This window comes from Emys orbicularis, chromosome 21, assembly GCF_028017835.1.
Source record: "Emys orbicularis isolate rEmyOrb1 chromosome 21, rEmyOrb1.hap1, whole genome shotgun sequence".
NCBI lineage: Eukaryota > Metazoa > Chordata > Testudines > Emydidae > Emys > Emys orbicularis.
Genome location: NC_088703.1, coordinates 6,638,245 through 6,699,192, shown reverse-complemented (window position 1 = coordinate 6,699,192; position 60,948 = coordinate 6,638,245). Strand labels below are relative to the sequence as shown.

At 50.8% G+C, this 60,948-nt stretch overlaps 1 protein-coding gene across 1 annotated transcript; it reads right to left on the bottom strand.

Annotated features, from left to right (window-relative positions):
* Positions 1-300: 300 nt before the first annotated feature.
* NKPD1 (NTPase KAP family P-loop domain containing 1) lies at positions 301-41,408 on the bottom strand. The gene is made up of 4 exons (XM_065420683.1): positions 41,367-41,408; positions 34,507-34,675; positions 11,387-11,518; positions 301-2,006 (listed from the first exon to the last, which is right to left on the bottom strand). The coding sequence occupies exons 1-4, from the start codon at positions 41,406-41,408 to the stop codon at positions 301-303; spliced, it is 2,049 nt and encodes a 682-aa protein (XP_065276755.1).
* Positions 41,409-60,948: the final 19,540 nt, after the last annotated feature.

The following is a 60,948-nucleotide window of genomic DNA, read 5'->3' as shown; positions in this document are numbered from 1 at the left end:
TAGAATCGCTGTGCTGAGATGAGGCCACAATTATGTGGGCCTGCAATGTCAGAGGCCAGGCTAAGACTCTCTTAAAAATGAGGACTTAGTCTGTTACTTTGGCTCAGATAAGCACTGTGTACCCTCAAACATGAGAGCTGGCAGCATTTAAGTCGTTTTGACTTAACTACCTAGGTGAGGGCAGCTGCAAATTTAGTCAGTAGAAGCACCAGAGTGATTTTCACTGAATCATCAGTTTATAGATGGTAACTTCTTCCTTTTTTCCTTTCTAAGGCAAATAACTGAAGTCTTTTCAATTGTTTAACTGCATTCCTCTATACCAGAACACTGCACACCCGTAGACACCTGGACAGTCTTAACTGAAGACTTAGTTACGCTTGTATCATTTGCCTTATTCAGTGAATTAACTCCTCGTATTAGTCCCAGTTTATGCCTTATTGAATGGTCCAGATTGATTGTGGACTTTAGAAAGGTGTTGGCCTCCTGTACTGTGAAAGGAAAATCATTAGACAAAAAATTCCCAAAGAGTTCTGGGTCCCCATCCAAGGCCAAGATATTCTGGAGGACTTTGTGCATGGAGTACAGCTCTTTACAGTTTTCCACGAAGATTCCCCATAAGGACTGGTTCCTGAACTCCTCTGTTGGTCGAATCTGCTGCCTGTCCTCAAGGCACTGCAACACCCAACTCAAGCGGCATGGCCATTGATTAGCCATGACCACCCATGCAGCCACGGACCTTGGAGACATTGTATGTCTCATAATGTTCTGCTGCAGCATGAGTCTGATGGTGATGGGAATTGTGTTGACTATCCTTTTCATTTGAATAATGCTATCCGGAATGTATTTATAGAGACAATCAGTGTCATTGTGCAGAGCATGAAATGCTTCATGAATATACCTCACAGCTTGAGCATCGATTTGGCTTTGGTCCATTTCACTGGACATCTCCATATCCACCAGCTTTATCATTTTCCCCTTGACGTTCCTGACTCCCCTTTCCATGTTTTTTGTGATGATTTTGTACATCAGGTCCTCCCGGCTCTGGACAGCGTCTTGCAAATGCTGCAGTTTGGACTTTGTGCCCATCTCTGGTATTGAAAAAGGCAAAGTCACCGTGCGGTTCAGGAACAGGTACCCATTGTCGGCCATTCCTTTCATGCAGCTGGTTTGTTCCAAACACGATGCAATGATGCTGGGATCTATTACCAGGATGAAAATGAATGGGGCGTTAGTGTCCGAGAGCAAAGTGTTTATTGCATTCAAAACCCCAACGACCCTCTCTGGGTAGCACATATCCAAACTGGTGATCTCCAGCACTATGCGCAGCCGCCGTCTCTGATAGATCTCCATGTAATACACAAAGCTGGTCAGCATCTCGATTTCCTTCTTCACTTCGCTCATGAAGCCTAGGTGACTGCTAAACTTCTCACTGTCTGTCATCTTCTCAATTTTCTGCTTCTGGCTGATAACCATGTTCTTAACCACAGAGAAAACAGTCACTAATATTCCTGATCCAGACAGGCCGGTGGTAGCACTGCCAATGACCTTTAACGCACTGCTGTCTTTTATTCCTGGAACAAAGATCGCCACTGAGAGCAGGCTTACGCCTGACACTAGGACAAACACGAGGCCTCCTAATGTAAGGCAGGTCCGCTTGTTGAGAAGCCATTCGTCTTGGCTAAAGCCAGAGGCAAATCTGGGCCTTTTCCCCATCACGTGGTAAAAGCTCAAAGGCAGGGCACCAAAGTGCTTGCGGATGCTTTGACAGAGTGTGGTGACCAGCCCTGCCCACAGCTTGTCGCTGCCGGCATATTGCCAAGCACTAAATCTGATGAAGAGGAACTGAATGTTCTCCCTCCTCAGGTGGATTTCAGTGATCACTGGCTGGTAGAAGAGCAGATACCACAGGAGAAGAAAATAGCCCCAACCTTCAGGTCTTCTTGGCTTTTGGTTTGATTTTCTCAGCTCCTCTTCTTCTCTCTGAATGGATTCTTTGAGCATGCAGGCTGGAGAAGCAGAAAAAACAACTGGTTACCCTGCTGTATGGCACCGTGTCGCATTAAGGGGAGGTGGGGAGGCCCTTCCATACAGGTCATGTGGCCCTGATTTGTTGTCTTACTGGGTCTCTGAAATAAACTGTTTAATAGGGTGCCATAGGGATCTGTGCTAGCTTTGGTCTGTCTTAATTTAACATCTTCATTACTGATCTGGAGAAAGGGGATAAATTGCATATTAGAAAAAATGGCAAATGATTTTAAACGGAGAGGTTCTGCAAACTTGGAGGCCAGAGAAATAACATGAAGGGACCTAGAGAGATTTGGAGAAGAGTCAGAAAAAATAAAATGGATTCAGCTTGAAAGATGCAGCCGGTGCATCCCAGGGAAAGTATCCCAAACACATATACTCCAAGGGTGACAGGGAGGGTTGGTGTGTGGCAGTGGGCAGCAAATTAGACAGGAGCCTGAAATGTTATAAGGCAGCAGATGAGACCATTGCACATGTGGGCAGCATACGCAAAGAATCACACTGCAGAGCAGGGGGACATGGCTTGGATGCAACTGTCCCTGGGACGTTGTGTTCAGTTCACAGGTGTGCAAAGTAGCTGAATTAACTTTCCTGCTGGAATCTTAACTATGGTGTTTCCTGACTTTCTGGAGTTTTAATGGAGGCTTATTTCATATTTAACTTCCTTGTTTTGCTTTTGAGGAAATCGCATGTAATGCATGAGATCCTGGAGTCTTGGACTCCAGTGAGTATTTGCCTGAGTGAAAATTGAAAGACTTGGAAGTCTCCAGGATCTGGGTCCCAGCACAGTATGTCCACGGCCCCATATAGCTCTGAAATGTGCATTCTATTCAGGTGAGAATGGTGGGATGGGCTCCTGTCTTTGCTGCTGAAATGTGATATGTTTGGGGACAGATTGCTGGAAGGCAGCTGCCCAGTAGTTTCCATGGGGATCCTGGCAGTGAAGAAGGCAGAACACAGTTCGTTTCTATAAATGAAAACAGAGAATTTGCAGAATATAGTAGGTTGAAACAAAAATCACGGAAAAACCCAGAGAGATTGGGGGCTGTGATTGTCACCTGACTCTTATCACAGGGTGTTTGGGGGACTTTTAGTTATGTATTACAATCCTCCTCATGCGAAGTGTCCGAGTAACTTCCTCCAGGGGCGGCTCTGGCTTTTTTGCTGCCCCAAGCACGGCAGTCAGGCCGCCTTTGGCGGCGTGCCTGCGGGAGGTCCGCCGGTCCCGCGGATTCGGTGGCACGCCTGCGGGAGGTCCACCGGTCCCGTCCCTTCGGTGTACCCGCCGCTGAAGCCACGGGACAGGCGGACCTCCCACAGGCATGCCGCCAAAAGCGGCCTGACTGCCGCCCTCAGAGCGAACGGCAGGCCACCCCCCCGCTTACCTCCTTTCTCTGTTCAGCCCCCTTGTCAGAGACTGCAACATCCCTGAACCTTTCTAACTGGGCAGGAAGAACATACGCTGTGATGGCACTAACCTAACCAAGCCAGCTCACTAGCTGTTTGTGTGTGGGAGCACAAAGGGGCATACAAATGTTTAGCATATCTGGCACGTAAATACCTTGCAAGCCGGCTACAATGCCGTATGAACGCCTGTTCTCACTTTCAGGTGACATCGTAAATAAGAATCATAGACTCATAGGGCTTGTCTACACTTGCAAGTTGGAGCGCATTAAATCAGCCCCGGGCGCCCTAACTCCTGAGGTGTCCACACTGGGACGTAGAGCGCCCGGACTCCGCGGCTGGAGCGCCCCTGGTAATCCACCTCCACGAGAAGCATAGAGCTTTCTGCGCCCCAGTGTGGACGCCCTGGTCTATTAATGCGCTCTGATCGGCCTCCAGGAAGTGTCCCACAATGCCTGTTCTAGCCACTCTGGTCATCACTTTGAAGTCTACTGCCCTGCCCTCAGATGACCAACCATCAGACCTGCCCTTTAAATTATCTGAGAATTTTGAAAGTCCCCTTCCTGTTTGCTCAGCCAGGCGTGGAGTGCTCTCAGCGAATCTTTCCAGGTGACCATCCCTCCACGCGCCAGGCGATCCCCAGTATGGAGCAATGGCGAGATGCTGGACCTCATCAGTGTTTGGGGGGAGGAAGCTGTCCAGTCCCAGCTGTACTCCAGCTGTAGGAATTACGATACCTATGGGCAGATATCAAGGGCCATGATAGAAAGGGGGCATGACCAGGGCGCAGTGCGGTGCAGGATTAAAGTGAAGGAGCTGCGGAACGCCTACCACAAAGGGCAGGAGGCAAACAGCCGCTCCGGTGCTGCCCCCACGACCTGCCAGTTCTACAAAGGGCTGGACGAGATACTTGGGGGCAACCCCACCTCCACTCCGAAGAGCACCATGGACACTTCAGAGGCCGTGGCAGCCCAGAGTGCAACAAGGCAGGAGGAGGAAAGCGGGAGCGAGGGTGCTGAGGAGGAGGGGGGCCCAGAGCCAGAGGACAGCCCGGCATCCCTAGATGCCTGCAGCCAGGAGCTGTTTTTAAGCCAGGAGGAAGGTAGCCAGTCGCAGCGGACGGTGCTTGGGGAAGAACCAACAGCAGAGGAGGTGCCTGGTAAGCGGCTTTGATTTTGAGAAGGGAGTTGTTGGGTGCAGGCTGTTGGGGCGAGGAGGGTTAGGGCTGCGTGCATGCCTAGATGCGGAATAGGGCGTTGGTGTAGTCTCGCACATCGCGGTAATCGGCCTCAGTGATCTCACTGAAGGTCTCATGCAGAAGCTGGGCAATCCGCTTGCGCAGGTTCCTTGGCAGAGCTGCCGGGCTCCTTGTTCCAGTACGGCTAACATGTCCACGCCAGTGTGCCGTGAGGGGTGGGGCGACCATTGCTGCACACAGGCAAGCTGAACATGGGCCAGGGCAGAAGCCGCATTGTAGTAGAAGGCCCTCCCTTGCTTCCCAGGTCACCCTCAGCAGTGAGATATCTTCCAGGACTAACCCATCCTGTGGAAAATGTGGGGACAGTGTTCAGTATAGGGGCCCCCTGCAGCTGTTGGCTCTCCCCAAGGCACAGACCCCAGAGAACAGTATGGTCCTGGAACAATCAGTCCCCCCTGCCCCTGTGGTTACTCACCATTTCGGGGCTCTTGTGGGTAATGTGCGCTCGCCTTGGGACAGGCAGTTTGTGTTATTGTGTGCGCTGTGCTTGTCTTTAAGTTCGGCCGAATCATTGCTCTGTCTAGTGTGAACAATGCTGCCTCTGTTAAATGTTGCATTTTGGCTTTACAAATGCAAACTTGAGATCCAGCCGTCCTTGTTCTCAACGGCCGAAAGGCTGCACAAACTCAGGAAGCCGCTGCGAAGAAGCCAGGAGGACCTTCTGCATGAAGTCATGCAGCAGTCCCTTACTGAAAATCAAAAAGTACAGGAGTGGCGGGAGACCGAAAGGAGGGTCTGCCAGGAGAATGCGGATCGCCGGCAACAAACCACAGAGCGGCTTCTAAGCATTATGGAGCGCCAAACGGACTTGATGCAGGCACTCACAGCACTGCATACAGAGCAGATCTGCGCCCGCCCCCCACCCTGCAGCCTTTATCCCAAAACTCTTTCCCTTGCGCCCCCATGTCACTGCCAACCCACTTTCCCCAACATCCGGGTTCTTATCACCACCAGCTGCTTCCAACACCTATACCTTCACCGCCTAGCCCTGCAAACTACGACCCTTACCCACTGCACTCAACCCCCATCACTATGCATTTTAGCCAGCCTGAAGTGCAACACTCATTGCACGACACTCCAGACAGGAAGGCTGAATATGATAACAGGACATACGTAAATCTGTGATTGTTCCATTCCCCACCCCGCCCCCTTCCCTCCTCCCACACAGCACAGATGTGTCATGCCATGTGTGTTTCTCCAGCAGTTGTGTTTCTTTTCAATAAATGAATTTTTTGGTTTTGGAAACATTCTTTATTGCATTAACTAAAAGATAGCATAGCCCAGGAAAGCAACTGGCACTGCTAGTCAGTGCATCATACATAGCAAACACAGATGCCTACTAACATTGGAACCACTGTACTTTACTCCCATGCAGGGCACCAAACATTACTGGTGGCTTTCAGCATCAAATTGCTCCCTCAAGGCATCCCTCATCCTTGCGGCACCGTGCTGGGCCCTTCTAATAGCCCTGGTCTCTGGCTGTTCAAATTCAGCCTCCAGGCGTTGAACCTCAGTGGTCCATGCCTGAGTGAAGCTTTCACCCTTCCCTTCACAAATGTTATGGAGGGTACAGCACGCAGCTATAACCATAGGGATGTTGTCATCGGCCAGGTCTAGCTTCCCATACAGACAGCGCCAGCAGGCCTTTAAATGGCCAAAAGCACACTCAACAGTCATTCTGCACTGACTCAACCTGTTGTTGAACCGCTCCTTGCTGCTGTCAAGGCTCCCTGTGTAGGGTTTCATGAGCCATGGCATTAAAGGGTAGGCGGGGTCTCCAAGGATCACAATGGGCATTTCGACTTCCCCTACGGTGATCTTCTGGTCCGGGAAGAAAGTCCCGGCTTGTAGCTTCCTGAACAGGCCAGTGTTCCGAAAGATGCATGTGTCATGCACCTTTCCAGACCAGCCTGTGTTAATGTCCGTGAAACACCCACGGTGATCCACAAGCACCTGGAGAACCATCGAGAAATACCCCTTCTGATTTATGTACTCGGAGGCTAGGTGGTCTGGTGCCAAAATTGGAATATGCATGCCATCTATCGCCCCTCCGCAGTTAGGGAAACCCATTTGTGCAAAGCCAGCCACAATGTCACGCACGTTGTTCAGAGTCACGGTTCTTCTGAGCAGGATGCAATTAATGGCCCTGCAAACTTGCATCAACACGATTCCAACGGTCGACTTTCCCACTCCAAACTGGTTAGCAACCGATCAGTAGCTGTCTGGAGTTGCCAGCTTCCAGATTGCAATAGCCACCCGCTTCTCCACTGGCAGGGCAGCTCTCAATCTCGTGTCCTTGCGCCGAGGGTAGAGGCGAGCTCAGCACACAGTCCCATGAAAGTGGCTTTCCTTATACGAAAGTTCTGTAGCTGCTGCTAGTCATCCCAGTCTTGCATGACGATGTGATCCCACCATTCAGTGCTTGTTTCCCGAGCCCAAAAGCAGCGTTCCATGGTGGTGAGCATGTCCGTGAATGCCACAAGCAATCTCGTGTCGTATGCGTTACGCGTGTCGACATCATCGTCGGACTCCTCACTGTCACTTTGTAGCTTAAGGAGTAACTCGACTGCCAAACGTGACGTGCTGGCGAGCAGGGCCAGCTTTAGGACCTGTGGGGCCTGATTCGAATACCCGGCGGCGGTCTGGGTCTTCGGCAGCACTTCGGTGTGGGGGGGAGGATCCGCTCCGCGTCTTCCGCGGCACTGAAGGACCCCCCGCCGCCGAAATGCTGCCGAAGACCCGGAGCGGACCGCTGCCGGGTGAGTAAAAAAAATTTAAAAGGCGCGGGGCCCGATTCCGGGGAATCGGGGGAATCAGCCTAAAGCCGGCCCTGCTGGCAAGACCCATCAGCTTATTCCTCAGCCGTTCAGGATCCATTCCCGCAAACTGAAAGGGAAGACAGAGCGTGCAGTACAAAAGACGTTGAAAGATGGCGCCAAATGTGGACGGAAGCACAGGGATTGCTGGGATGCGAAGCGATGCATCATGGGACCTTGGGAAAGGACCCAGGATGCCCCGCGCCCTCCCACAAACCTCAGCGCCAGAATGGGAACAGGTGCTCTGCGAGATAGCTGCCCATAATGCACCGCTCCGAATGCCGCTGCAAGTGCCGCAAATGTGGCCATGCCACTGCGCTTGCAGCTGACAGTGTGAACACATGGAAGCACTTTCCCTGATGCTGTCTCCGAGGGCTGGCTTAACTCCTGGCACTCTACATCTGCAAGTGTAGCCAAGGCCATAGAAGATTAGGGTTGGAAGAGACCTCAGGAGGTCATCTAGTCCAACCCCCTGCTCAAAGCAGGACCAATCCCCAACTAAATCATCCCAGCCAGGGCTTTGTCAAGCCTGACCTTAAAAACCTCTAAGGATGGAGATTCCTCCACCTCCCTAGGTAACCCATTCCAGTGCTTCACCACCCTCCTAGTGAAATAGTATTTCCTAATATCCAACCTACACCTCGCCCACTGCAACTTGAGACCATTGCTCCTTGTTATGTCATCTGCCATCACTGAGAACAGCAGAGCTTCATCCTCTTTGGAACCCCCCTCCAGGTAGTTGAAGGCTGTTATCAAATCCCCCCCCCCCACACACACACTCTTCTCTTCTGCAGACTAAACAAGCCCAGTTCCCTCAGTCTCCCCTCGTAAGTCATGTGCCCAAGTTCCCTGATCATTTTCGTTGCCCTCTGCTGGATTCTCTCCAATTTGTCCACATCCTTTCTGTAGTGGGGGGCCCAAAACTGGACGCAATACTCCAGATGTGGCCTCACCAGTGCCGAATAGAGGGGAATAATCACTTCCTTCGATCTGCTGGCAATGCTCCTACTAATGCAGCCCAATATGCCATTAGCCTTCTTGGCAACAAGGGCACACTGCTGACTCATATCCAGCTTCTCGTCCACTGCAATCCCCAGGTCCTTTTCTGCAGAACTGCTGCTTAGCCAGTTGGTCCCAGCCTGTAGCAGTACATGGGATTCTTCCGTCCTAAGTGCAGGACTCTGCACTTGTCCTTGTTGAACTTCATCAGATTTCTTTTTGCCCAATCCTCCAATTTGTCTAGGTCATACAGGACCCTATCCCTACCATCCAGGATATCTACCTCTCCACCCACCTTAGTGTCATCTGCGAACTTGCTGAGGGTGCAATCCATCCCATCATCCAGATCATTAATAAAGATGTTGAACAAAACTGGCGCCAGGACTGACCCCTGGGGTACTCGGCTTGATACCGGCTGCCAACTAGACATCGAGCCGTTGATCACTACCCATTGAGCCCGATAATCTAGCCATGTTATAGTCCATTCATCCAATCCATACTTTTTTAATTTGCTGGCAAGAATACTGTAGGAGACCGTATCAAAAGGTTTGCTGAAGTCAAGATATATCACGTCCACTGCTTTCACCATATCCACAGAGCCAGTTATCTCATCATAGAAGGCAATCAGGTTGGTCAGGTATGACTTGCCCTTGGTGAATCCATGTTGACTGTTCCTGATCACCTTCCTCTCCTCCAAGTGCTTCAAAATGGTGGAAGTGGGCAGCATTATCTCTAAAGTTTCACACTGTTTTGTTTTTGAGTGCGGTTATGTAAAAAAAAGTCTATGCTTATAAGTTGCACTTTCACGATAAAGAAATTACACTAGAGTACTTGCATGAGGTGAATTGAGAACTACTTCTTTTGTTTCTCTTTTTTACAGTGCAGATATTTGTCATAACAAATATAATATAAAGCGAGCACTGTGCACTTTGCATTCTGTGTTGTAATTGAAATCAATATATTTGAAAATATAGAAAAACATCCAAAATATTTATAATAAATTCAAATTGGTATTCTATTATTAACAGTGTGATTAAAACTACAATCAATTGCAACTATTTTTTAATCTAGTTAATTTGCTTTGCATTAATTGCTTGCGTTAACTGCAATTAATTGACAGTCCTACTAAATATCTTTAAAAATTCGGGGCTAGATGCCTATCTGCATCTTTAGGTGCCTAAATATCTGGCCCTAAGTGACTGAGGAGCCTAAGTCCCATTTTGATAGGCGACTTGGTAGCTGATTAAAAGCATTTATATTGGTAGTGCATATTTTGGTAAAAATAAGCTATAACCAATAAAGAAACTGATACAGAAAAAGCAGCAATACCTCCTTTAGAAATGGATGTAACTATATTGATACTTCCCCCAGCATGGCCTCACTTACACTGATATAAACATATAACTTCTGTTTACTGAAATAAGTTTTACCATTATGGACACTTTCAAAACCAATATACAGTAGAACTTCAGCGTTACGAACACCAGAGTTACGAACTGAGCAGTCAACCACACACCTCATTTGGAACCAGAAGTATGCAGTCAGGCAGCAGCAGGGACCAAAAAAAAAAGAGGCTAATACTGCACAATAATGTGTTAAATGTAAACCTCTAAAAAATAAAGGAAAAGCAGCATTTTTATTTTGCATATTAAAGTTTCAAAGCTGTATTAAGTCAATGGTCAGTTGTGAACTTTTGAACGAACATTTTCTTCAGAGTTACAAACAACCTCCATCCCCGAGGTGTTCATAACTCTGAGGTTCTACTGTAGTTAAATCAGTACAGATTTAGAAGTTGTTCGAGCTGGGACACCTGTAGTACGGTAATAAGTCTGCCGACTCATCACTGGGCACATGGGTGGTGGCTATATAGGCTGGAGGGAGGAGGGCTGAGCCTCCCCAAACAGCCCAGTGTGGCCCCGCCCATGTGCCGCCCACCCAGCACTCCGGGGCTGTGGGCACTGGGGATGCCCCCGGCGCTCTGGGGCTGCGGGCGCTCAGATGGCCCAGGGCTGGGGGGTGGGAGGAGGGCACATCCACAGTGGAGTGCTCTGGGCTCCAGTGGGGGAGGGAGGGCAGGAGAGGAGGGGGAGGGGCCTCAGGCAGAAGGGGAGGGGCCAGGAGCTAGCCTGCCCCAACAGCTGGTTCACCCACCACCCATGACTGGACACTACTGTGTTAACCCGTTGGGGTTCCATAATCTCCAAAGGATGGGAAGGGTCGGGAGTGCGGGGGGCGCTGGGCTGAAGAGGGGGCTGGCGACTGTGTAGAGCAGGGAGCAGCTGGTCAGGAAGGAAATGGCTGGGTAACCTACAGCATGGGAGATGGGACTGGAGGACATGGGGGCTAGGCTACAGGGGCCAGCGCCCAGCAGTAGCTGCAGCAGGATGCAGAGGCCAGCTCTGAGCAGGAGGAGGGCATCAGGGAAAAGGACTGTGGTGGAAGCCGCAAGGGACTGTGCTGGGGCCTGGCAGGTGCTGAGTTTATTGTGTTCCATTTGTATGGTAAAGCCACCGTGCCCAGGGCAATAGCCCCTTTGTGCCCAGAGTCCAGAGTCCGACTCGCAGCATGCACACATTCTGGGGAACCCCCTGAGGCCTGTAGAGCCCCTTGCTTGGATCACTCACTGCACTTGCCTCCGAGCATGCTACCAGACACCTAGGAGTTGGCATCCCATAGCACTCGCAGCGCCCTGCCGTGGATCAGGTACAGGTCACACCCCTTCACTGCCGGGCCAGGCGGGAGAATATTGGTGTTCCTCTCTCTCTCCCAGCAGCCTGCCTCGTGCCAGTCTGCCATGCTCCACCCAGCGCCTCCTAGGTATTCTAGCCTGTCTGAAAGCGCCAGTTCTCCTGCCTGGGAAACCCCAAAGCATCCCTGAGCCCACCTGTTATTTTATCAAGCAGCGAATTAAAACGGCTCCCAACGGGACAGTAGAAGCCGATGGTCACGGGCGTCGAGGTGTGCAGCAGTGTCTTGGAGAGGCAGCAGCAGTAAATATCATCTTCAGTCAGAAAATCTGGGGAAGAGGAGGCATCCGTAAACACCGAGAAATAAACATACCTGGTGCCCCCATCCTCCCCCCCAATCGGCTTGGCTGTTTGCCAGGAGTGGCTGGGCTGGACAGGATGTGAGAGCGCCCTTGGGAATGCACAGGGCCAGTGGCCGTGACCCTGTTCTCAGTCTCTTTACTAGCATAAGAAGCTCCACGCAGCAAATCTTTTTCCAGGGACACATTTCACTCTTTCTTCAGAACAACAAATGTTTTTAGCTCATCCTTCAGGAGCCTCAGCTCAGCACCTGCTAATCAGCCAAGTAGCCCATCGCTGAGAGGATACATGTTTCAGGCCAAAGTCTCTGGTCTGCGGTACTCTTTTTCAGTGCCCAAACAGTGCAATGGGAGCAGAAACCGCCAGTAACTCCCCAGCTGGAGGAGTTGCCAGTAGGCAGAGCTGGTACGGCTGTCGCCTATACCTCCCTCCCTGGAGCCCCCGGTGCCGAAGTCATGTCAGTAGCAAGGAGGGGCAGGCAGGGAGAGTGGCAAGAGCACAAATCCCCAGATGGTGTATAGTCTCTAGGGAGCCACAACCAGTGGGCTGCACTAAAATGGGCCTGGGCCGAGGATCAGGTTGCTGGCTCCTTGACAGCTCCTGTACCCAACATAAGCTGGATGCAGAAGAGAATCTGGCCCTGTGGGAGGAATCCTCCCCACCAGGCCACGCATAGGCGATGGCTGTGTAGCAGCTCTGTAGAGTTTGCTTAAACCCAGAAGCCCTGGGCCTCAGAGCTATGACTGTAGCAGGTGTGTTGTTCTTTGGGAGCCTTGTTTGCTTTCTGGGATAGAGTGAACTTTGGAGCTGATCCCTGTGCCCTGCGTAGGCAGACAGCCTGGGTACAGAGATCTTTGTTTGCACAGCATTTACAGAGGTTATTAACGTCTATAAATGAACATCTGTTGTAATGAACACCTATTGTTCCCTTGATCTTGATCACCACAGATAGGGAAAGGACTTTGAACAGATCTTTGATAGTTTTATACAACCTACAGAAACTATATGAGTTATGCCTCCGTGGAGCATCTGCTGGAATTCTCCCATGAATGTGGGAGAAGAAATCTGTGTCGTTTTAATACGCCGTTCCACTCTAAAGAGTGACTCTCTGGAACGGCCCCTTCTTAGCTGATCTGCTCCTTGGGCTGCATTTTCTGTTCCTGTTTGGCACAGAAGTGAGTATACTTCCCTGCGCCCTGATGTAGGTTAAAGCAGCCTAGGGGCTGCTCCAATCTGTGCCAGCTGGCTATCGTCCCTGTGCGACCATATAGAAGCTGAGAATAACTGCAGGGCAGCACATCCCTGGCCATGCACCCTCTTCACTCTGCACGTGAGGGGTGGCTCAGTGACGGGCTACACTGGCTGCCTGCCTGCCGAGAGCTCCCTCATGCCTGGGCAGTTCTCAGGTGGGCAGATCCAAATGTTTCCTGGACCCTTTGCTGAGGGGCTGGAACGTTACTGAGAATCTGGCCCTTTGTGGTTCTCAGTCAGAGTTGCACACTTCAGTAACTCATCCTTTTTGATTGTTTTTACCGGTCAGTATCTCCAAGCTAACACAGCTAAAAAGGAGACACTGGGATTCTTCTCCTTGTGCGTCATCAAGAGACTTGGGTCTAAAATCTGAACAGGCTACACCTGAGCAAACCCACTGACAAGGTGTCACTTGGGGAGGAGAAGAAAAGAGCCCTGATAGATTGTCAGATCTCAGGCTGGCCCATTTGATCTAAAGCCTGAGAACTGGGCTGTGCACAGATTCAATCAAATCATTTTAAAACCAGTTAAGGTAAATGGGTGCAAACCCCTGGCTTGGATAGACATGCTTAATCCAGAGCAATATTCTTTCTATGAGTTTAGCTTGCAAACCAATAGAAGGTGGTTTACACTGGTAGAACGGTGTCCATGTTAGGGCTTTGCACTGGACAAATACTGTATATAGAGTAGTTTCTCCTCCCTTGGTGTTCACACCTCAACTGCTAGAAGAGAGCCTCATCCTCCCTGATTGAACTAACCTCATTATCTCTAGACTGATTCTTGCCTGCATATTTATACCTGCCTCTGGAAACTTCCACTACTTGCATCTGACGAAGTGGGTATTCACCCACAAAAGCTCATGCTCCGATACGTCTGTTAGTCTATAACAGGCCTGCACAACACGCGGCCCGCGGGCCGCATGCGGCCCGCGTGGGCCCACTGTGCGGCCCGCGGGCAAGCGGTGGGGGGCGGTTTCCGGGTTCACCCCCTGCCCGGGGGCCCCGACCTCACAGCCCCGCGCGCCGCGCTCTGACTGTCAGAAGCGCGACTGCCGGGTTCGCCCCCTGCCGGCGGGGGGGGGGGGGGGGGGGCGCGACCTCAGCCCCGCGCGCCGCGCTCTGACTGCCCTGACAGTCAGAAGCGCGGTCCGACCTCCCCCACCCCTGGGCAGGGGGCGAACCCGGCAGCCGCGCTTCTGACTGTCAGGGCAGTCAGAGCGCGGCGCGCGGGGCTGAGGTCGCCCCCCCCCCGCCGACAGGGGGCGAACCCGGCAGCCGCGCTTCTGACTGTCAGGGCAGTCAGAGCGCGGCGCGCGGGGCTGAGGTCGCCCCCCCTCCCCTCCCCGCTGGCAGGGGGCGAACCCGGCAGCCGCGCTTCTGACAGTCAGAGCGCGGCGCGCGGGGCTGTGAGGTCGGGCCCCCCGGGCAGGGGGTGAACCCGGAAACCGCCCCCCCACCGCGGGCTGTGAGGTCGGCCCCCCCGCACACGCGTCGCCGTCTCCCGCGCCTCCTGCCTGGCGTCCAGCGTCACTTCCGGGGCTGCTGAGGCGGGAAGCGCTGGCTGGGCACGAGGCAGACCTGGTAAGTCCAAGCGAGGGGGGAGGCATCCGGCCTGGGCTCTAGCCGCAGCTCACGGGGGCTGGGGTCAGGGGGATGTCCAGCTCAGAGGGGCTGGGCTCTGAGCTGGGGTCAGGGCTGCGGGGGGATGGGGTCGGGGGGGTGTCTGGCTCAGAGGGGCTGGCGGTCTGGGGGGTGTCCGGCTCAGAGGGGCTGGGCTCGGAGCTGGGGGTCAGGGCTGGGGGGGGGGCTGGGGTCAGGGGGTGTCAGGCTCAGAGGGGCTGGCGGTTAGGGGGGTGTCCGGCTCAGAGGGGCTGGACTCGGAGCTGGGGGTCAGGGCTGCTGGGGGATGGAGTCGGGGGCTGCTCAGCTCACAGGGGCTGGGCTCGGAGCTAGGGGTCAGGGCTGGGGGGGGCTGGGATCAGGGGGTGTCTGGCTCAGAGGGGCTGGCAGTCAGGGGGGTGTCCGGCTCAGAGGGGCTGGACTCGGAGCTGGGGGTCAGGGCTGCTGGGGGATGGGGTCGGGGGGTGCTTAGCTCAGAGGGGCTGGGCTCGGAGCTAGGGGTCAGGGCTGGGGGGGGGCTGGGGTCAGGGGGTGTCAGGCTCAGAGGGGCTGGCGGTTAGGGGGGTGTCCGGCTCAGAGGGGCTGGACTCAGAGCTGGGGGTCAGGGCTGCTGGGGGATGGGGTCGGGGGCTGCTCAGCTCAGCTCACAGGGGCTGGGCTCAGAGCTAGGGGTCAGGGCTGGGTGGCGCTGGGGGGGGGGGCGTGTTTCAGTACGCCCGGGGGGGTTCGGCCCTCGGCTATTTTCTTTGGAGTAATATGGCCCTCGCCGCTTTACGAGTTGTGCAGGCCTGGTCTATAAGGTGCCACAGGACTCTTTGTTGCTTTGTATATAGAGAAGCCCTTAGACAATAAACGTGAAGCCCAATGCCTCTATCATTACAGTCTCTATTCAAAGCAGAGCCACACTTTAACAGCTTGCTATTTTATAACTAAAACAATGCAAATTAATGTCAACTGAAAACATTTCATTCCAAACCCAATCCCTACTTGCTTCCTCTGCTAAGGCAGGTTACACCCTTCCAACATTTGTTTTTATTTTAAATATGTATTGTGTTCCTTCCCTCTGATTTTCTTTGCCAAATTCAATTCCTTCTCAGACAGGTCAGTTTGGGCCCCACAATTAGGGTTTATAAAAACAAGGTTTTAAACAATTTAAAGTGAGTAGAATGGTTTCCATACGGTCTTTCTTTACTTCCCGTGCACACAGGGTTTTCCTGTGGAATTAAACTTTCCCTAGCAGGGTTGTAACCCAAAGCCAAGAGCCTTTTGCAAATGCATGCAAATGAGAATGTGAAACTGATTAAAAACTACAATGAGATTGTTCAACATGAGTGAAAAGCAAAAAAGTAGGGCTGTCAAGCGATTAAAAAAATTACAATGAATTGCACTGTTATATTTATTTTTATTACAAATATTTATGCTGTAAAAAACAAAATAAATAGTATATTTCAATTCACCTCATACAAGTACTGTAATGCAATCTCTTTATCATGAAAGTTGAACTTACAAATGTAGAATTATGTACAAAAAATATCTGCATTCAAAAATAAAACAATGTAAAATGTAGAGCTTACAAGTCCACTCAGTCCTATTTCTTGTTCAGCAAGTCACTCAAACAAGCAAGTTTGTTTACATTTTCAGAAGATAATGCAACCCGCTTCTTGTTTACAATGTCACCTGAAAGTGAGAACAGGTGTTCACATGGCACTGTTGTAGCCGGCGTCACAAGATAATTACGTGCCAGATGCACTAAAGATTCATATGTCCCTTCATGCTTCAACCACCATTCCAGAGGACATGCGTCCATGCTGATTGTGGGTTATTAGCCATTAGCCTTCCTGGCAACAAGGACACACTGTTGACACATATCCAGCTTCTCGTCCACTGTAATCCCGAGTTCCTTTTCTGCAGAACTGCCGCTTAGCCAATCGGTCCCCAGCCTGTAACGGTGTATGGGGTTTCTTCCGTCCTAAGGGCAGGACTCTGAACTTGTCCTTGTTGAATCTTATCAGATTTCTTTTGGCCCAATCCTCCAATTTGTCTAGATCACTCTGGACCCTATCCCTACCCTCCAGCTTATCTACCTCTCCCCCCACCTTAGTGTTATCTGCGAACTTGCTGAGGGTACAATCCATCCTATCATCTAGATCATTAATGAAGACGTTGAACAAAACCGGCCCCAGGACTGACCCCTGGGCCACTTTGCTTGATACCGACTGCTAACTGGACATCGAGCCATTGATCACTATACGTTGAGTCCGATGATCTATTTAGCTTTCTATCCACCTTATAGTCCATTCATCCAATCTATACTTTTTTAAACTTGCTGGCAAGAATACTGTGGGAGCCCCTATCAAAAGCTTTGCTAAAGTCAAGGTATATCACATCCACTGCTTTCCCCCTATCCTCAGAGCCAGTTATCTCACCATAGATGGCAATCAGGTTGGTTAGGCATGACTTGCCCTTGGTGAATCCATGTTGACTGTTCCTGATCACCTTCCTCTCCTACAAATGCTTCAAAATGGATTCCTTGAGGACCTGCTCCATGATTTTTCTGGGGACTGAGGTGAGGCTAACCGGTCTGTAGTTTCCTGGGCTCTCTTTCTTCCCTTTTTTAAAGATGGGCACTATATTTGCCTTTTTCCAACCTCCCCCGATCGCCATGAATTTTCAAAGATAATGGCCAATGGCTCTGCAATCACATCAGCCAACTCCCTCAGCACCCTCAGATGCATTAGATCTGGGCCCATGGACTTGTGTATGTCCAGCTTTTCTAAATAGTCTTTAACCTGTACTTTCACCACTGAGGGCTGCTCACCTCCTCCCTATACTGTGCTGCCCGTGCAGCAGTCTGGGAGCTGACCTTGTCTGTGAAGACCGAGGCAAAAAAAGGCATTGAGTACTTCAGCTTTTTCCACATCATCTGTCACTAGGTTGCCTCCCCCATTCAGTAACGGTCGCACACTTTCCCTGACCTTCTTCTTGTTGCTAACATACCTGTAGAAACCCTTCTTGTTACCCTTCACGACCCTTGCTAGCTGCAACTCTAATTGTGCTTTGGCCTTCCTGATTACACCCCTGCATGCTCGAGCAATATTTTTATACTCCTCCCCAGTCATCTGTCCAATTTTCCACTTATTGTAAGCTTTCTTTTTGAGTTTAAGCTCACCGAAGATTTCTCTGTTAAGCCAAGTTGTCACCTGCCATATTTGCTGTTCTTTCTGCACATCAGGATGGTTTGTTCCTGTGCCCTCAATAAGGCTTCTTTAAAATACAGCCAGCTCTCCTGGACTCCTTTCCCCCTCATATTAGCCTCCCAGGGGATCCTGCCCATCAGTTCCCTGAGTGAGTCAAAGTCTGCTTTTCTGAAGTCCAGGGTCCGTATTCTGCTGCTCTCCTTTCTTCCTTTTGTCAAGATCCTGAACTCGACCATCTCACGGTCACTGCTGCCCAGGTTGCCACCCACTTCTACTTCCCCTACCAATTCTTCCCTGTTTGTGAGCAGTAGAATGTTTAGCATATCTGGCACGTAAATACCTTGCAATGCCGGCTACAAAAGTGCCATGCTAATGCCTGTTCTCATTTTCAGGTGACATTGTAAATAAGAAACCAGCAGCATTATCTCCTGTAAATGTAAACAGACTTGTTTATTTTAGCGACTGGCTGATAAGAAGTAGGACTGAGTGGACATGTAGGCTCTAAAGTTTTACGTTGTTTTGTTTTGGGTGCAGTTATGTAACAACAACAAAATCTTCATTTGTAAGTTGCACTTTCACGATAAAGAGATTCCATTACGGTACTTGTATGAGGTGAACTGAAAAATAATATTTCTTTTGTTTATCATTTTTACAGTATAAATTATTTGTAATAAAAATAATAATATAAAGTGAGCACTGTATACTTTGTATTCTGTGTTGTAATTTAAATCAATATATTTGAAAATGTAGAAAAACATCCAAAAATATTTAATAAATTTCATTTGGTATTCTATTGTTTAACAGTGCGATTAAAACTGTGATTAATTTTTTTAATTCCGATTAATTTTTTTGAGTTAATCATGTGAGTTAACTGCGATTAATTGACAGCCCTACAAAAAAGTAAACAACAAAGACAAATAGTGAGTCAAAGGGCCAGATCTTCCTCTGATGTAAACCAACATAATTCCAACGTAAATGCCAACATAACTCCAGGAGCTCAAAGACTTTAAGGCCAGAAGGGACCATTGTGATCATCTAGTCTGACCTCCTGCACATCACAGGCCACAGAACCTCACCCATCCCCTCCTGTAATAGACCATAACTTCTAACTGAGTTACTAAAGTCCTCAAATCATGATTTAAAGACTTTAAGCTACAGAGAATCCACCATTTACATTAGTTTAAACCTGCAAATGACCTGTGCCTCATGCTGCAGAAGAAGGTGAAAACCCCCCAGGGTCTCTGCCAATCTGATCTGGAAGAAAATTCCTTCCTGACCCCAAATATAGCGATCAGTTGGACCCTGAGCATGTTGGCAAGACCCATGAGCCAGACACCTTGGAAAGAATTCTCTGTAGTAACTCAGAGCCCTCCCCAGCACATGCCCCATCTCCAGACATTGGGGATATTTGCTACTAGCAGTCACCAATCAGCCACATACCGTTGTAGGCAGGCTCACAATACCATCCCCTCCATAATCTTACCAAGTTCAGTCTTGAAACTAATTAGGTTTTTTGCCCCCACTGTTCCCCTTGGAAGGTGTTCGAGAACTTCACTCCTCTGATGGTTAGAAACTTTGCTCTAATTTCAAGCCTTAACTTGTTGATAGCCAGTTTATATCCATTTGTCTTGTGTCAACACTGGTGCTTAACTTAAATAACTCCTCTCACTCCCTGATGTTTATCCCTCTAATGTATTTATAGAAACCAATCTTATCTCCCTTCAGCTTTATTTGGTTAGGCTAAACAAGCCAAGCTCCTTGAGTCTCCTCTCCTCTCCACTCCTCTGATCATCCTAGTAGCCCTTCTCTGCACCTGTTCCAGTTTGAATTAATCTTTTAGACATGAGAAACTGGAATTGCACACAGTATTCCAGATGATGTCTCACCAATGCCTTCTATAATGGCTATAATATTTCCCTCATTAACCTTCTTCATGGCTGCATCACACTGGTGGCTCATAATTAAGGCTGCAAGTTTGTCATGGAGGTCACAGATTCCGTGACCTCAATGACTTCTGCAGCGGCCAGTGCGCCTGGCCCAGGGGCAGCTCAGGTATCCCCTGCGCCACTCACACCAGCCACTGCTGGGACAGTCTCAGGCTACCACGCCCCCCTCCCCCAGCAGCAGCAGGAGTTTGGGTGTGAGAGGGGTCAGGGAGTTGGGGCACGGGATGGGGTGAGATGGGGTCTGGGCGGCGCTTACCGCGGGGGCTCCCTGGAAGCATCAACATCCCCCTCGCTCAGCTCCTAGGTGGAGGCATGGTCAGGCAGCTCTGCACACTGCCTCCGCCTGCAGGCACCGCCCCCGCAGCTCCCATTGGCCACGGTTCCTGGCCAATGGGAGCTGCGAAACCAGCGTTCTGGGCACAGGCAGCACGCAGAGCTGCCTGGCCATGCCTCCACCTAGGAGCCGAGCGAGGGGGATGTCCCCACTTCCGGGGAGGCGTGGAGACAGGTAGGGAGCCTGCCGGCCCCGCCAACCCCTCCCCCCAGCACTAGCGGGGGTCCCGACCGGGCTATGCACCGCCGCCCACTCGCCTCCCCCCAGCACCCGCAGCACCGCCGGGCTACCCCTCCGTCCCCAAGATTTAGTCATGGGTATATAGTAGAAGTCACGGACAGGTCATGGGTGAATTTTTGTTTACTGCCTGTGACCTGTCCATGACTTTTACTAAAAATACCCATGACAAAAACGTAGCTTTACTCAATCATCCTGCGATGAACCAATGCACCCAGGTCTTTGTCCACCTTTATAACTTTCAACTGATAAGTCCTCAGCTTAGCCTCTAAATGCATGACCTTGCAGTTTGCACTATTAAATTTTATCCCATTTCTACTACTCTCGTTTTTTTCTATTACTCCCACTGATTATTTACACTAGAAGAGGGACTTGTCTGAGGTTTTCTCAGTTTTAATGGAGGGTTTATTAGTGATGCAGAGAAGGAAGTTTAGTTTTGTAAAAATGTATGGACCTGTAAACTGCCCACACAAAAATGCATGCTTTTAATTTACACAAGCAGTTACAGTAATTGTGTGCATGGTCAGGGAACTGCATGTGCAAATGACCAGTTATTAGACAGTGGGACTAAGTGGACATATTAACACAGAGTTCCTGTGAATGGTGCATTCACATTGCATGCAGATTATGCACAGAAGCAAAACACTCTAGACTGTGATTTTTAGCCAGACTTTTAAACCTTCTTCTTCCGCTCTTTCTTCCTATATTTATTATTTCCACATTCCCTCGGTCTCTCCTCTCCCCCGGTGCCACCAACCTCTCGCTCCCCTCCCTCTTCTTTTCCACAATGGCATGCCAGAACCATGGCTGGCCAGAGTGTTAAATGCCTAACCCAGAAGGATTTATTTTTGCACAGAGGGGCCTTGCCTTTCGAATGCTGTCAGTGCAGGCAGGTCATGGCAGGGAGCACCTTGAGCTGTGCTTCCTACCAGCTCTGTTGGAGATCAGACGGTGTGCTCAGCAGGGCCTGTGGTCTGCCAAAGCTTGGGAGTCAGTATGACCCGACGGGTAGGTCTGCCCTGCAATTAGACACCTACAGCTGGCCCATGCCAGTTGACTCAGTTTAGGGGACTCTGGCTAAGAGGCTGTTTAATTGTGGTGTAGAGTTTCCCGGTTGAGCAAGCTTTGGGACCCTCCCACTTCGCAGGATCCTAGAGCCCGGGGCCAAACACCTACACAACAATTAGACAGTCCCTGTGAGTCTGCGTCAGCTGGCATGAGCCAGCCGCAGGTTTTTAATTGCAGGATAGACAGACCCTAAGAGGTTAATGACTCAGCCTACAAGTGCCTCTTCTCGGCAGCTTTTAGAAAGAGAGGAGGGGGGAGCCGAATTGCTATTAGAGCAGGGGTTCTCAAACTGGGGGTCGGGATCCCTCAGGGGGTCGCGCGGTTATTACATGGGGGATTGCGAGCGGTCAGCCTCCACCCCAAACCCCGCTTTGCCTCCAGCATTTATAATGGTGTTAAATATATAAAAAAGTGTTTTTAATTTATAAGGGGCTTGCTATGTGAAAGGGGTCACCGGTACAAAAGTTTGAGCACCCCTGTATTAGAGCATGGAGAGGGGGAGCTCAGGAACTGGAGGGCAGAGAACCATCAGGGGAGGTACCAATTGTGGACTCCTGGATGTTGGACGGTATATTGTAACCAAAAAAATCTGCCTGACCCAGACCTGGGCAGCTCAATGAAAACCCTTGCTTGACATGGAGCTACAGTCAGAAGAGTAGGGATCAGCTGTGTTAGGAGTTGTTCTAGGGATTATCGAGGGCCAGTTCTCTGGCCTGGGTTCTACAGGAGGTCAGATTACATTATCATAATGGTCCCTTCTGGTTTTAGAATCTATGACTGGAATGGAAAATTGCTCAGTGTTGGCAACTCTCATGGTTTTATCATGAGTTTTGCAATACTGGGTTTTTTTTAAAGCTCCAGCTCCCGGATTCATGTCATTCCGCTTCTATTTAAAAAAAGAAGTCACTGTATAACCTTGAACCATACTCCCTCCTCTCCAGTGCATACAAAAGGCAGCTGCTGGCCTCCCAGGCTCAGAGCACCAGCCATGCGCTTCCCTCTTAAACACACATTTCTTCTTTAAATTTAATTTAATTTCTGCAAGAGCCCAGCACTAACATATAACTCAATCCTACACTGCCTTCAACACAGCACTTTATTAGAGAGGGGTGTGATCCAGTGGATAGTTCGCTAGCCAGAGACCTGTCTTCCACTCCCTGCTCTGCTGCAGACTTCCTGTGAGATCTTGAGCAAGCCTCAATCTCTCTGTGCCTCAGTTTCCCAGCTGAAGATGGCAGATGACAGTACTGCCCTGCCTGAAGAGGGAGGCTAGATGCTTTAAAGAACTGTGAGGCCCCGTAATGGGGGCTGGATCAATGCCAGAGACAGCTAGGTACAATCCAAAAGACATCAGGGGAAAATCCATGGCTGGTAGGACTAAGGAAATAAGGAATTCTTTAAGTACATACATAAGAACATAAGAAAGGCCGTACCGGGTCAGACCAAAGGTCCATCTAGCCCAGTATCCTGTCTACCGACAGTGGCCAATGCCAGGTGCCCCAGAGGGAGTGACCCTAACAGGCAATGATCAAGTGATCTCTCTCCTGCCATCCATCTCCATCCTCTGACAGACAGAGGCTAGGGACACCATTCCTTACCCGTCCTGGCTAATAGCCATTAATGGAGTTAACCACCATGAATTTATCCAGTTCTCTTTTAAACTCTGTTATAGTCCTAGCCTTCACAACCTTCTCAGGTAAGTTGACTGTGCGCTGCGTGAAGAAGAACTTCCTTTTATTTGTTTTAAACCTGCTGCCTATTAATTTCATTTGATGACCCCTAGTTCTTGTATTATGGGAATAAGTAAATAACTTTTCCTTATCCACTTTCTCCACATCACTCATGATTTTATATACCTCTATCATATCCCCCCTTAGTCTCCTCTTTTCCAAGCTGAAGAGTCCTAGCCTCTTTAATCTCTCCTCATATGGGACCCGTTCCAAAACCTTAATCATTTTAGTTGCCCTTTTCTGAACCTTTTCTAGTGCCAGTATATCTTTTTTGAGATGAGGAGACCACATCTGTACGCAGTATTCGAGATGAGGGCGTACCATTGATTTATATAAGGGCAATAATATATTCTCAGTCTTATTCTCTATCCCCTTTTTAATGATTCCTAACATCCTGTTTGCTTTTTTGACCGCCTCTGCACACTGCGTGGACATTTTCAGAGAACTATCCACGATGACTCCAAGATCTTTTTCCTGACTTGTTGTAGCTAAATTAGCCCCCATCATATTGTATGTATAGTTGGGGTTATTTTTTCCAATGTGCATTACTTTACATTTATCCACATTAAATTTCATTTGCCATTTTGTTGCCCAATCACTTAGTTTTGTGAGATCTTTTTGAAGTTCTTCACAGTCTGCTTTGGACTTAACTATCTTTAGCAGTTTAGTATCATCTGCAAACTTTGCCACCTCACTGTTTACCCCTTTCTCCAGATCATTTATGAATAAGTTGAATAGGATCGGTCCGAGGACTGACCCTTGGGGAACACCACTAGTTACCCCTCTCCATTCTGAGAATTTACCATTTATTCCTACCCTTTGTTCCCTGTCTTTTAACCAGTTCTCAATCCATGAAAGGACCTTCCCTTTTATCCCATGGCAGCTTAATTTACATAAGAGCCTTTGGTGAGGGACCTTGTCAAAGGCTTTCTGGAAATCTAAGTACACTATGTCCACTGGATCCCCCTTGTCCACATGTTTGTTGACCCCTTCAAAGAATTCTAATAGATTAGTAAGACACGATTTCCCTTTACAGAAACCATGTTGACTATTGCTCAACAGTTTATGTTTTTCTATGTGTCGGACAATTTTATTCTTAACTATTGTTTCGACTAATTTGCCCGGTACAGACGTTAGACTTACCGGTCTGTAATTGCCGGGATCACCCCTAGAGCCCTTTTTAAATATTGGCGTTACATTAGCCAACTTCCAGTCATTGGGTACAGAAGCCGATTTAAAGGACAGGTTACAAACCTTAGTTAACAGTTCCGCAACTTCACATTTGAGTTCTTTCAGAACTCTTGGGTGAATGCCATCTGGTCCCGGTGACTTGTTAATGTTAAGTTTATCAATTAATTCCAAAACCTCCTCTCGTGACACTTCAATCCGTGACAGTTCCTCAGATTTGTCACCTACAAAAGCCAGCTCAGGTTTGGGAATCTCCCTAACATCCTCAGCCGTGAAGACTGAAGCAAAGAATCCATTTAGTTTCTCCGCAATGACTTTATTGTCTTTAAGCGCTCCTTTTGTATCTCGATCATCAAGGGGCCCCACTGGTTGTTTAGCAGGCTTCCTGCTTCTGATGTACTTAAAAAACATTTTGTTATTACCTTTGGAGTTTTTGGCTAGCCGTTCTTCAAACCCCTCTTTGGCTTTTCTTACTACATTCTTGCACTTAATTTGGCAGCGTTTATGCTCCTTTCTATTTGTCTCACTAGGATTTGACTTCCACTTTTTAAAGGAAGTCTTTTTATCTCTCACTGCTTCTTTTACATGGTTGTTAAGCCACGGTGGCTCTCTTTTAGTTCTTTTACTGTGTTTCTTAATTTGGGGTATACATTGAAGTTGGGCCTCTATTATGGTGTCTTTAAAAAGCGCCCATGCAGCTTGCAGGGATTTCACTTTAGTCACTGTACTTTTTAACTTCTGTTTAACTAACCCCCTCATTTTTGCATAGTTCCCCCCTTTGAAATTAAATGCCACAGTGTTGGGCTGTTGAGATGGTCTTCCCACCACAGGGATGTTGAACGCTATTGTATTATGGTCACTATTTCCAAGCGGTCCTGCTATAGTTACCTCTTGGACCAGCTCCTGCGCTCCAGTCAGGACTAAATCTAGAGTTGCCTCTCCCCTTGTGGGTTCCCGTACCAGCTGCTCCATGAAGCAGTCATTTAAAGTATCGAGAAATTTTATCTCTGCATTTCGTACTGAAGTGAAATGTTCCCAGTCAATATGGGGATAATTGAAATCCCCCACTATTATTGAGTTCTTAATTTTGATAGCCTCTCTAATTTCCCTTAGCATTTCATCATCACTATCACCGTCCTGGTCAGGTGGTTGATAATAGATCCCTAATGTTATATTCTTATTAGAGCATGAAATTTCTATCCATAGAGATTCTATGGAACATGCGGATTTGCTTAAGATTTTTACTTCATTTGATTGTACATTTTCTTTCACATATAGTGCCACTCACCCCCCGCACGACCTGTTCTGTCCTTCCTATATATTTTGTACCCCGGAATGATTGTGTCCCATTGATTGCTCTCAGTCCACCAGGTTTCTGTGATGCCTATTATATCAATATCCTCCTTTATCACAAGGCACTCTAGTTCACCCATCTTATTATTTAGACTTCTAGCATTTGTGTACAAGCACTTTAAAAACTTGTCACTGTTTATTGTCTGCCCTTTTCTGATGTATCAGATTCTTTTTTATGTGAATGTTTATCATCTGATCTGGCCCCTACTTTATCCTCTTCCATCCTCTCCTCCTGACTATAACCTAGAGAATCTCTATCAATAGACTCTCCCCTAAGAGAAGTCTCTGTCCGAGCCACATGCTCCTCTGCAGCAGTCGGCTTTCCCCCATCTCCTAGTTTAAAAACTGCTCTACAACCTTTTTAATGTTAAGTGCCAGCAGTCGGGTTCCACTTTGGTTTAGGTGGAGCCCATCCTTCCTGTATAGCCTCCCCCCATTCCAGAAGTTTCCCCAGTTCCTAATGAATGTAAACCCCTCCTCTCTACACCATCGTCTCATCCACGCATTGAGACTCTGAAGCTCTGCCTGCCTACCTGGCCCTGCGCGTGGAACTGGGAGCATTTCTGAGAATGCCACCATAGAGGTCCTGGATTTCAGTCTCTTTCCTAGCAGCCTAAATTTGGCCTCCAGGACATCTCTCCTACCCTTCCCTATGTCATTGGTACCTACATGTACCACGACCACCGGCTCCTCCCCAGCACTACACATAAGTCTGTCTAGATGCCTCGAGAGATCCGCAACCTTCGCACCAGGCAGGCAAGTCACCATACGGTTCTCCCGGTCATCACAAACCCAGCTATCTACGTTTCTAATGATCGAATCTCCCAATACTAATACCTGCCTTTTCCTAGCAACTGGAGTTCCCTCCCCCGGAGAGGCAACCTCAGTGCGAGAGGCAACCCCAGCACCATCTGGAAGGAGGGTCCCAACTATGGGAAGGTTTCCCTCTGCTCCCGTTGACTGCTCTGCTTCCCTGGGCCTTTCATCCTCCTCAACAGCGCAGGGGCTGTCTGACCGGAGGTGGGACAATTCTACAGTGTCCCGGAAAGCCTCATCAACATACCTCTCTGCCTCCCTTAGCTCCTCCAGTTCCGCCACCCTTGCCTCCAAAGTCCGTACATGGTCTCTGATGGCCAGGAGCTCCTTGCACCGAATGCACACATACGCCACCTGCCCACGGGGCAGGTAATCAGACATGCTACATTCAGTGCAATAAACTGGATAGCCCCCACTCTGCAGCTGGGCTTCTGCCTGCATTTTCTCCTAGTTAATGAAGGGGTTGTTTAAAGCAAGAAGTTTTGAATGTAGTTTGGGCTATAGGTTTTAAGGGGAATAAAGGGTTTAAGATAGAACCGGCAAGGGACCCTCGCCCCCTTCCTGCTCCCCTTCCAAACTCCCTTGCGAAACTCCCTGTTAGCAGCCCCTGTTCGCAAAAGCTCCCTGGTCGCTTGTGCGCTGCTTTATAAAGCCCTGGCCTGGGTGAATGCCCCAGTATAAGTATATTAGGAACAAAAGAAATCCTTGCAGTGGTACAGACCTTTCACTAGATGGAGATGGTAACGTTGTTAATAATGCCACAGAGAAGGCAGAAGTGTTCAATAAATATTTCTGCTCTATATTTGGAAAACAGCACGATGAAGTACTCATATCAGATGAGGTTGAGGAAGAACTTTCCAGTCCATTAGCAAATAAGGAGACTGTTAAACAACATTTACTAGCGGTAAACGTTTTAAAAATCAGCCGGCCCAGATCACTTGTACCCAAGAATCCTAAAAGAGTTGGTTAAGGAGATCTCTGACCCACTTACGCTAATTTGTAATAAATCTTGTAATACTGGAGCTAATGCTGTGCCAATGTTCAAAAAGGACAAAAGTGGGAGGACCCAGGTAACTGTAGGCTGGTTAGCCTGGCATCAATTCTGGGCAAAATAATAAAAAACGGATACAGGATTCAACTGATAAAGAATTAAAGGATGAGAATATAATTAATACAAGTCAACATGGTTTTATGGAAAATAGATCTTGCCAAACAATAATGATTTCATTCTTAAATGAGATTACAAGTTTGGTTGTTAAGGTAACTGCAGAGATGTAATACATTTATACTTCTGTACGGTGACTTGGTTATAATGTATAAGTACCTTCACGGGGAGAAATACCAGGTACTAAAGGACTCTCATCTAGCAAAGAAAGACAGAATAGGAACGAGTGGCTGAAAGCTGAAGCCAGACAAATTCAAATTAGACTAGACACAATGTTTTAACAGTGAGTGTGATGAACCATTGGAACAAACTACCAAGGGAATTAATGGAGTCTTCATGTCTTTCTGGAAGACAGGCTTTATCTGGACACAAGTTATTGGGCTCAGTACAGTGGTGGATGAGTGAAATTTAGTGGCCTCTTGGCACACCTACCAGATCAGGCCTCATAGGCCAGTTAGGAACCTGAGGAACAACTGTCTTCCCCTGGTTCCTGCATCACACTGGGGCTTAGATGTCCAGACATGTAACCTAGAGGCAGAAACTTGGGTACCTATGGAACTTGTACTGCAAAAACAAAGGCACCGAGTGGGTTTAGGCGCCTTTATAGTCCAGTGCCAGCGGAGTGGGGATTTTGTGATTTCCAATGGAACCTCATTCTGGGATTTAGGTGCTTAACATAGCCCCAGTCCTTTTTGTGAAGCTAACCCGTCAGGTCTAAAGACATTGATAGACGGGATACAGTGGGAGAGCCAGAGAAAGGCGCTAATTTAGATTCATGTTCCCAGAGGCGGATTTACAATGAAACACACAGTGCCCTGACACGGGCCCCAGGGCCGGGCAGCCCAGCACCATCCAGCACCCCCTGGGGGGGGGCGGAAGCTGTGGGGGAGAGCAGGGAGGGAGCCATTTAAGAGCCGTGCTGAAGGTACGGCGTGCGGTGCGTTCTCCCAGACGGTGAGCAGGCCGCGCTGGCGGCCAGGTGAGGCAGGCAGGTGAGGGGCCGGCTGGGGGCGCACTGTAGGGGAGGCGGGCGTGCTTCCCTGGTGGGGCATCCGCCCGTGCCTGTCCTGCTGCCCGGCTTCTCTGGACGCCGGGCAGCGCAGGTGCAGTCCCTGGCGTGCACTGCTGCTGGCGGCCCCTGGAGAAAGGCCAGGGGAAGGGAGCGGCAGGCCAGGGGGGTCTCTGCTCTCACGTGCTGCTGCCGCCACAGCTCCCTTTGGAAGTGAACAGGAGCAGTGGCGGGGCAGGGACACGTCCACCAGCCAGGTAAGGTAACCCAGCGGCCGCGACTGGGACTGCCCCAGCCCCGACCCCTCCCCCCCCCCCCGGCACACTGCCCCCTACACACACACCCCAGCCTCCTGCCCTGAGCCGCTCAGGGCAGGGGGCTGGGGTGGTCCCCACACCCCCGTCAGCCCCCTGCCCTCACTCCTGTCTCCCCACACACACCCAGCCCCACTCCACAACCCCTGCCCTGACTCCTGCACCCCCCATCCCCACCCCCTCCCTGAGCACCAAACGGGAGTTCCTGCACCCCCACCATCCCCACCTGCACCCCTCGCACCAAACAGAAGCTGTCCCAGGTAAGAGCTCCACACCCCAACCCTCTGCCCCAGTCCTGAGCCCCCTCCCACACCCTAACTCCTGGCCAGACCCCGCACCCCAACCCCCAGCCCGCTCCTGCACCCTAACTCCCTCCCAGACCCCACACCCCAACCCTGAGCCTCCTCCCACATCCTAACTCCTGGTCAGACCATGCACCCCAATGTTTTTTTAAGGTTTTTTTTTATAAAGCGCTCTTATCCAAAGCACTTTACACTAGTTAGCTAATGGTACAAACAATATTTGGAAAGATCATTAAGTGGTCTGCCGAGACCCTTAGCAATTTTCAAGTGGTCTGTGAAAAAAAAGTTAGACTAGAAAACCAATCAAGGTACCTCACTTTATTTTCATTTACTTCCCATTATTTATAATATAGGAGGAGGATGAAGAAAAAAAGAATGAAAAACAGGGGTGGGGGAGATAAGAGAGAATGTTCCTTTTCTTGGCTGGGTCCCGAGGGGGGGGCCCCAAAAATGAAGCCGAGCCCAGGGCCCCACTAACTCTAAATCCGCCACTGCATGTTTCTAGATTCATAAAGTTTACGGGCTGAAGGGACAATTAGGTTCATCCCTTCAAGAAGGGTGCTGGTAAATTGGAGTGGGCTCAGAGAAGAGCCATAAGACTGATTCAAGGATTAGAAAACCTGCCTGATAGTGAGAGACTCAATGAGCCCAGTCCCAGATCTTTCTCCCTCTTTGGGAACTTAGGGTACGTCTTCACTTACATCCGGGTCCGGATGTAAGCAATCGGTTTTCTGAGTTCGATTTATCGCGTCTGGTTAAGACGCGATAAATCGATCCCGGATCGATCCCGGAAGTGCCCCGGATCGATCCCGGAAGTGCTCGCCTTCGACGCTGGTACTCCAGCTCGGCGAGCGGAGTACGCAGCATCGACGGGGGAGCCTTCCTGCCGCGTCTGGACCGCGGTAACTTCGGACTAAGGTACTTCGAATTCAGCTACGTTATTAACGTAGCTGAATTTACGTACCTTAGTCCGAAGTGGGGGGGTTAGTGTAGACCAGCCCTAAATGTCTAAATTCTTAAGTTTGGGAGTCTATGACCTAATCTGCAAAATATGGAAGTGTCTTCTTCCCAGGTCATATGTCGCACACTACAGTGAAACACAATCAGGGTCATGTTCCTGCATGGTACCAACTGTGCCGCTGTCCTGTACCCCTGGAAAATCAGCAATAGCATCAGAAATGCTGCTTGCAGAACCAGGGAACCCAAGAGTAGCTAATCCCTTTATCCTTACCCATTGGACTAGGAGCAGCTACTAGATGAATGTCATACCAATATCACCATCAGGCAAAATATATGGTTACTCTGCTCCCCAGTGCTGGCTGGCCACGTTTCCCATCCTGTTAGCAGGGAGTGATTCTGAGTGCTGTCTCACTGAGTCAACAGGTGACTTATTACCCCATTTGGAGGGAGATAGAAGTGGGTCTCTGGAGTGAGGGGATCTAGAATGTGAGGGAGGTTAGAGCTGAACCCACAGATATCTTGCTATTAATGTCTTCATTAATAAAACCAAACCCAGGATGGCTGAAGTTGAGAAAGGCTCTTGCTCACATGAGGTGTCAATGGTGGGGCTTGTGTTCAAAATGTCTCTGCACAAGGGAGGGGGGGGGAGAATGGGTGACATCCGGAAAGGATGATGGAACAGCAGAAACAGCATCATGCCCAGACCTCTGCAGCATCAGGCGTCACTACAATTTACGAACAAACAGCAGGAACTACAATTTATGAACCCAACAGGAACAGGAGAGACAGTTCCAAGAGAGGCTGTTCTAGAGGTCCATTAACCGTTAGTCTCTCACTGCCTCTTTGCTATTGGGAATGGCAGAAACAGACTCAAAAACCTCTATATGTCTCCTAGCCACTAGGGAGGGACAAAGATACACATTGTTTTAGCATGGGTTACATAAGGAGATAATTTGGCCCATTTCATCGGAAAGGCAGGTCGGTAACGATTGTGGGTTCTCATTTTAGAGACATGGGGTTCTAGTCTCAGTTCTGCCTATCCAACCTATGAATTATGTTATCTGTAAGATGGAGAATGACGTTTATTCCTTATGGCCAGGAAATGAGGCCCTTTCAATAAGGATTGCACAGTGCATAGAAGTATTAAAAGCAGTCAGTAGAAGAGCTTGTGGTAAAAGTTCAGGCTGTTAGATCTAGAGATCCTAGCTTCCGTTCCTGCAAATGGCCCAGAGAGAGGTGGCGTTATGTTGTCTCTAACCACTAGATCACATTCTGCTGCCACAAGCAGAGCCCAAGAACCCTGGTACCCAACATCTAGTTCTCCGATAGCGGTGTCATTTTCTCTGGACTGCTCCTTGCAGCAGACAGGACAGTACCTCCCACTGGGGCTCTTAGCACTGAAGTGTAGGCGGTCTGTGCTGTGCAGTTGTGGGTTTGAACCTTGATGATAACTCATGAAAGTCTCTGTAAGCTAGTGTGAAGGCCCTGGAATAATTCTTAAAATGACTTCATGGTGCAAAGTGTTATATTAAGTGGGGAATTTGGATGTTGTGTTAATGTTCATTTTACTGTTGCATTTGTAGTGTTTGTGTTTTGGTTAATGGGAGCTGTCCCTTTAAGAAGAGGACAGGGCAGCTCTGTTACAGGGTTTGTATTATTTGAAGTACTGGGGATGGGTGAGTGTAGCCCCGCCCAAAATTAAAGGCTCTCCCCTTCAATGAAGGGGGAGGAACCACTGGACCCAGGCATCAATTGAATACGGGGGGGACAATAAATGAAAAAACGGGAGCGGGGCGAGGTCAGAGGTAAAGAATCAGGGATCCAGAGGGGGACACCGAGCAGATAAAAAGTTGTTCTCCTTTAATGGATGTTTAGTGGCCTCCACATGAGATGTGTTTAGTGGGTTTCAGTGCCACCTCCAAACTCACCACTGGGCTCTGTACTAATTTGCAGACTCAGCAGAGAGGCCGAGAACTGCCGGGGCCATGGGGAGTGAGCAACCTTGTGATCCCTACAGGAAGTACCCCCAGATCAGGGATGGGGCACGCTGGCAGGGCCATTTGTGCGGGAAGCTTGCCTTTCTCCTCCCCTGTAGAAAAACGGAGGGCTTCACTCACCAGGACTGCATGAGCACTAAATCCACACCGTTTTCATAAAGCCAGAGTTTATGGTTATGTGCAGATTAGTTTGTTGACTGATTCGCATACCATGTTACACATGGAGCTGCACAGAACTTGGCAGCTCTGGGGCGGTAACTCTGCCTTCCCTGTTTTGTCAATGCCCACAAACCTCAGGTGTTCACACCCGCATGCCCCAGGAGGCTCACATGCCCAGCTACAGCCTGCAAGGTTCCCAATAAGGGGATGAGATAGCAGAACTCCTGTTGCTTCTTACCCTGGCTTGGGAGCCTTCTACAACCTGAAAATACATTATCCCCCAGGCCTGCTGCTCCCCAAACTCCCCTCCCACCAGAGTAGAGGGTGACCGACCGTGAACATGGATTCTACAAAGCTTCAGAGGGCTTCTTAGCACCAAATCAGCCAAAATTGTCTCCTAAACAGTCAGCCAAAACAGTAGCTGGGAAACTGAGCACAGAAAGTTTATACAGCTTGGATAAGGTCAAATGGGGAATCAGGCACAGAACTGAAGTGTGCTCCACAGTGTGAGGGTGTCTTTAAACAGACCTCAGAAAGGTAGCCACCTCAAAAGATTGTGGTTTAAGTGACTTGCCCAACATCACATAAATAATCTGCAGCAGTACTCCGGTGTTCTGTGTCCAAATCCAGTCCCTTCCCCACAGAATCATATTTGCAGCCCTTCTCTTCTTCACTGTACACAAGCGTTACTTTGATATTCCGTCACAGGTGACTAGCTGATCTGGCCCATGCATTGCAAAAGGCAGTGTGGCTAAGTGGGCTAAGTCTAGGGACTGTCATCCAAGGATTCTAGTGCTAACTCTACCTCAACTGAACTTGCAAAATCTCTTCTCTGCAAAATTTGGGACTGGTGCTTGCCTTCCTTTGGGAGTACAAGATCTTATTGGAGAAAAAGAACCTTTCTGTTCACTTCACAGCTAACAGATGTCAGTAGAAGAACACTCAAACTCACAGTCTCCAAAGCCAGTGGACTTTCCCCAAGGCAAGAGGATATTCTGTAGGTTGCTTGCTAAGCTGCGGAGTTCAGCATGGAGCCAGATCACAGCCCAAGCCAAAAGTGGTTTGCTCAGCAGAAGTGACCCAAACAACTAGTAACCTTTCATAGATTCATAGATTCTAGGACTGGAAGGGACCTCGAGAGGTCATCGAGTCCAGTCCCCTGCCCGCATGGCAGGACCAAATACTGTCTAGACCATCCCTGATAGACATTTATCTAACCTACTCTTAAATATCTCCAGAGATGGAGATTCCACAACCTCCCTAGGCAATTTATTCCAGTGTTTAACCACCCTGACAGTTAGGAACTTTTTCCTAATGTCCAACCTAGACCTCCCTTGCTGCAGTTTAAGCCCATTGCTTCTTGTTCTATCCTTAGAGGCTAAGGTGAACAAGTTTTCTCCCTCCTCCTTATGACACCCTTTTAGATACCTGAAAACTGCTATCATGTCCCTTCTCAGTCTTCTCTTTTCCAAACTAAACAAACCCAATTCTTTCAGCCTTCCTTCATAGGTCATGTTCTCAAGACCTTTAATCATTCTTGTTGCTCTTCTCTGGACCCTCTCCAATTTCTCCACATCTTTCTTGAAATGCGGTGCCCAGCACTGGACACAATACTCCAGCTACTTTAATAATGACTGTTTGGAGTGAGCCTGGTGCTGGCACTAGATCACCATAAGGGCAGTCCCGGGATATACGTTTGGATCTTCCCATCTGTTGTCTCTCAATCCCTCTGCAAAACCTGTTAGAAGATGATGAGTTTGGAGGCCCTGTATCTTGGGAACTCCCTGGTCAAATGACCCCAAATCTGTACCACAAATTCTACCAGGGGCCCTAGGGTGGCATAGCTATTTTCAAGGCAATCTACCTATGTATGTGGATGTTAGAGCAATTTGAAAAATCAGCGTTAAACAGAAACCTTGGTGGAACCTGCATTGGGAAGTTGCTATCACTCCTCCAGAACTGGAGCAGTTTACAAAAGGAAGAAAGGAAAACTCCCTAGATACACCAATTATTCTCCCAGGCAAGGACCCGTTCGTATCATCTTTGCCCTCGTCCTGTCCCCAAGCCCCTGCCTGCATTGTGTTCCTCTCCTAATTGCAATCGTTGCCGTTGCTTGTTTTACGAAAGGATATTTACAGTTCTGGCACTGAGGGTAAGACATATAAATAGTAATGAGACGAAACAAAGAGTCTGGAAAGTTGGTGCTAATGGATGGGCTCTTGCATGTGACTTCCAGAGCATGTAAAGTCACTCAGCTTTCTCCTGGACACAACAGAGACAGGGCATTATAGCATGTCTGTATCTGGCTGTACCTTTGTTGTTGGGTTCCTGATCCATGAAGTAGATCTGCCCCTTCGAGCCTTTACAGCCAACTCCAGGAGGTTCCTCAACATGTTCTAAGCAGGAGATTTCTTCTTCACTAAAACTCATCGGTGTTAGATCAGGAGATCTGTCCACAAGATTTCCCAGGTAGGCAGAGGACTGGGGAAAAGAACAATCATGGCAATTAGTTTAATAGGGGTGGAGGAATAGCTCAGTGGTTTGAGCATTAGCCTGCTAAACACAGGGTTGTGAGTTCAATCCTTGAGGGGGGCCATTTAGGGAACTGGGGTAAAAATCGGTCTGGGGATTGGTCCTGCTTTGAGCAGAGGGTTGGACTAGAAGACTTCCTGAGGTCCCTTCCAACCCTGATATTCTATGAATAGCTGCCTTTAGTCCCTAATCAGTAATGGAACGAACACATATATAAAAGAAAAGCCTGTGAGTTGGGAGGGGCTGACGGAGCAATAAGTAGCATCACAGGGTTAACATATAAATAGGGCCCCACCAAATTCACGGCCAGAGGGTTTTTTAATTGGTCGATTTCACAGGTTCAGATGTTTACATCTGAAATTTCACGGGGTTGTAACCATGGGGGTCCCGACCCAAAATGGGATGGGGGGGGGGTTGCAAAGTTGTTTGGGGGGTGGGGGAGTCCCAAGATTGCCACCCTCACTTCTGCACTGCCTAGGCAGCTGCCTCTGAGCTTGCAGTTAGAGAAGGTTCCCGGAGGTGGAGGTGGGGAGGATCTCCCGCATACTGCTAGGAGCGCCCCAGCCAGGGGCTCCTAGCTGCTAGTCCAGGCCAGTAACAGATTAAGGCAGGGGTCCCCAGCCAATCTGGGCAGGCCCCCTGGAAAAATGGGTGCCCCAGCCCTAGAAGAAGCCCCAGGGCGGAAACCTCACCCCAGACTGCCCCAAGCCCCGGCTGGGGTGTGTGTGCGTGTGGAAGCCCCGAGCCTGGGCTGCCCCGGCCGGAGACGCTGGTGGAGGAAGCCCGGAGCAGCGGCAGAAGCTGTGGGGTGGGGGGAGGGCAGAAGTCCCGATCCCGGGCTGACCCAGCTAGAGCGGTGGGGGGTGTCCTAAGCCCCGGCTCCCCCAGCCGGCATGACAGGGAGCAGAAGCTCAGAGCCTGGGCTGCCTTTGTTGGGGGGTGGAAGCCCCCCAGCCTGGCCTGCCCCAAGCTCTGGCTGGAGTGGGGGGAGGCCCTGAGCCCAGGCTGCTCCAGCTGCAGCTGGCAGGAGTGGAAGCCTCCAGTCCCAGGAGCCTCCGGGGAAGGAAGCCCTGAGCTCGGTGCCCGGAGCCATGGCAGGAGTCACAAGGTGTGTGGCGGGGGGCAGAAGGCCAGAACCTGGGCTGTCCCAGCTGCAGCCGCTGGGAGCAAAAGCCCCCAGCCTGGCAGAAGCCCCGACCTTGGTGCTGGGAGCTGCGGCAGGAGCCACGGGGCGAGGGAGGGAACGGAAGCCCAGAGCCCTGCTGCAGCGCACTAGTGAGGGTGTTCCACCCTCATTTCTGTGCTGCCTCTGGAGGTGGGTCTGATTTCCTCACCAAGAGCAGCCATGCAGGGGAAAAACAACTCCTGTCCCTCCCCAGCATGTCCAGACTAGCAACTAGGAGCCCTGGGCTCCCAGCAGCCGGAGAGATCAGATCTCACGGTCCGTGACATGTTTTTCATGCCATGAAATTGGTAGGGCCCTACATATAAACTAGATTGTGACTGAACTACAGTTTGACGGCATGAAGGGAAGGCAGTAGCTATAATATACCTGGGTTTTAACAAAGGATTTGATACCTCTCCTCATGAAATCCTACTGGCAATGTGAATTGAGACTGGGTCAGCGAGGTGTACGGCCACACGCTCTGCAAACTGGCTAAAGGACCAACTCTGGAGGGATTGAGAACAGTGTGTTGAGTTGGGTGGGAGGGGCCTCGTAAGTGTCAGTGTTGGGCCTGGTAACATGTATTTCGGGTACACCTTCACTTCGAGATGTGGGTGTAATTTCTGGCTTGAGGAGACATACCTGCTCTGATGAAGCTAGCATGCTGACACTAGAGTGTAGCGGTGGCAGAAAGAGCAGAAAGGAGGGGCGCGCCGCCTGAGTACGTGGCTAGGGTCTTGGATGGGTATGTACTTGGGCGGCTAGCCCCTCCTGCCGCTTGCACCCACTGTGGCTACATGGTATTTTTAGTGCATTAATGCAATCAGAGTTACCATGGGTATGTCTCCTAGAGCCAGGAATTACACCCTCAGCTTGAAGTGTAGCCGGGCCCATAGATTGGGGGAAGGGGTGAAGTCATAGTAATTACATTTCCAAATGATACAGACTGGGTGCAGCTGCAAACAGCAGTGTGAGCCAGGGAGGCAGCTAACAGGTAGCTGCTATTGCTGCTTCTCTTCCTGACTTGTTCCATTTTTCCTTGTGCTCCCCCATCTCTCTGTCTATCTCCAGCTGTTGTCTTATTCTTAGATACTCATAGAGCAGGACTCATGTTTTGGTTCGGTGTTTTGTACAATGCCTTGGGCTGTGGGGTCTAGTCGATGTCTGGGGCTCCTATGTGTTACTGTAAGAATTAATAATATATAGTAATAATAATAATAATACAGTGACAGTGCAATGCCATGCGCTGTCTGTGGGGACCACTGTGTGACATTTATGAATAGTTTCAGTATGATTGTGTTCTGCGCCCTGGGGGAGGGTTACTACAGCTCCTACAAGAATGACAAGCAATAGAGTTGATTATGCCTGGAATTGTAAACAACTCCGGAGAAGCCCCTCTGGGGATGGCTTGCATGTACGGGTTCAGGTTTGGGGCAAGTCTACACTATCACGCTACATTGGCGCAGCTAGAGTGCGTCTGGTGAGGAGGTGTTGGGCCAATGGGAGCGTGCTCTCCTGTCAGCATAATTACTCCACCTCTGCGAGAGGCAGAAGTTATGTTGGTGGGAGAGCGTCTCCTGCCAACATAGTGTAGTGTGGACACCCGGCTTTAAGTAGATGTAACTTACATCACTAAGAGGAGTGTTGTTTTCACACCCCTGAGTGACATAAGTTACATCGACTTAAGCGGTAGTCTCCTAATTAGAGATGGGCTGGATGCAGTACACATCTAACCCTTCCAATTTGGGAAAGATTATATTCTGATTGGGATTCAGAACCAAACCTCACAACTGAGGCCCATATCTGTCATGGGTTTGACTCATAACCCTTGACCTGAACAATCTTGGAAATCGGTACAGATTCAAGATCAAATCGGTATCTAGCTGTGAAATCCACAGCTTGGACCCAAAATATGTTCTAGTTCAAACAGAACTTGATTCACGGGAGTCCTATGGACTCCGTTATACAGGTAGTCAGACCTAAATTCCCTCTAAGCTGCGCGACTGCACAGTAGGCTATCGAGGGCAGCACAGGAGCGCAGCGGGGAGAGGCGCCTCTCCCCCCAGCCCCGGAGCTGCCGCGGCCGGGGAGAGGTGCCTCTCCCCCCGGCCCCGGAGCTGCTGTGGCCGGGGAGAGGGCTGAGGGGAGCGCTCTCTCCCCGCCGCAGCGCTGGGCAGACTGCACTCTGAACCCCTGATCCCCAGCCCCACCCCAGAGTCTGCACCCCCAGCCAGAGCCCTTACCCCCCCACACACACTCCAACCCTCTGCCACAATCCTGAGCCCCCTCCCACACTCGGAACCCCTCGACCCCAGCCCCTCCATACATCACCTCCATATTGGTGCGCATAACAAAATTCATTCGCACATGGATGTAAAAAATTAGAGGGAACATTGGTCAGACTAGATTATCACAATGGTCCCTTCTGGCCTTATAATAACTGAACGTATGAATCTATGTCTAGTCCTGCCCACTGATTCTGGAACTGTTCTTTGAAGCATAAATGTGATGAGTTCATGATTGCCAGCCCCAAAGTCCCTCCCATCCTCACATCCATGGTGTTGTAAAATCAGGTCAGCCTCACCCCATGTTGGTTCTCTCATGTTTTGGAATTAGAATTATTCTTCACTAGGTCTAAAAATATTGTTAAACAAACCTTCTGCATTGTATACATTGCCCAAGAGCATCCTGGCAATTAACACAGGCCTACACCTCCTTATAATGCTACCTTCACACTTAGGCATTCTCAATTTCTGTACCATATGTCTGCTTTTCCTATACTCCCTAGCTAGGAGGCCTGTAATGTGCTGCACTTTGGCCTTTTTGTTTCCATTTGCTCTTTGCATAAAGCCACAGAGTTTGGTCCAGAATCAGAGCTGACTCTAAATACCCGGATATTCAAATTGACTTTAACTCTAGATGATTGCTCTAACTTTAACTATAGATGATTGCCAATCCTGACCTCTGGATCTCGGCACCCTTCAGATCCTAGATCTACTGGATACCCACCACAAACACCCACTCATCAACCCCCACACTGAATGTTCCATAGAGGCGACAGCCAGCCACACATTGGCATTTCTCCTGTGTGATTGTGTCAGGGATATAGAAACGGGAGGATAATCGGTGGCTCGGAGCAGTAGGAGGAATATCACTGAATATATTGGGCTGATTGTGGGGGTGCTGCACTCTGGGGGTGAAATATGGACAGGTCAAGAGTGCTTTGGGAGGCTGAGCTGTGCGACAGTCTCACAGGACCAGCGGTGCTGGAGGGAAGCTGAGCTGTGGGACACACTGACAGGGCTGGCGGGAGGGGCTGTGCTGTGGGACACACTGACAGGGCTGGTGGTGCGGGGGGGGGGAGGGGGGAGCTGAGCTGTGGGACACACTGACAGGGCTGGTGGTGCGGGGGGGGGGGAGGAGGAGCTAAGCTGTGGGACACACTGACAGGGCTGGTGGGGCTGGGGGGAGGGGCTGAGCTGTGGGACACACTGACAGGGCTGGCGGTGCTTGGGGTGGAACTGAGCTATGGGACACACTAACAGGGCTGAGCTTTGGGACACTGACAGGGCTGATGGTGCAGGGGGAGCTGAGCTGTGGGACACACTGACAGGGCTGGCGGTGCTTGGGGTGGAACTGAGCTGTGGGACACACTGACAGGGCTGAGCTGTGGGACACTGACGGGACTGGTCATGCTGGTTTGTTGCTCTGCTGGATTTAGGGTGTCCACTTATGCATCCCCAGGACATCCCCTTTATACTGCCTCTTCCACCTGCATGACCCCACCACCTCTGTTCATGTGTTCAAGGTCATGCTGTTGGGAGCGTGTGGTGCCCTCCACAAAATGGCCTTCTCTGTGTGTAATAACCACATCTGGTTTTATAAGTACTGGTCAGGGGACAAACCATTCTAAAACAAGACCGTCCATCTTAAAACCAGACAAATTTGCCTGTGGTGCTTTGCTGATCAGATTGCTGCGACACATTCCTTCTTGTAGCCTCCACCCATGTGTTGTGTGTGAATTGCATCAGCACCCTGAAACCTTCTCTGACCAGTTTCCTGTTGTCTAAGTCTGAACTGGGAGTAGGTTCACACACACTGTTCAACTGGGCTGAAATAGGGAAAACCAGAGATGCTAAACTAATTCTGTTGATTGACCTGTTACAAAGAAGCCCCCTTTCTCCTGCCACTCCCCCGGTTGTTAAGCACTCGTGTATGTCAATATTCCTCTAATCAGAGGTGAGTTTGCCATGGCATACATTCCAGGAAAAAATTACCTGCTCGTTATCAAGGTCAGACACAAAGCAATAGTAAAATGACAGAAAAACACTAAACATCAAATTTCCAAGTGCAAATAAGCACATAACTTCCACAAAACTGCCAACGAAGGAAGCTGAATAGAAAATGCTTCCATCATGACTCTCCAAAGTCTGACTGGGGTTTGGATTCTGGCACCTTAAAATAACATTTGTTCTTGTCTCTCTCTGGTATTTATAGGCTACCATTCACAATGGTATCTAGGGTTGCCGATTGTCTAATGACACAAACCCAAACACCGTTGCCTCGCCCCTTCCCCAAGCCCCCGCCCCTTCTCCAAGGCCCCACCCCATTCACTCCAGCCCCCCTCCTGCCATTGCTCGCTCTCCCCCACCTTCACTCACTTTCACAGGGCTGGGGCACGGGGTTGAGGTGCAGGAGGGGGTGTGGGCTCTGGGCTGGGGCCGAGGAGTTCGGAGTGTAGGAGGTGGCTATGGGTTGGGGTGCAAGGATGGGGTGCGGAAGGGTGTGTGGACTCTGGGAGGGAGTTTGGGTGTGGGAGGGGGCTCCAGGCTGAGCCTGGGGCAGGAGGGAGTGCGGGGTGTGGGTTCTGGGAGGGAGTTTGGATGCAGGCCAATGGGAACTGTGGAGTCAGCACTCAGGGCGGGGGCAGTGTGCCGAGACCCCCTACCCCCACCCCCCAGGGGCCACAGGGATGGTGCTGGCTGTTTCCGGGAGCGATGCGGAGAGAGGGCAGGCAGGAAGCCTGCCTTAGCCCCGCTGCACTGCAAGACTGTTAGCACCCCAGATCTCCCAGTGTGACTGCAGTAGCCTCCGGGAGATAGGGCCTGATTTTCACAACCCTAAGGTATCTAGACCTCCATATCTTTAGCTTCTTCCATCCGAGGCTCTAAAAACATTTCACAAACATGAATGAACAAAGTCTCATGATTCTCCTGTTCATCAGGGAGATATTACAACAAACAAAAGTCATTGTGGGATAATTTAGAAACTACCTACGCCTGGTTCCTCAAGTAGATCCTTATGGGTGGCCAGAAGGTCCCCAGGAGAAGCTCTGGGATGGGAAACATCAAGGAATCTTTCCTGGCCCATTGAGCAGAGTTTTGTCTCTCTCACTCAATCCTCTCCCATTCTCCAAATAATGTATTATAAAATTAGCAGGGACTCCTTGAGGGAGTAGCTGCTGTGTGCGCCTACCTTCGACTTTGGTTTCAGGTGTCCCTCTGCCTCTGAATACATCCAGTGATCTTTGCTTCTCTTCAGTCTTTCTCCTCTGCCCACACTTATGGTTCCTTTCATGTTCCTGCTGCGCTTCTGAATTTATACATAGTCACAAGCTGGCTTCTTTCCTTTAATTACTATCACACCTTCTTTGTTTTCCCTCCGGGGAATTGTCTGACAAACACCTGACGACACCTAGGATCCTCTCAAAGGAAATAATTAGCTGGGGATTAGGTAGAAATTCCGGCTATGCAAGTGGCAGCATAGAGTGCTGAGCACACAAAGAACTCCCCTCCCCTGAACTTGAGTCAGGAGATAGAAATGTCTCCATGAGGGGAACTGCAGTCGAGACTACACCGCTAAATTTGGGTACCTGGTTTGGCACTCTCCTCCTTTTATGAAGAAAGCTCCTTTCCTCCTACCGTTCATCATCATGGGCGATCTCTGTCCAGAGCGGGGATGTCTGGAATTAACTGGAGTTGTGAGACTTGGGAATAGTGGGCATTTGTCACAAACAAATTTGAGTAAGAAACAAGAAGAATTGGAATTGCTCGTTTATTAGATAGATTGGATCTGGCTGGTATTACTGAAACCTGCTGAGATATGTCCCATGATTGGAATGTTAAAATCAATGGTTATAACCTATTTAGAAAGGATAAAACGGGCGGGGGTGGGAGGGGCACTGTATATAAAAAATGGTATTACTTGTTTCCAAGTCACTGATAACTCCGAAGAAAATGATCTTGAATGCTTATGGATCCATGTCCTAACAGATAAAGCACAAGATGGGGTATTAGTTGCTGTCTTCTACAGAGCACCAAATCACACTAGGCAACAGGATGACCAGCTCCTTGCATGCCTATCAGTAATGTGTAGGGGGGGAAAGATGAGTGATCATGGGGGACTTCAATTTGAGTGACACATGCTGGATGTCTCATGCTGCCAGTACTAAAACATCTTTGGAATTTCTAAATATTATAGATGACAATTTCCTAACACAAGAAGTATTGCTTCCAGCATGGGGGAATTCTGTTAGATCTTCTCTTGACAGATAAAGGGGAACTGATTACAAAGCTAAAAAGTAATGGTAATTTAGTTATAAGTGATCATGACTTGATCACATTTATAACGTGCAAACAGAATAAAGACCAGAACAGTGATATAGATACTTGGTGCTTTAAAAGGGCCAGTTTCACAAAGCTGAAAACAGTTATGAGCCAATCAACTGGGAGGAACAATTTAACCAGAAAAATGTGAATGATAATTGTTTAAGAACACTTAAGTAGAGACCCTAAAAGCCACAATTGTGGGAGAAGGCCATATTGGTTAAAAATTTGACCTGGTTTAGAGGGGAAGTGACACCAGCTATAAAAAATTAAAAATAATATATAACAAATGCAAGAATGGGGAAGTTGATAGTAATGAATAAAAATCAGAAGCTAAGAATTGTAGAAATTTGATAAGGGAAGCAAAGGGACACAAGGCGAAATCTATTGTCAGCAGAGTCTTTAAGGACCATATGAAAGAGGGTTTTTTTAAGTATATGAGGAACAAAAAGCATCCTAACAATGGTACTGATCCATTACTAGATGGTGAACCCAAGAACCTCATAATACCGACTGACAAGGGGGTACAGAGGGATTACAGGAATCTCCTGATTCTGGTATGTACATTCTGGTTCACCAAAGAATGTAAACATCCCAATGGTTATAATTGCCTGCTGTGTCCTGCATAATATTTGTGAGGCAAAGGTGGAGAACTTGCCGCAGGGGTGGAGGTGGAGCGGCTGTCTGCTGAATTTGAACAGACAGACACAAGGGCCATTGGACGGCGCTGAACGAGGAGGTATATGGCTTGGGGAGGCTTTGAAAGAGCACTTTAACAGCAAGCCACAGTAACGTGCTGTGGCTACTGTGCTCAACCTGGTGCTGCAATTTGGGAACCTGTTAGAAACGGTGTGGTGCTTCCTGCACTTCTGTGCATATACCAATAATAGTACAACTAATAATACTGGGGTACTATGTGATGGGGTGTACTAGGCCCTTTGAGGCCCCCTGCTGGAGTCCTCATGGTCCTACCACACCCCACTCCAGGAAAGAAGCAGTGAAGGTGGGTTCTCCAGACTTGCCTAGAAAGGCTTCAGGGAAGCAGCCAGAGCACAGCAGGCTCTGTTAAACGGAACTGCTGGGCCTGAGCAGGTCAGTTGCTGGCTGGGACCAGAAGGGTGAGGAAGGGCAGGAGTTGAGATCTTCAGCCTTGAGTAAGGGTGAAGAGGAAGGGGCTACATAGGAAGTGGCCTAGGGAATAGCAGCATCAGCTATTACAGGAAGCAGCACTTGGCCTGGGTCAGGACCTGCATTAGTGGGTGGGCCCAAGTTCCCCCACCCCCCTGGCCACTGGCAGGGTGGCCTACGCCCCAAGAAAGGGATAAGGCTTGTTTAGAAGCCCAAGTGAAGGGTGGGACTTAAAGCGTCTCCAGCGAGGAAGCCCTGGGGGCACTGCTCTATACCAGGGCAGACATGAACTTAAAGCTAGCCCAGAAGGGGCTGAGGACGGAGTCCAGAGACAGGGCTAAAGATAGTAACTGTTGGACCTATTACCCTGGAAGGGATTCCTTAATGTGTTTAGACTGTGTGACTCAGCCGGAGGGCTGAGGCATCGCCTGACGTGGGCAACAGTCAGCAGGGGGCACCGTGAGCAGAGTGCAGGTTGCACCGACTGACAGGAGGCGCTCACGAGGGGTGAGTGTGCACCATCATATACCTGCTGTACATTTATGATAACTATGCTGTTTGGCACTGGTCCTATGGGTTGTGAGCGTACAAGACCATTACGTTCACTGCCAGCTGTAGTAGAGAGAGCGAGCCTGGAGCACTGGGCCTGGTGCAGGATCAGAGGCCATGAACCAACGTCAGACCATGTAGGAAAGCAGATGCTTACAAGTTCACTGTCCAGTACATGAACTTGGCGAAGTTGGATGTTACTGTTGTGATGAACTGGGACTGTTCTTACTGTGATCTGTGAGTGCTGACAGGGGAGTGTGGCTGGGATGGTCTCCATTGGGGGATGGGAGAATGACTGAAGGGAAATACCTGAGCCTGTAACATGAGAACCCAGGAGGGGGCTGGGGCCAGGTGACACCTTTGCCCGGGAAACTGAACAAAGGCTGTGGGAGGGGTCGCTGAAGGCAGAGTGTGGGGAGCTGGCTGGTGAGGTGGCTGGAGGCAGGGAGGGCTCTGACCTCTGGAGGGGGCCTGGGGTGCCCGAGGACCCCAAGATGGACCTAACTGAGGGGTATCCTGTTGTCTGTGCCTGCAAGACCTGTCTCGGACTGTATTCCCGTCGTCTAAATAAACCTTCTGCTTTACTGGCTGGCTGAGAGTCATGGTGAATCGCAGGAAGCCGGGGGTGCAGGGCCCTGAGTCCCCCCTTACTCCGTGACAACTGGTGGCAGCGGCGGGATCTACTGCACCCCGTGGACGGCGCTTCCTGCAGTAAGTGACTGGGGAGCAGTAAAACGAAGGGGGATTGACGGGGACCAGGCGTGCTGAGGAGTCAGAGAGAGACGGTTATCACCCCTGGGAGTGTGTGACCAGCGAGAAGGACTTTTGCAGTAACAGGGTCCCCCGGGGGATCGCAGCGAGTGGTCCCAGGGGCGGAGGAGTCTGCAGCTCGACCCTGGCAGAGAGGTGGTGACCTCGAGAAGGGCTGGCACACTAGGGGTCTCCCTGGAAACTGTGGGGAGCGGTGGGCACACAGGCCTGTGAGTGGCCAGCAGGAAGATGTATGCCAAGCGGCTTAAGAGCGACCTGGTGGAGCTGTGCAAGCAGAGGGGGGTGCGCATTGGGAAGCTCACCAAAGAACAGCTCATTGCCCAGCTGGAGAAGGGAGATCGCGCGAATAAACTGATCCCTGTCTCTGAGGGAAGCAGCCTGGCAGATGCAGCGCAGGCCCCAGTGTCTGTCCCATCTGGGAGTGGTCAGCCGGCTGCTGAGGGCTTCCCGAGACCCCTCCTTCCTATGCCTAGGGGAAGGGTGGGGAGGAGCCCAGCAAATACCGAGGGCGCAGGGACCCCCCCGGCCAGCAGGGGATCCTCCCGGCAACGCTCGCCGGCCAGCAGGGGATCCTCCCGGCCACGCGCAGCATCCGTGGAGCGGAATGGGCTGGGATGGGAGATAGAGCTAAAACTGAGAGAGCTGGAGGATCGTGAACACCAGAGACAGCATGAACGGGAGGAGAAAGAGAAACTGAGGCAGCATGAACGGGAGGAGAAAGAGAAACTGAGGCAGCATGAACAGGAGGAGAAAGAGAAACTGAGGCAGCATGAACGGGAGCAGAATGAGAGACAGAGGCATCATGAACTGGAGCTGGCGAGGCTGAAGGGCCGCGAGCCCCCGGCTGCGGTGAGTGAGGGGGGACCCAGGACTGCACGAAGCTTTGATAAGTGCATCCTGGCCCCACGTAAGGAGGGGGAGGACATGGATGACTTCCTGGATGCCTTTGAGACGGCCTGCGAGCTGCACCAGGTTGATCCTGCCGACAAACTCCGGGTTCTCACCCCCTTACTGGACCCCAAAGCCTTGGCCTTGTACCGCCAACTGGAAGAGGCGGAAAAAGGGGACTATGAACTATTCAAAAAGGCCCTGCTACGTGAGTTTGGGCTGACTTCTGAGATGTACCGGGAAAGGTTCCGGAGTCAGGATAAAACCCCTGAGATCTCATATCTGCAACTAGCCGTCCGCATGGAAGGATACGCCAGCAAGTGGGCTGCTGGGGCCCAGACAAAGGAGGACCTGGTTAAACTGCTGGTACTGGAGCAACTGTATGAGCGGTGCCCATCTGACCTGAGGCTGTGGATGGTGGACAAAAAGCCAGAGAACCCGCGACATGCAGGCCGGCTGGCCGATGAGTTTGTGAAGAGCCGGTCAGGGGCTGGCAGGGAGGAGTCCCAAAGGAACAGTCCCACCACAACGCAGAGCGAGAGTCACCATGGGCCATCCCAGCGGGAAAATACAGAGAAACCCCACCAAAGGGGAAGATCCAGCGTCAGGTCCATCCAACCCATTCGAGGGGACCCCTGGGACATGGTCTGCTATCACTGTGACCAAAGAGGTCACATACGGGCCCAGTGCCCCAGGCTCAGGGACAGACTGAGCAGACCAAACCCACAGAGGGTTGACTGGGTAGAGACCCAGCCGGGCGAGAGGCAGCACTCCCAGGGAAGGGGGGCTGGCAGAGTACCACCTGCTAAGGAGGGAGGAGAGCTCCAGGCCTGCTCCTCTGCGGGGCGGGATGCTCCAGACTCAGGGTTTTTGGTTTATACGGTGGGCGCGGGGCGGTCCCTCCGGAAAGAGTACCTCGTTTCCCTGGAGGTGGATGGGAGGAAGGTCAATGGATACTGGGATACGGGCGCAGAGGTGACGCTGGCCCGGCCCGAGGTGGTGGCCGCAGATCAGGTGGTGCCCAACACCTACCTGACCCTGACGGGGGTGGGCGGGACACCAGTCAAAGTGCCCGTGGCGAGGGTACACCTGAAGTGGGGGGCCAAGGAGGGCCCCAAGGATGTGGGGGTACACCCGTATTTGCCCACTGAGGTGTTGATGGGGGGGGACCTGGAGGACTGGTCAAGCAACCCACCAAGTGCACTGGTTGTGACCCGCAGTCAGAGCCGGCGAGGGGCACTGCGCCCTGGCCTTGGGGAGGGTGCCTTGCCCGAGGCGCAGGACCCTAACCCGGTGGGGAGGGAACGCCCAGGGACACGGCTCAGGGAGGCTGCGGCTTCAGACCCAGCCGGCAAGAGAGAGCAGGTGGCCATCCCTGTCCCAGCTGCTGAGTTCCAGGCCGAGGTGCAAAAAGACCCCTCCTTACGGAAGATAAGGGACCTGGCCGACCTCGGTGCGGTACAGACCATGGGGAGAGGTGGCCGGAAAAGGTTCCTGTGGGAGAAGGGGTTCCTGTACCGAGAATGGGCTCCCCCAGGGAAAATGGAGTCAGGGGGGTTCAGGAGGCAGCTGGTGGTACCCCAGAAGTATCGGCGCCAGCTGCTGTACCGGGCCCATGACACCCCCCTCTCAGGGCACCAGGGAACCTGGTGTACCCAGCAGAGGCTGCTACGGAGCTTTTACTGGCCTGGGGTCTTTGTTACTGTCCGACAGTACTGCCGATCCTGTGACCCCTGTCAGAGGGGGAGGAAGGCCCGGGACAAGGGGAAAACGGCTTTAGGACCCTTGCCCAGCCTAGAGGAGCCTTTCCAGAGGGTGGCCAAGGTTAAAAGCGGGGCTCTGAAGCAAGAGAGCCCGAAGCACAGACCTCCAGACTGGAGCGCTGGGAGAAGACCGCAGCCCAGTTGGAACCCCAGGGGTATTGGGGTGGGAAAAGGGCACAGGCCGCATAACCCTTCCCACATGCGAGCTGCAAATGCCCTCGAGCACCCCCGACCTAAGGGGGGGCGTGAAACTGGAGGGGCCTGGTGTAATTCTCACCAAGGAACGGGAGGGATGCTGGGGCATCCATGGGAACGGGGGTAGGTTCGAACTTCCCCGGGTCACTGGCTGAAGTGACCCCGCTCAGTTCGGTCTCGAAGGGGGGAGATGTGATGAACTGGGACTGTTCTTACTGTGATCTGTAAGTGCTGACAGGGGAGTGTGGCTGGGATGGTCTCCATTGGGGGATGGGAGAATGACTGAAGGGAAATACCTGAGCCTGTAACATGAGAACCCAGGAGGGGGCTGGGGCCAGGTGACACCTTTGCCCGGGAAACTGAACAAAGGCTGTGGGAGGGGTCGCTGAAGGCAGAGTGTGGGGAGCTGGCTGGTGAGGTGGCTGGAGGCAGGGAGGGCTCTGACCTCTGGAGGGGGCCTGGGGTGCCCGAGGACCCCAAGATGGACCTAACTGAGGGGTATCCTGTTGTCTGTGCCTGCAAGACCTGTCTCGGACTGTATTCCTGTCGTCTAAATAAACCTTCTGCTTTACTGGCTGGCTGAGAGTCATGGTGAATCGCAGGAAGCCGGGGGTGCAGGGCCCTGAGTCCCCCCATACTCCGTGACAACTGTACTAAGCACTTGCTATTTACGTAAATATATTCCAGCTAGTACAGCTACATCCCAAACGAGTACAAGATGAGATGGTTTGACAAAAAAAGGAATAGGGATGTTTTGTCCAAGATATCAGGAACAAGGGGAGGTAACAAACAGAGGTCATGAAATACGTAAGGTTGTGTGTGTGTGTTGTGTATTCCAGTTGTTTGCCTCAGGCTATAAATGGCAGGGTACTTTGCCTTAACCCTTTGTCCAGCCGAGGGGGCAGCGAAAAGTCCCGCTGATGACTGAGCTGAGTCCACTGTAACGGTCATACTTGTGTTACTGTATCTGTAACCACGGAGACAGGGCACTAGGACAATGCTCTGTTTACAATAAACTTGGTCGAGCACCCTTGCCACTGAACTGTGCCTGTGGTTTTTCTTTATGAGTAACATCAAGGTCTGCTGAATTAACATGCTGTACTATCTACTACTAACGTCGAAGCTTCAAGGACAGAAGCACTGAGCACCTTGAACAGCGTTGGGCTGGGTAGCACTATTGAGGTCTGCTGAATCAGCTCTCTGCACAGAGCTGGACATAGGGTGACCAGACAGCAAGTGTGAAAAATCGGGACAGTGGGTTGGGGGTAATAGGAGCCTATATAAGAAAAAGACCCAAAATCGGGACTGTCCCTATAAAATCGGGACATCTGGTCACCCTAGCTGGACAGCCCACGGAAAGGACAGACACACATACAAGCTAACTGACAACACCAGCAGGCACTGTCCACCATGGGTTGTAAACTAATAAAGATGAATCACATTCAAAATAAAATGGTTTTATTCATTTTTATTTTATTTTTTTAAATGGAGATATACCTATCTCACAGAACTTCCAGTCCCCTCCAGTGCAGGGTAACTGTATTTGAGAAAAAACAGAAGCCCAAAATGTATTATTATTATTTTTCAAATCTCATGATAAATATTAAGCTAAACGCATTATTTTAGGCCCAATTCATAATATTTGAACACCTGGGTTTGGTGACAGTGTATAAAAATACAATATCACTTAACTAAGAGACAAGAAATGTGCTGTCATGTAGCTTTTGCTATATCAAGTTTCACTTTCCAGAATTACTCCCATCAGAGTAATAATGATGTTTTATTTCATACATTTATAGTGTTTAAGGCCACACGGACCATTACATTGTCTAGTCTGATCTTTTGTATTTCTTTGTGTCTGAATCATTGCACTCAGCCAAATGAGGAAATAGGGTGACCAGACAGCAAATGTGAAAAAAATTGGGACAGGGAGTGGGGGGTAATAGGAGCCTATATAAGAAAATGACCCAAAAACCGGGACTGTCTCTATAAAATCGGGACATCTGGTCCCCCTATGAGGAAAAGAATGGGAGGCTGTGTCAATTGTCCATAGTCATGGTTGCTTGTCATGTTTTGGCACTGTGCAATATTTGATTTCCTGGTGTGGGCGTAGCCTGTAGGCAGCATTTACCAACTAAGAAACAGTTTAGGGCTTGTTTATATTAAGAAATCCCCTAATTTAGACGTATTGCACCAGTGCAAGGTAGGGCTCATGGAGGCGTAATTCACCAAATTACGGTACATTGGGCATAAGCTCATTTCGCACTGGTGCAGCACCTCTAGGACTTTGTACGGTGGTACCTATTTTGATGAAGTTACACCAGTGCACATTTATTTAATGTGGACGAGCCCTTAGGCAGAAGAGAGAGGGTAAGGCAGAGAGGTATCGTGACTGGTATCTCCTTTCCTGGTGTCTGCTAAACCATGATCCTTAGAGGTGCTGCCATGGGGCTTTATCATGGTTTCCTCCAAAAGCTGATGGCCAAACTTCACTGTAACTGTTCTCACTTGTTTAAGCTGCCATCGTTTATTTCCTTGGATGAATAAACTTCCAGCTTCCTTTCCTGCAGCCACACAGCCCCAGGTCCTTGCTTGAATGGATCCACCTACTTATTTATATCACAGTATGCAAATATACCTGCATCAGCAGTTATCTGCTTTTCCACATCCGGCAGAGAGGGAAGAGTTGAACCTGGGCCTCCCACATCCTAGGCAAGTGCCCTAACTATGTGACTAAAACTTATAGGCATGGTTGCACCACCACCACCATCTTCTCTTCCTGTCTCAGTTTGGTCAGAACTATTTGGCTAACTCAACACAAACACATGAACAGTGTCGGTTAACCCTGTCAGAGCTTCAGAGTTAACTAGACCTTTGACTCTCCTCCTGGTCTTCCTTCAGGGCGCCCACTTAAAGGATTCAGGCTTCCCAGTTGTCACCTCCCTCGGGTAGAGACCCTCACGTGGTCTGTCCCTCCACAATGGGTTTTAGGCTTGGAACCCCTCTTCACCTCACTGTAATTTCCCGAACAGGTCTGACCAAGGTCCAGCACCTGTGGCTAACCTTTCTCCAGGGGCTACACCAACTAGTCTTTATAAAGCAAAATACATTTATTCTTAGGGCAAAAGCATCACAGAAAAAAACTATAAACATTCCTATACACCTGCTAAAACCTTATCAGAGGTCGCCCATCAGTCTTATGGGACCCTAGTAAGCCAAAGTCTTTCCAACACTTCTGCGAGGGTTGCACTCCCCTTGGACAGAAGCTCCTGCCTGTTTGCTGAATCAGAATAAGGCCTTGTGTCAGTTGAAACTCAGCTTTTTCATACCAAAAGCCCTTCCTTTGTCAGTTAGTCTCTGAGAACCCAGTAGGAACCAGTATTTGTAAACCACCCCACAGCGTGGTACATCTCTGGGGTTGTTTACAGTTTCAGCAACTAGCCTTAATCAACCCCACATTGTTTTCAGTTCCTGAGGGGACTGTGGTAACTCTTCCACCCTGGAATTGCATACAATCCCTGACCAACAGTGATACCCAAATCATTCATAGCTTCATAGATTCTAGGACTGGAAGGGACCTCGAGAGGTCATCGAGTCCAGTCCCCTGCCCTCATGGCAGGACCAAATACTGTCTAGACCATCCCTGATAGAGATTCCACAACCTCCCTAGGCAATTTATTCCAGTGTTTAACCACCCTGACAGTTAGGAACTTTTTCCTAATGTCCAACCTAAACCTCCCTTGCTGCAGTTTAAGCCCATTGCTTCTTGGTCTGTCCCTCCACAATGGATTTTAGGCTTCTGGATTCCCAAAGATACTGCAGGCAGCTGCAATATCTGTCACGTCTCACCCAAAAGAAGTGGGCATCAGCAAAGGTGGCTGTCCAGCACGCCAGGGGTGATTTATTTCCTGGACAGAGCATCAGCAACCAACTTTGCATTCCTTTTGACATGAATCATTTCCATATCGTAATCTTGGAGCACCAAGCTCCATTTTAGCAACTTGGCATTAGTCCTTTTATTTGACGCAGCCAGGTAAGTGGTGAGTGGGCAGTATATACAGCGAAATGCCGTCCAAATAGATAGGGCTGTAATGGGCTGAGGGCCCACACCATTCTCTTTTCAATTGTTGCATTGTTTTTCTCTCAGGGAAGCAATTTCTTGCTCAGATACACTCCCTTTTCATCAGTTTGCATCAGCACAGCCCCAAGTCCCACGTTAAATGGCTTGTCAAAGTCGGGGCTTACCAGAACTGGGTCAATACTTACGGCTTTCTTCAGTTTGCAGAAGGCCTGTTGACACTGCTCAGACCAGATGACCATGTCTGGCTCACCCTTTTTACATAGATCAGTGATAGGGGTGGTCAGGACAGATCTCTGGGAATAAAGGATTGAACCTGTTTTCTTGTGTAGGGAGTTGTCTGGTTCTTAAGAGCCTCCACTTTTTCAGGCCCTTGTTTTATGCAGCCCTCCCACCCTATAGCAAAACAGCCTACTTCTGCCATCGCAACCTTGCATTTCTCCATCTTGAGAGTCAGGCCTGCTGCCTGAATGCTGTGAAGCACCCTCTTTCCATGGGTCACATACTCTTCCCAAGTCTGACTGAAGATACAAATATCTTCTTTATATGCCAGGGCATAGCAGATTTAGATTAAATCTCAGGAAAAACTGTAGGACAATGGAACAGACGCCTCTGGAGGTTGTGGAAGCTTCTTCACTGGAGGTTTTCCAAAGAAGGCTGGCACCATCTGTCTCGGATGGTTTAGACACAACAAATCCTGCATCTTGGCAGGGGGGTTAGACTAGATGACCCTTGCCGTCCCTTCTAACCCTATGGGTCTATGATCTTCTCCCTCCTCCTCCTCCCAGTGCCTGCACACAGCCAGGACCCAGACTCTCTCTGTCATAATATGGTTTCATCACGTTCCCATGATACACTTGGTGCCAGTGGGAGTGATTAGACAGCTCAGTCACACAGTTTACCTCATTGAGCTGCTTAAATATATTAAAGAGCCCTTCCCAGGCAGCCTGGAGTTTATTCTGCCATACTGGAATGAGCACCATGGCTTGGTCCCCTCTCCCATGTGTCTGAGTATGCGCGGTTCGGTCATACCCGACTTTCTGTCTCTCCTGACCTTTAACTAGATTCTCCTGGATGACACTCAAGAGCTCAGTGAGTTGTTCCGGGAAGGCCAACATGTACTCCACCACGGACTCCCCCTTGTGAGAGGCCATACCTTTCTAACCCGCCCTCATTAAGTCTAGGGGGCCCCTGGACCCTCCTCCCAGAGAGCACTTCAAAATGGGAAAATCCTGCGGAGTCCGGGGGAACCTCCTGATAGGCAAACAGCAGGAAAGGGAAGCATTTAGCCCAGTCACCAGGGTGTTGGTCAAAAAAACGGTTTAATTAAATCTCTCAAACAACTTGCTAGGCTGGGGGTTGCAGGGAGACGATCGGAAGTGCTGAACCTCACATTTCTATAAATCTTCACGCAGGGCAGACTTAAATTTGCCCCCTGATCAATCAAAAGTTCACGGGGGAAACCCCACACTGCTGAATAATTCTAGCAAGGCATCAGCCACCTTATTTGTCTCTATGGAGAACAGAGCGGCTGCTTCTGGCTAGTGGGTGATGTAATCTACCAGAATATACTTTTTTCCCATACAAGTAAATTTGCTAAGGAGCCCCACAAGGTCCATAGCAACCCTCTGAAAGGGTTCCTCTATGATGAGAAGGAAGACCAGGGCAGCCTGACCCTTGTCCAAGCCATTCCACAGCCTCTGGCAGGGGTCACAGGACTTGCAGTATTTTTGCACTTCCTCAAACACCCTAGGCCAGTAGAAATTCTGGAGTCAGTGCTGTTTAGTGACCTGTATTTCCATGTGCCCTGAGATGGGTATATCATAGGCCAGGCTGAGTGGCCTAGGATGGTACTTTTATAGACCCACCAATTGTCTCCATATTCCCCATGGCTCAACATTGCCGGGGGGGGCATCCACTGTCTATAAAATAGCCCCAGACCCCAGAGAAACATTTCCAGGTGCCCTGCTGTCAGGGGGCTGCCAGAGGAGAGAGTTTTTTCTATGGAGGGGGTCATTTGATTGTTCCTGCTTCAGTTGCACACAAGGAGCTGGAGGCTAGGCTCAGGCTGCTCCCTAGGACCAGGGTGCTGGAGCCTTTGTAGAAGTGGGAGGGCCACTGGCACCAGAACCGGGGGGGCAGGGAGCCATGCTCCCCCACTTTAACATGGGTGTAGTTTCAGGGGCAGAGGGTGGCATTGTTCCCCCCAACTGCAAGCCTCGGCAGGGGAGCGGATCATTGTTATCAGCTCTGCCACCACGAAGCGCAGTCTCTGCTAGTGCCGCTCCACTCCTGCCATGCCCCTTCCAGTTCCAGCACTGTTGTTTTGGACCCACTGCCAGGTCAGTTCATCAGCAGGACTCTGCTCAGCGCCAGGGCATGCACTCACATTGTCTGGCAGCAGCTCAGAGCTGTCTGTCTGCCTGTCAGCTTGCAGCCCCAAGGGCTGCTGCTTTCGGCTCCCAGTAACCACACAAGCAGCCTAGGGCCAGGAGTAAGTCATTCCCCCACAGCACTCTACCGGTAGCTGTGCACTGCCACATCCTTAGGCCCTTGATTTTCACCCCATTTCAGACAGATCTGAGCCACCGGGATTTGGAAAGGAATCTATCAGAGATCATTCTCGAGGGGTCCACCACCTCTGGGCCCACCAGACTTGCTTGGTCCCCAGTGTCCCTCCAACCCTGAACCTTATCCCATCTTCCTCCATTGGGAAACAATGTGTTGTCAATTTCCCTTTTGGGTCTGACATGGTCAGGTTACTGATTGGACCATCAGGGCTGGATCTGGTGGGGTCACTGCCATCTGGATCTCCTGGAGGTTACGACTCATTCTGCTCTCCACAGCACTGGACAATGTTTTGCCTTATGACCATTCTTATTGCAACCAGAGCATTTCATATCCTCAGGTTCCTTTTTTGGGCACCGACTGGGATTTGGCTCCCCACACAGGTCTGAGTTTAGCCCATTCTCCCTTCTGGGGAGGTCCTGGTTGGAGGTTACCTTTGTGCCACTCTCCTTAAATTTTTTTATCAAACCCAGGCCAACTATCCACAGAATGGTCAGCCCATTTCCCCATAAGTGCTGACTCTATTGGTGCTCCAGGGCACCCACCGGCAGCCAGCTCCCCGCTCCCCCCCCAGCACCTCCCATCTGCCGGTGGCCCAGCTGATCAACTCCCCTTCCCTTCCAGTGCCTCCTGCACTCCACGAAATGCAGCGTGCAGGAGGCGCTGGGAGGGAGGGGGTGGAGCAGGGATGGGACACACTTGGAGGAGGGGATGGGAAGAGGCAGGCCAGGGGCGGAGTAGGGGCTGGAAGAGACGGGGCGGGGATAGGGGCTTGGGGTGGAGTTGGGGCAGGCCTGAGGCGGGGGGAAGGTTGAGCACCCCCTGGATAGAGAGGAAGTCGGAGCTTATGCATTTCCCAGCTATGGTTGTATCTCAAGGGCCCTTAGAAAGACAAGATGGGTGAGGTGTAAACGGGGGAATGGTCCCGTTATTGTGGGGAACTTTCCTGGCTTATACACTACCCCGGTGAAGTGGGCTAGCAAAAGGATCTGAGTCCTCGCTCCCACTTCCTTTACCCAGAGGCCTGCCTGACCTCCAGGGCTCCCCTTCCACTCTCCTGTGTGGCAGAGTCCTCGTAACCCCAACAAGGCTGGGCCCAGGATTCCTGGGGGGCTCGACCCCCAACCTTGTCGTGGTCACTTAGGGTAGGGGCTAGGGTGTCTCTCTGTACTGGATGCTTCCCTGACCTACTGATCATTACATACAGTTCAAAGCAAATACAATTTATTAAACAGCAACCCATTTAAAAAAATAAGGAAAAAATGGGAAAGGTTAAAGGAAAACCTGCCACCCTGCTCTGTGGCACGGGGACGTCACAACCAGCGTCTCTGGGATGTCAGGGCAGTTCACTGTCTGTCCCTCACAAGTCCCAGGCCCTGCCCAGGCCCTGGCCGTGCTGCAGGGATGCTGTGGGTCTGCAACACTTGCTCTGGCGGTGGCCACACGCCCTCGGACTCTAGGTGGCAGGACCCTTCTTCCCAGCGTCGCCCCCGCCCCGTCAGGGTTACGATCCCCCTCCAAGTCTGGCCTGCAAGGCCGCTTGGCTGGGGGCGTCTCCCTGTGCTGGGCCCACTGCCAGGGTCCCCCTTGCTCTTCCCAGCTGTTCACTGCATCCGGCTCCGGACTGCTCCAGCTCCAGCTCCACTCTGCCTCAGCACGGCTGCTGCTCTGCCTCCAGCTCCCTGGGCTGCTCCTCTGGCCCCGGGTGCTACAGGTCTGCTCTGTGGGCCGCTTCTGTGACGCTGCTCCCAGCTCTGACCTCCTTCCTGGGCCGCTTCTCTGGCCCCTCTGGCTCTGGTTGCTGCAGCTCTCCTCCCAGGGCAGGTCTGCTCTCTCTGGGCTCTGCTCTGGCTTTGGGGCTGCAGCTCTGCTCCCAGCAGCTTAGCTCGGGCCCCTGCTCTCTCCTTAGCTCGGCCCCACTCTGTCTGACCCAGGCAATTCCAACTCACAGGGAGGATGGGACCCCCCTGGCCTCCTGACTCCCTGATTAGCCTGCCCGCCCTGTCAATCAGGCTGACCTGGAGCACTGGCCTCTCCCCATTGTTCCTGGGGACTGTCAGTCTTATTTCCCACCAACCCTTCCCCTTTCTTTTGGTACTGGGAGCTAGCAACCAAAACACCCGCACTGAGTTTTAGTAAGGGGACAGAGGTAGGGTTACCATACATCCGGTTTTTCCCGGACATGTCCGGCTTTTTGGTAATCAAACCCCCGTCCGGGGGGAATTGCCAAAAAGCCGAACATGTCCGGGAAAAATACCAGCCGGGCACTTCCCCTGTAGCCCACGAAAGCTTATGCTCAAATAAATTCGTTAGTCTCTAAGGTGCCACAAGTACTCCTGTTCTTTTTGGAGTCTATGCCACCCACCAGGACAGGTATGTGAGGTCTGACTCTACCTACTGGAGTAGGTTTTGCTGGGCATCTGCCTTGTTCTTTTCTTCCTGCTTATGCTTTTGCTGCTTCTCCCGGTCTGCAAGCAGCTGGGCTTCCCGAATCAGTTTGTCCCTCTCCACATGTGGCGTCTCTTGGTCTGACTGGAGATCTGTCCAGACCGCTGCTGCAGTGGTGCATTTGATCCGAATGGAGCACAGTTGCATCTGTCAGCCTCTCCCCTGCACCCATCTAAGGAAGTGTCTCCAAGATTCCCCCCACCTGCTGTAATCTCTGCCAGTGGGCTGGATGTTTCCTGGGATCCTGGACCATCATTCCTTTTCTGGTCCTCAGAGTATAGCAGGTCACTAGCTGTGCTGAGCTGCCTTTCTCTGCATTGTTTTTCAGCTGTCTAGAGTAGCTCATGAGTGTGCGTGATAACCTCAGGGCAGACTGACAAGGAACAGGGCACAAACCCCAAACGGGTGGTATGGTCTAGAAGTAGATTTCACCAACCAAGTAACAAGTATGAACTCCTAAAGCACGATAACGATAGCTGCCTTTGTGATAGATGCTCCTGTCCACCAAAAATGATAACAACATTCAGGTTACTCCCAGTCCCAAAGGCCCAGTCACTTACCCCAGGTCAAGTGTATTTCAGATCTCAAACCAAAGACAACGCTTTTTATAGCCAATCTGATAACACTAACTAAAGATTTATTAACTAAGAAAAAGATATGAGAGCTATTCACGAGATTAAAGCAGGTCAACAGACACACGCAAATGAGAAACAGTCTTAGGTTCCAAAAGGTGATAGTTTCTGCAATAATATGCAAGCTCTATATGTCCTTTAGGGCTAACCCAAGCCGAGCAGCTTGGAGATCACTTATGCTTAGGAATATTGCCCTCTCCAAATTCAAAGCAGCATTTTCTTGACAGGGATTTTTAGTCCCTTCTCCCAGTGTTCAAGCTGTGAGGGTGTGAGGGCTTGTACACATATCCTTTTCATGGGTTTGGGGGAAGCAATCTACAAGTCTTTTGTCCACTGATCTTCCACAGCGGCTTGTCTGATGTCTTTAGGGCTACTTTTGTTGGGCAGGAGATGACGCCTCTTGTGGTAAACAAGTATTTCACATTTGCTAATGTTTCTTCCCTGACTGGGGGGGTTTACGGTCCTAGCAAATATTTGTATAGTTACAGAGCAAACACTTAAATATTACCTTATAACATGACGTGATGAGGTGTACCAACCCCGCACTGGTCAGGTGGGGGTTAACCAATTTCTTTAGGCCCAAGAGGCCACACTCCCTCACCCTTGCTGGGCATGCTCCAGATGGAGGGAGCATATAAAAGGAAGCAGCTCCACTCAGTCTGGACTGGCTGAGGAGGACAGCAGACATCACAGGTGCTGGAACCAGGGGTGCTCCCACACCCCCTGCCTTAAAGTGGTTTCCATCATATCCAGGGTTTACAGTTTGGTTCAATGGCTCTCAGCACCCCCACTATACAAATTGTTCTGGCAACCCAGGAGACATACGCTGCAGGCTCCTCCCAGAAATCCTCTGGAGCTCCAAACCGCTGAGGACCAGGGCCAGCTCCAGGCACCAGCCGACCAAGCACGTGATTGGGGTGGCACCTTGGAGCGGGGCGGCGCTAGGATTTGTATTTATTTATTTAGGTTCGGCAGTGGGGCGTCGGGGGGGCAGGGGCTTGGCGCGGTGCTCGGAGGGGGGGCAGGGGCTTGGCACGGCGCGTTGCTCGGAGGGGGGGCGTGGGGCGCGTCGCTCGGAGGGGGGCGGGGGCTTCGGGCGGCGCTTGGAGGGGGCGGGGCTTCGGGTGGCGCGGCGCTGGGGGGGCGGGGGCTTGCGCGGCGCACAGGGGGTGGGGCTTCGGGCGGCACGGCGCTCGGAGGGGTGGGGGCTTGGCGCGGTGCTCGGAGGGGGCGGGGGCGCGGCGCTCGGAGGGGGGCGGGGGCTTCAGGCGGCGTGGCGCTGGGGGGGCGGGGGCTTGCGCGGCGCTTGGAGGGGCGGGGCTTCGGGCGGCGCGGCGCTCGGAGGGGCGGGGACTTGGCACGGCGCTCAGAGGGGGGCAGGGGCTTGGCACGGCGCATCGCTCGGGGGGGGCGGGGGCGCAGCGCGCACTTGGAGGGGGCGGGGCTTCGGGCGGTGCGGCGCTGGGGGGGCGGGGCGCGGCGCTGGGGGGGCAGGTGCGCGGCGCTCAGGGGGCGGGGCTTCGGACGGCGTGGTGCTGGGGGGGGTGGGGGATTTCGGCGGCGCTGGTGGGGACGGGTTCGGCTGTGTGTCGCTCGCGCGGGGGGGGATACGTCGGGGCGGCGCTCTTCTTTTTTGCCTGGGGCGGCAAAAAAGTTAGAGCCGGCCCTGCTGAGGACAAGTTGACCATGGAGACTGAATGGGACAGAGAGCCGCTACCCATGGAGGGACTACCAGAGCTGGGATCTTCCTTGAGGGCACCCACTTAAAGGTTTTGGCCTTCCCAGATGTCACCTCTTAGGCAAAGACCTGCATCTCTCTCCCTCAGGAGTGTGGGTTTAGGCTTGGGGCCCCCTCTTCATCTCACTGTGATTGTCCCAACAGGTCTGACTGGGGCCCAGCACCTGTGAGTAACCTTTCTCGAAGGGCTACAACAGTGTACACCAGTTACCAACCAACCAGCCTTCACAAAGTATCAGGGGGTAGCCGTGTTAGTCTGTATCCACAAAAACAACCAGGAGTCCAGTGGCACCTTAAAGACTAACCGATTTATTTGGGCATAAGCTTTCGTGGGTAAAAAAACCTCACTTCTTCAGATGCATGGAGTGAAAGTTACAGATGCAGGCATTAATAGTTATCCTGAGGGTAAAACCATTATAGAAAAAACATACAAAAAACAATAAACATTCCCATCAGTCTTATGGGGCCATAGTAAGCCAAAGTTTTTCCAACCCTCCTTGAGGGACTGCCCGTGCCCCCCCGCCCCCCCGGACAGAAAATATTGGCCCTTTGCTGAATTAAAAGAAGGCCTTGTGTCAATTTAAACTCAGCCTTTTCATACCGAAAGTACTTCCTCTGTCTGTTGGTCTCTGAACACCCAACTTGAACCAATACATGCAAATCACCCGCAAAGGCGGCACCTCTCTAGGATTGTTTACAGTTTCAGCAACTAGCCTTCATCAACCCCGGTTGTTCTGAGTTCCTGGAGGAGATGTGGGAACCCTCCCCCACTGGAATTGCATACAATCCCAGGTCCATAAACCATTTGTAAATTTTATACACTATGGGCTCCCAAAGATACTGCGGGCTGTTGCAATGGCTTTTTCAGTTCACTGTTAATTCCAAAAAGCCCAGAAAAATAAATTGTTGCGGGTGAAACCAAAACCAACGTAGTTTGAAATATTTTGGTGAATTGAAAAGTAAAAAAAAAAAGGTCTAGTCCACATTAACGTGACTTGCCATTCTGAACAGCAATGGATAGTCACTGGAGCAGGGCAGGAGTGAGCATGACCCTACAGTGGGATAGTCAGGACCCTCCCCTGGGCTATGGGAGACTAAAGTGCAAGGCCCTGCTCCCCGATCTAATTATTTATGAAACACAGCACACCTTCTAGAGAAGAGATTGAGAAAGCACCAGTGTGAACAGGGCTGTCCCTAGCCATTTTGGTGCCCTACGCAGCCCCCCTGCGGAGGGGGCTGTGTGGGATCCCAGGCCTCCGTGGGGTGGGAGTGGGGGCTGGCTTGGGGGACAGGGGGGAAACCGCCCCCCAGCACAAGCCGGTGGAGCAGGTTGGGGCCGGGTCGCTCCACTTCCTGCCGCCCGGTGATTCCAGGGCAGGCCTGACCCCGCACTCACAGGGCGGCGGGAAGTGGAGTGACCCGGCCCCAACCCGCTCCGCTCTGCTCCCCTGGCTCCCAGCCTTGGGACTTGGGGGGAGGTTCCCCCCTGACCCCGTGGTGGTGCGGCTGGGAGCCAGGGGAGCGGAGCAGACTGAGTGCAGGGCGCCCGCCCCATGCTGCACTCCTCAGGGGAGTGGGGGCGGGGCTGGGGCCGAGCAGGGGTGGGAAGAGGTGGGGCTGAGGCGGAGCTGGGGTAGGGGCCATGGGGAAGAGGCGGAGCAGGGGCTGGAGCAGCGTACGGGCGTACGGGCAGG

Excerpts from the sequence above, each read along its gene's own strand:
- NKPD1 (XM_065420683.1), bottom strand. The coding sequence starts at position 41,408 with ATGTATTCAGAGGCAGAGGGACACCTGAAACCAAAGTCGAAG. Across the intron at positions 34,676-41,366 it reads ACCTGAAACCAAAGTCGAAG|TCCTCTGCCTACCTGGGAAA; the intron begins GTAGGCGCACAC and ends TCTTTTCCCCAG. Across the intron at positions 2,007-11,386 it reads GCTGCTTGATAAAATAACAG|CCTGCATGCTCAAAGAATCC; the intron begins GTGGGCTCAGGG and ends CTGCTTCTCCAG.